General features: G+C 36.9%; 1 protein-coding gene across 1 annotated transcript; it reads left to right on the top strand.

Annotated features, from left to right (window-relative positions):
- Positions 1–28,093: 28,093 nt before the first annotated feature.
- Positions 28,094–66,728, top strand: lhfpl6 (LHFPL tetraspan subfamily member 6). Its single transcript, XM_067399249.1, has 4 exons — positions 28,094–28,277; positions 29,487–29,997; positions 64,514–64,612; positions 66,001–66,728. The coding sequence occupies exons 2-4, from the start codon at positions 29,613–29,615 to the stop codon at positions 66,117–66,119; spliced, it is 603 nt and encodes a 200-aa protein (XP_067255350.1). The 5' UTR covers positions 28,094–28,277; positions 29,487–29,612; the 3' UTR covers positions 66,120–66,728.
- The last annotated feature ends 5,361 nt before the right edge of the window (positions 66,729–72,089 follow it).

Raw genomic sequence — 72,089 nt, 5'->3', positions numbered from 1 at the left:
AAAAATCTGCTCAAGGATTGTTGGCCAGCCTTTAGAGAAGATATGACTCAACTTATTATAATAATTTGTTAAGACTGACTAATAATATAATTTCTGATCCTAATCATGTCCTGCATAATGAGTTTGAATTATTACCATTAAATCGGAGGTACAGAATTCCAAGATTCAAAAAAGCGAGGCTGAAACACTTGTTTGTGCATCAGGCGATCCTTGAGCTGAATAAGACACTTAATCGTAAATCAAGAGTATTGTGAATGTGCTGTGTTGTATAAGTGCAGTGGGATGTAGTAAGGGTAGGGGTTTTTTTTTGTGTGTGTGTATGTGTGGATTAAGTGATGTTGTGTAAAAGATATTGATTGCTGCAAACATAAAAACATACTGTTATGCAAGAAAAATTTCAGACTTGTTCTGACAATAAAATATCATATCATATCATATATTTTGTTGACTTGTGTACTTACATTATCCAGGATGTTTCCAAGAATGTTTAAATCCAGAGAAATAAGCCATTTTAATAGTGTCCTGTCCTTTGTCATTGCATCGCCTATCAGTGACGTCATACTTGTGTTACCCTCGATAATCATGGAAACACCAAAGACGCTTTAATATATTACATGTTTTATTAGACGAGGGAGCAACTGTTTGGACACTTTTATAGACAGAAAACTAATCATTGTTATAAAGCTCAACACAGTAATCTTATTGTTTGAATCTCGTTTTCTTGATTTTCCGCAAGTACCATGTTTTCACCGTGCCGGTATCCACCGATCGAACGCTCAGAGTAACGACATAACATCATTTTCAACACATTCAGATGTATCTAAGTAGGGCTGGGCGATATATCGCATGCGATTGTCATGCGCATTTCGTCAGTAAAGCCGGTTCCCTGATTACCGCAAAATCGCCATCACCTGCTTTCAAATGGATCACTGACAAGCTACGCAATATCGCGTTCATTATCGAAGGCGATTCATCTGCGATAATGAACGCGATATTGCGTAGCTTGTCAGTGAACTACGGCTCTGTCTATTAAATGCCGCTACATTTGAAAGCAGGTGATGGCGATTTAGCGGTAATCAGGGAACCGGCTTTACTGACGAAATGCGCGTGACAATCGCATGCAATATATCGCCCAGCCCTATATCTAATATGATAAAACAGCGCTGCGTCACCCCACATATGCTAGACTGGAAGAAGCGGAAGCGGCGACTGTGGCATAATAAAAGCTCCACTGCTATTGAGCAGTGTGTCTCTCATTAGCAACCAAATCCCATCCTGATTCTTTTCCACCGGCTGTCAGGTGAAGGCGACAACTCCCATGATTCCACGCTTAATCTCGGCATCATCAAGCTATGCCTTTGTTTTGAATAGGTGACCTCTACTGGCAAAAAATTACATATTGTGCCTTTAAAAGTCTTACCAACCCAAACTTTTGAACAATAGTGTGCAACTATTGTTTAAACACTAAAAATGTCCAAATGTACATTCTATCATTACTGTTTCGTGAGTGTGTGCACTCAAGTGAACTGATTTAGTCATAAACCATCATCAGACAAGTTAAATGCAACAGTTTTTTAAACATGCATAGTTCCTCAATGAATCAGGGAATCACAGCCATTTAAAACCTCACACGAGTACAATTTCAAATGCACAGAGAATGAGTTACCCGCAGGGAAGTGAGAATTATTGAATAAGAATAACAAGTTATAATTAGGGGTGTGGACCCGCTTGCTGTAATGCTGTAAAAGATGAGACTCACACACATAGATACTCTATGTACATTGTATCTTCTGCTCTACAGAGGGATTAGGTGCCAGCTGTGAGACACCACCTAATTACCTTACTTGAGCTGTGGATTACACCCAGATGAGAAGGTACTACCAGTGTTAAGAGATCTCACCCCTCACAGACAGGCCCAGACAGGCCTGCTTCAGACCTGGGACAAAGTAACGAGTATCATACGTCCACCTCTTGGGGTTTGTTAGGTGTTTGCTGTTGACAAGCAGAGTGAGGGGGGAGATGCTGGTTCTTAGAAGATGTGTAGTGGGTTTTTTGCCAAAGGTTTGCCTTAGCATTAAGTGTGAAAGGTTTATGTTGCATTAGGTATCAGGAACTAACAATGAATTCTTTCACAACATTTATTAATTTTGATAAATGTTAATTTCTGATTATTTTACTAACAATGAACAGATAACATAACATAACATAACATAACATAACATAACATAACATAACATAACATAACATAACATAACATAATATAATATAATATAATATAATATAATATAATATAATATTATAAGCAATGTTGGGTAAGTTACTCTAAAAAAGTAATTAATTACTAGCTACTAATTACATCTTCAACAGTGTAATTATTACTGCACTAATTACTCTCTCTAAAAAGTAGGATTACTTATTAATAGAGTAATTACTTTCTAAATCCCATATCAGCCTCAACAGTTGAACAATACAAGGATAGACATGAAATTGCTCTTTTAATTCTTTCAAATAAACAATATTGTTTAACTGTTTAACTGTATTTAAAGGGACAAGGTTACATTAAAAAATACATTTTAACATTAGATTATAAATTTTGATGTTAATTCCACTGATGTTTTATATAGAATTGTTTTATAGTTTATAGTGTTTAATGCAATTACATCAGAAGTAACTGTAATTAAATTAACCTCCTTCAAAACTAATAAATAACTAATTAAATTAACCTTCAAAACTAATGAAAACTAATAAATTAAACTAATGTAATATATTATAAATGCTGTAAAAAAATATTTTAGTTCAATGCCTAATGCATTAACTAATGTTAAAAATGTTAACCTTATTGTAAAATTTTATCATAGATTCAAATGTTTTTGTAAGTAATACAATATATTATAATAAATAAATGCTTTAAAAAAATAGTTTGATACCTAAAGCATTAATGTTAATAAATTAAACCGTACAGAATTTTAGCTTCAGAAATGTCCCAACTATATATATATATATATATATATATATATATATATATATATATATATATATATATATATATATATATATATATATATACTTTTACACCTAAATTTGCATGTTTTTGCACTAATGTTGGCTTTTATCCTCAAACTTTGTCTTGCTGTGGTGCCCAAAAGTGAACTTTAATTTAAACCTGATTTAATTTTATTTTGGGATTTTAATCAACTGAGCAAATTTGTTATATTGAGCATGTAAATCATTTAAAGTAAAATAAGGGCAAAACAAATTCTAAGAAATTTATATATAAAACTATTTTCAACTTTTTACCCAAATTGTTATCTTGATAATATATTTTGTAATTGAAACTATGTATTCAATTAGATTTATAAATGAAAAATAGGAGCATATTCACTAATGGTCTCAGACATTGGACCTCGTGTATATTATAAGACTAGTGGATCTGCCAGAACAAGAACATTCACCACTAAAAGGTTCTTATGTATGAGTACTTGTTGCGTTCACTTGGAAAGTAGGTGGGTGGATGTAGCACTTCAGATGCTGTGATATGATGATTTCTCATGTCTGTCTGTCTCCGGCACTCCACTTTTTTTTTCTTCCTGAGAACAAAACGTGTCTGTATAAAAGCACTGCTGGACGGAGAGTGAATTAAGCTGAGCCTGCTCTCTGGAGCCTAATGGAAAGGCCAATAATTGCTCTGTCTGTTAAAAGATACAAAGTGGGAAACATGGGGATAAGAGTGTGCCATTGAAAGTGTGAACGGGAATAAAAGGACTAATCATGAGGGTTTTTTCACAGCCCTAAAATGCTGTGCTAGTTAAAGGTCAATCTTTATTAGTGTGCTAGTTTTAGCTCATGCAGACCCACAGCGCAGTTCATCTCTTCAGATTGTAATTTGGTCTTTATGAAAAGCAAGAGATATTATTTGAATCAAAGGCCATCTGGAAAAAAGCGGACAGCCGATGTAATAAAGCTGTTGCACAATGGTTAATATTCCTGTGTGGAAGGCGGAGATAATGGCATCATGCGGTGTCGTAATAGTTAACGTTACTCAGAGAAATTACTGAAATGGCTTTGATGTGGTGTTCAGACTCTTTGGAGGATGGACATTATGAAGGTTATTTTCAGATGTCTTTCTCTCTTGCACTCAAAAGTATTTTCTGAAAGTTATGACTCAAAAGTGAACTCAAATTTTTGGGCCTTGAGTTCTCAGGAAAGAAAGTTGACATTTGCGCTCGCCAGGATCCTCTGCGCGTTCTCATGCCGTGTCTCTCCGGCCTGTCTGTTGTGGTGTGTTTTGTCTGATCATATTCCGTTGACTGCTGTCTATCCCTTCACTCTCCAGGAAATTGTGTTGAATCTGTGACGCAAGGCCAACTCTCACAAGCTCATTTTGATTCGATTATGGCTCACCTAATCAAATTTAGGCTTTAATGCTTTTCTCAATTTAATCTTGGCTATCAAAGATGCTCCTCAATTCCTCACTACTGCTACCAGGTTGTGAAACCATGGGCAACGTGCCTTCAAGATGCCCCAGAAAAGAGTTTAAAGCACCAAATCAGATTCATTTCAACGAAATGGTGAGATGAATCCTGTATTTCCGAAGATGTGCGTGTAACGGTGAATGTGAAGTTTTCTGTGTAGGTTTTATGCATTTAATTATGGTGTTGCATGGAACCAACGGCTTTTCTCAGTAAACTGTTGACCTCTGACTCCACTCAAACACTTTTTATTCTCAAAAGATGGTCATTTGTGTAGCTCTCTCTGATCTCATTCAAATATGTGTGTGGTATATATATATGGTAATTGTCCACGAACCAACTGTAAGACAAAATAAAGAAGACCTTTGGTTCTTAAGCATTCCTAAGTTGACTATGGTTCTTTGGAAATTCAGTATTTACAAATAATTTTAGGTTCATAGAATATTGAATTCATAGAATTTATATGTTAATTAATAATATTTATAATATAATAAATTTAAAATAATTTATAAATAAGATTAATTAGATTTAATTTTGTATGAAACTACACTGTAAAAAAATCCCAGTAAAATTTACGGTAAAAAAAACGCCAGCTGTGGCTGCCAGAACTTTACCGTAAAAAATACAGTAGTAACGTAAAAAAAAATCTGTTAAATTTACGGTAAAATAACGTATTTCATTAACTGATATACTGATCATTTACCAACCTAATGAAGTACTAATATCTGTTTTGTATCACCAAACACAGTGGTGATAAGAGTCACATGATGAATCAAAGTCCATCACAAGCTGAGAAGGACAACACTAACATATAGAAGGTGCACACAGTGTCATTCACACACACACTAAACACCATCATGGTAACATGCATGAAATTTTAAAAATGCAATAAACATTAATTTAACAACATTAGATGTAACATAAAACCCTAATGTACATAACTGATAGAAAAACTAAGAAGAAAATATATCAAATGTGAAGTGTCATGCAGGGAATTGTGGGAATGTCAATTTACGGATTTTCACTGTAAATTTTACAATGAATTGTTATTTTTCACTTCCAAAACTGTGAATTTGACGGTATTTTACCGTAAAATTACATTAAATGTACCGTTAGATCTATTACAGTTATTCACCGTATATAGTACGGAAACTTTCTGTAAACCAATTGACAGTTTTTCACTGCAGCATTTTTACAGTCTTTTACTGTTAAAATCACGGTCAATTTTTACAGTGTAATTTTTTAAAGATTTCATAACCTTCATCGCCATGCGTAAACTCTAATATTGCCACGCCGCTTTCTCCTTCATTTCAAAGTGCTCGGGAGCTTGCGCTCCCATGATGTCTGCCGAGCTCATTTTCTAAACTGGTGCTTATCAAGAACACGCAGTGTTAATCTGACAATGCCCAATGCCACTGGAATGGAGTGCTGTCAATCACTGCCTTATTCGATGCCCATTGTTGCCTGTAAATTTGACAATGCTCAATGCAATTGGATCAGAGCCCTGTCAATGCTTTGGCAATGTAAAGCCATTTTACCATGCCAGTAAAGCTATTGAATCTGAATTTGTCAATCACTGATCGATTTGCTGAGTCTTTCAAACAGGAGGAGAGACCACAGACCAGATCTCGCAATATAATTCTCGCAGTGCTTCCCACAGGTTTGAAATATACTTGCGGTGGTAGCCGGGCGAAAAATCCTCCTATTACCCACGGCACAAAAGTGGTCTGCTACATGTGACAAACAAACAATGTGTGATTTTTAACAGTATTTTTATTTATTTAAATTAATTTTAATTAAATAACATATTACATTTAATTACATACTAATATTATGCATTATTATGCATTGTAAATTATGCAAAATTACAGCATTTAAATGGTTCACATTTTCCTATGTTCTCCTTTCTGTCATATAGTGTTTCTCTCAGTGAATGGGACACAGATTTTACTAGTAAAATTTATCAAATTAATAATATATGTGTCAAATAATGTTCTTAGTCTTTTCTTTCTGTGGGGGAGACTACAATAATTTACTATGAATTAAATGGAAATCAAATTAAATACAATTTATAGTGTAACCAAAATACCAATAATGCCCAAAAGAAAAATAAAAAGGGTGTGACTTATAATTATAAACAAACCCGTAATACACCGGAACTCTTATTTTGAAATGTATGTACTATTGCAGGCTGATCCTTCAGATTCTTACAATCGTCTAAATTAAAACATTTTATATAAAGGCCATAAAGTAGTAATTGTAATAATTCATCAATTTGAGTTCATTAGCAATCGCTTGGCATAAATCTGCGCTTTTCATTGATTGAGAATCACTTCGAAGCAGTCTGAAGCACTGTTGTGCGGGCTTGTAGAACGCGCAACAGCGCCCCCTTGTGACTTTGCAAAATGCAGCACCCGTTTGAATGTTAGCAGGAGTAAACAGTTCTGACGCACACATAACGAGCAGGTACGAAATGACTAGTTAATCGATAGCGGATGGTTTCATTATCTTGCGCGGATATAAAAGTATAAGAGGATAAAAATAATAAAAGCAAAAATGTGTCTCCGAATATACTTGGGCGGCCGTTATTATATGTGGGCGGCCCGCCCAAGTAAAGTCTATGTGTGGGAAGTCTCGCAATAATATTCTGATTACTTCCATGTGACTGATCAAGCTATTAGCTAGTATGAGTAACAAAATGCATTCTCTGTGTCCCAATTTGACTCTAATAATAATGCAAAAACTGACACTTCAAATTAAAGGTGCTCTAAGCAATGTCATGCATTTTTGTCACATACAGCAAACATCTCCTCACTATCCGCTAGCTGCCTGTCCCCTAAACACAAAAAAACGCGGTCTCTGTAGTCGCCACAAGCTCCAAAAACGGCAACAAAAACTACCTGGTGCAGTCTGGACCACGAAACATAATAAACATGCCCCAGCCAATAACTGACAAGAATGATTTAAATGCGCGTTCATGACAGGAAGCACGGAGGGGAGGAGGAGGAGGAGGAGGAAGAGGGAGGGTCTAGCTAGCCTCTGTTTGACAACCCTTCAGATGTCAACAGGAAGTTACTCCGCCCAGGATCACTTAGAGCACCTTTAACTTAACAAATGAACAAAAAACAAAAACAAACTTTGACAAAAAGTAGTCTCTAATAATGTATAATAAGGCTATATCCAAATGCAAAACCTAATAAAATTAAAATATTATGTCTGAAAGCGGAAAAAGGAAAATTAAGTATACCCAGGCCAAGCCGGCTAATATCGGGTGGTGTAATGGTATAATGCGTCTTGTCTGACCACATGTGATTGGATCATTGTATCCTAATACCAGATGGAAACAGGCTTTCTCTCTTGCTCACTTGATTTCCTCTAGAAATCCCTGAGCCTATAGGGGCCTGTGTAGACTTTAATCTGCCCCTGCATATATACACAGGGCCTAACACTTTTTGCCACACCTGCCAATGGCTGGTGACTTTAAAATGTACCAACCATAAATATTTTTTTACCAGCCATGAAACAGAGATTAATTCTTATTTAAGTTTCTTACAAAAGTTATTCAGTCAAGATCAGTGTGTGATTTTTCTTTGACTTTTGTTGTTTGATTAAAATGAAAAACAGACAGCAGCAGGAATATTAGGCTTCTGTCACTAATGCACGGATCCAATATACTGATACACATTTTCTAAACATTTAATCTGTTTACATTCACTTAAAACATAATTATATTTACAAGGATATTTGCCAAGATGGGCATTTTGACAATTTTGTTTGAATATGTCTGTTCAAGCTCAAGAAGACGTGAAAGATATCAATTCAGCATTTGCACGCTGTTTGAGATGTGGCTTCCTGTGCGTGTGCTTTGGATGTGTTCTCACACAAAACCTTCCACACAGCGAGAAACTAATTGGGTTCCCTGTCTTGTCTTTTTGCGCTTTCATGGCGATGCAGCACTGTCCCGCCATCTGTCTCAAGCGCCATTCACGTTTGTTTACATTTAACGGCCAACTGGTGATTGACACTGTTTCATAAACTCGCTAACGCCAATTTTTACTCGCATCTGGTGCTTGGCGGGTGTTCATATTAGGCCATGCATATAAATATACAGTACATATATGAAAAGTGTTTCTAAATAACTATAGAATAATATGTTTTCTCTAAATTTAGGCTGTAAAAACCCCTTTTGGTACCTAATTGGAACCTTTATATTTTGTTGTATTATAATTAGTACTTATTTTTTCATTATTGATAATCATTGCAGCACCTAATTAACTCAACTGCCTTTAGTAGTGAATTATACTTGCTTGCTTTTGGTCATCACAAAGACATTAATGATGTCAGTAAGCCAGTTTTGTTCTGGGGGTTATGTAGTTTAAATATGACTGAAATCCAGAAAAAGTTTGAGATTCATTGTTCTAAAGAACATGGTAGTAAAAAGGTCTTTGTTAAACCTAAAAAAGTTCTATGTCATCAGGCTGCAAAACCTTTTTTGCCTCTAAATGGATCCTTTAATAATAGTAGTACTGAAGCCGCATCTACATTCACCAAATAACTGCGTGACGTTCACCGGCCTAATTGCCCATAATAATACAGTGACTCGAATCGTGAGTTGTTGACTCAATTTATTTCACTGGGGTTGATGGGAGACACTGCAGACAGGCCCACAGCATGAAGCAGGCGTGTGGTGTTTAGTAATGGAGCAGAACGGAGCTGTGTAAAACAGAAAGCTCCCTTATAAACTTTCTGGAGAGACGCTTTTAGCCCAAGCGCCGCAACTTAAATGCGATTAAGGTCGACGAAAATATGATTTCAGACGGGGGTCTCGCCACTGAAGAGTGTCTCTTTCAGCTGCTGAAAATAAACTGACCCATAATCAGATTTCAGCTGTAATTAACATTATGCAGCGGTTGAAACCACCGAATCCTATTTTGCACAAATGATTTTAAAATATAAAGGCTGCAGAGAGGTCTTCGAGGTGGCTGTGGATCCTTCGGAGTGATTAGTGGGACTGTGCTGCTGGGACACAAGCCAGGACCCTGGCTGGGTTACCTGAGAGAGTGTTTATGATGCTGAAAGACCCAAAACACATGATGACCTCAGGAACATCACTGAAGATGTGTCCAAGTGCATCCTAAGATCATATGTATGTTTAATCATTATTAAAAGAGCCAACCACCAGCTTTCTTTGGCATATTGCTCTGTTTTTCTTGGTGTGGGCCTGGGTGTGTGTAAGAGAAAACCTGAAACACATCATGTGCACGAAGCTTCACACAAATATGAGAAGATTGGAAAGTGTAACGGGCCAAACTAAAGATCCAGTCTCTCTAAATCTGTCATTTTTCAGGAAAGTGAATCTTTGACTTCTGCAATGCTATACAGTCAGCCAGGCATTATCGCAAATGAAACCCCCTTAGCTTCTGACACGCATCGCAGCTATTCACTGAATTAAAAATATGTAGACATTTTATAATTTTCCCTGTATATTATCTTAGAGCTTCCACTAAAAAAAGTCTATTAAAATGTACAAAGCAATCAGCACTAATACAAGAAGAACATGGTTCTGTAAAAAATTATTGTGTACCGATTTTGGAAGTAGCCCTAAAAAGAACAAATCATGTTGATTTACAGTGAAAGCTGTAAACTGGCAGTCCCAGAAATCCTGTGATACTTTCTTATTTAATGGTTTTTAATTTTAACAATTGTGTTTCTTGTTAGTTTTTTGCTATCAGTTATTTACATTTGGGTTTTATGTTACATTTTGTTTTAAATTAATATTTATTGCATTATTTTAGTGTCATGTGATGGTGTATTTGTTTGTATGACACTTTGTGTATGACACACCTTCTATATATTATTATATATTCTATATATTATTATTATGTTATTTTGGTGGTTGTCAATATACGTTAAAGGTATGAAACATGGTATGAACAGGTATGAAAAGGTTTTAGTAGCAGTCTGGCCGTGCTAATTTAGCAGAAAAGGGCTGTTGGATTTACCAGTTTAAAATGTATTTCTTTGTAAATTGATGTTATAATTCCGGTCTTGTTTACCCTGTTTTGTGTTTAAGGACTTTTATTTTATGTATTTTTTGTTTCTATTGTTCTGCTGTTTCACTTCCTATGTTTAGTTCCTGTTTGCTTTTGTTTGCTTCCATAGTTACCCTTGTTTGTTGCCATAGCGATTCATTACCTTCACCTGTGCCTTGTTTAGTCTCTTGTTATCCTGTATATATACCAAAGACTATAGAATAACACAAGACGTGTCACTCGTATTGTTTTGAATGGGAGAAAGTGTAACGCGCAATATGGCGGAATAAGTCCCGCCTTCTAAAGCCAAGAGCCAATCGCCGACTGGTAAAGTCATCGCGTCACTTCAGCGGCCGTTAGAATCACCGGTTTCTATAGAAACAGACGTGCGCCTCCGAAGAGATGCGCATTTAAGGTCTGCGCATGCGCATTAGCTTGATCCAGCCTGAAAAAAAGTTTTTTTGTCACGATTTGAGCGTTTAGAAACTAAATTTATGAGTTGGTTGTTAGATTTCATTGGTGATTTCAAATATCAAATTTAATCGTAAGGTTGACGAACAGTTTTGGAGAATCTGATGTTTCCCCATTCAAAGAGATATGAGCTGCATGATGCCCAGGATGCCCGAGATGCGTTTCAAAGATAGCCGCCGAGTGAAATTACTTGTCTTAAAGGGACTTTGATATATACCCAGTAGTCAGTTGTTTCTCATACCTCCCCGTTGTGTTTGTGTTTGAATTTGTCTTTTTGCTTGGATGTATGTTTACAGATTAATGTATTTTTGCAGAATTATTCTGGCAACCGGAGTTGCCATGTTTTCTGTAAACATGACATGTTTTTTACATTATGCAGCAATGTTAATATTGAAGTCCTCTGATGATTTTCAATACAATAAACTACTGTGAGGCAAGATAGTGCCATTTGTTTGAAAGAGCGCTGTCTGATAAACAGTTTGCCACTGACAATGGGAAATCTAGTGAAATATCTGACTGCTAAATCTCTTTACTGACCAATCAGAATCAAGTATTCCAGAGAGTTGTATTATAAAATGAGACAAAGCTGGGGAAAATAATAATAAAAATAGCCTTAAACGGATCACAGGACTGTCTTGCAGAGATTTCATGGCGACATTGTCTTGTAAATGTCATTTTCTTAAACCCATAGGGAACTTTGCTGATGATAAAAACCAAATTTACTGACAGCTCTTAAAAGCTACTCATTATTTTGGCATATAGCTTGTTTCCATCTCTACGTTTTCAGCTAAATCCATCAAAAAGCCTAACAAATATAGGTTTAAATAGATAAGAGGACTGAAGTGCACCCATGTCTAAAGCTTTCTTCTGTACTTACGTGTCATCACTTAATAGAGAAACGAATTTTAAACATATGTAACCTTTTTTCCTCTTAAGGAATACAGACTGTGTATAATAATATTCACAGACACTTTATTGTAAGAATTTTACGTCAAAGTGTCTGGGTTTGAAACTTGTGAAGTGGCTTTATAACAGCACAAATTGTGTGATTTACATAGCTGTTAAAAAGTCAAATGTGGCCAACAGGCACATGTCTGACATATTCTTTTCTGCTTGTCAGCATGTTTCAGAAGAGATGGAACAAAGGGAGGTTCCCTTTGACTATGTGAATTCCCCTTTATAATTCACAAGCTGGTTTGACAGATCATGGGCAGTCTGAAGAGCAGGTTTCAGAGTGGTTTTCTCTGATCTTAGGCCTTGCTTTTGAGGGAATCAAAAGTATAGTCAATTAGGGGTAAGTTTTATGGCTAATTGAACAAACCTTGCTAACAGAACTCACTCAAGAAATTGGCTGCCACCTTGTCCAAATAAGTCATATGGCTCTTGCTTGTCTTTAGATGCACCGCAAGTGCACTAGATCAGCAATATCCCATCCATCTCAGTGTGAGGTCTGCAGCACAAAATGTAAAACCAAATACTGCGAGAACCAATGAAGCATCAGTTTTGAAGCTCAGCAAGTGACTTTTCTGTCCTACTTTCTAACTCTTCCCTTTAATGCAGGCAAATTAAGTCTGGCAGGCTTTTTTGGCCAATTAAAGAGTGTAGCGTGACAGGAGATGAAAGCGCTCTGGTCTACTTTCAACATTTGCAGCACTGTCCATTGCCAAATATGGCAACATTTTAAAGACCCCATCAAAATGGGCTTTTAGTCCACATTTGTTAGATTAAAAAAAAAAAAATTACAAAGAGCTTTAAAAAAAAATTACAAAGAAATTTCATCTATATGCTAGTGTACACCTAGTTCAAAAAATGTAAGTGGAAAAAGTTAACCTTCAGCACATGCAAAAATGCTAATGACTACAGAGGTTTTTGTCCAATCAAATGCACTCTAGAATGAGAATGTTGCTAATACTAATACCATACTTGCAAGTTGCTGTCAACTAGCAGGTAGCAAGTTACATTTCATGACTGTAGTGTACAGTGGATCATTGACTCCCTAAGATATGTCCACCTAAACGTACTGTTTTAATAGGTAATGGCTGCGACTAAATGAAATTCAGATGTACAATATCCGCCATGTTGTTGCTGTCATGTGACCTACCAGCGTCAGTTGCGTCGCTTCACTTCCATTCATAAATCCCCTCTCGTGGCCTCACGGGATAGTAAGACGTCAATCGAATGCACACTCTAGCAGAAGTAGTAGGTTATCCTGGGACTTTTCGCCTACCGTTTTTTCAAATACTATGTATTCAGACATACTATAGCCTACTCGTTTAGCATACTGTTTTTTGTATACTACAGCTATAGGGAAGTATTCAATTTCGGATGCAACGATGGTGTCTGAAATTTGCGGTTTGTGGTCAGTTTTCCACATTTGATTTCCACTTTAATTTCTAACAAGAAATTACTATTGAAGTAGAAGTTTAGTTATCACCAAAGCTCTTTCTATTTTTCTGAGGATCATTAAACTATTACACTGCCTCAGAAGTCTGTCCTAAATCAGTTTTGTGAGGTACCTTTGCCTGCAAAGTCACTGCCTGTTAAGGCAGCGAGGCAACAAGTCAGCAGCCTAACCCACTGAACAAAGCTATGTCCAGAAGACGTCTTTGTCACAAAAGTCATACGTTGAATAGACGTCCACTGAAGAGCCACTTGAACCTCCATACAAGTTATCCCACCTTTTTAGGAGAATATTCTGGGAACAAAAATAAAACTTGCCACTGAAAACATTACCAGAACATAGCATAATGTTCTCAAAACATTCTTATAACAATAACATTTCTAGCTGGGTTAGCATCATTTTAACCTTGTACGGAGGTTCAATGAACGTCTATATCGGACATGCTGAAGACGTCAAAAAAAAAAAGACATCTTAAAAACTTTCATTCTGGCTCTTCAGTGGACATCTATTCAACGTATGACTTTTGTGACAAAGACACTGAAAAGACGCCTTCTGGACATAGCTTTGTTCAGTGGGAAGCTTTCGGACACTTTGTGCTGTAAGGGAAGAAATAAGAGAAAATGTTTGAGACAGTGAAGGTGAAGCTTTTTCAATTTATTTTTATATTCAAACTCTCTCATTTATTCTGTGCTCAATTATCTGCTCTCAAAAATGTTAGTGTCACTGTTAAAGGTTAAATGCTGTTGACGTAAAGCAGTCGAAATGCATAGAGATGACACTGAAATTATGTAATAAATTGTACACAGTTCAGAAGTGTTTTAATTAACAGTTTGTGTCGCAAGAGACCCTTAGCACCCCCTAGCTTCAGCTACATCTCCATGAAAGATGATAGTTGTATATTATATTCAATATTTAGGCTAATACAATTTTTGCTATCTGATCAAATAATGAGTCAGGAAGGATAAGTTAAAATCTGCAGATGATCATTTGTCAGGAAATCGAAGGTCAAGGGCACATTGCATTGTGGGATACATTATTCCACACAGTGTCCTCAGAACAAAAAGATATGCACCACCAAGACAAACTACTTCAATTGCAGGTTTAAAACAGACAAACTAATCTAAAAGAAGTAAAAGGACAATACACCAAAACAATGCTCCAGAGGTGTAAAGTGTTTGATTTTAACAGTACTTAAGTAATTTACTCATGCTGAATGTAGGCTCAGAGATGCACTAGTCTTGAGAGACATGCCAGTGAAAATAAGAAACAATTGATTTGTGAGATGAGAAATCAAGTTTATTTTCTAACACCTCAATGTTGCAATAAATCAAGGTCGACACAACAACCTTTTAAATGTCTACAAACTCTCAAGTCTCAGTCGAGCTCAAGTGCACAGAAAGGCCACAAGTAAACCAATATCCTTCAAAATGGTCTTAAAATGGTAAAATTAAACAGTCAAAGTCTACTGTATGTGCTGGTTTGAGCATCATCATAGCTGCAGTCATTTCCTCATCTAATAAATCAAACATCTGCGATCAGCAACTACCTGCTAATGTACTCGCATTCACGTAAAGTAACCTTGTTGACAAGTTTTGGGTGAGTAAAGGCAAAACGCACAAGATATAGTACCTTCAATACCCTTGTGTGGCAATATCGCTTCTTTATAGCAGAAATAAACTGCTGCAGAAAAAGTTAGCTGCAATGAAAAATGTAATTTGTAATTGCATTACTCATCACAAATGTAGTGGAGTAAAAAGTACATTTACTTGCTCAAAAATGCAGTCAAGTAGAGAGTAAAAGTTGCCAATATCTTTGATACTCAGTACAACTACAAAGTAGCCAAAAAGATACTCAAGTACAGTAACTAATTACATTTACTCAAGTACTTTACACCTCTGCAATGCTCCCATTTCCTTCTTTTTCACAGCTACTAGAATTGTTTTTAACAAATTAGCATACTGTCTAAAGTATAATACTATATACTGCAGAAAACGTATTTGTAATATGGTAGTGCGCTACTCCACGACAGGTAGGGTATATAACAAGTCCCACAGCGCCACCTACTGGGTTTCAAGAGAAAAACTTGCCTCCATTTGTATTGAATTAATGCTAAAGAGCTCCCTCTAGTGGACTTAGTCCACATTCACTGTTTGATTTGGCAGATGGGTTTTTTTAGACACAAGCAAGGTTCTTCTTGGTCAGCACGCACTGCATTTTTAACATAAAAAATAGACCAGGATTCACTTTTTTCACGTGGTATCACCCCACACTGTGCACAAAAAATAAATTTTAAGTGAACACCAGGTAAAAAAAAAAAAATGATATAAGCAGGGGGCCCAGCTGGAGACCGTGCATTTAATGAGTTGTATTTGATGCCACCGAGAAAGGTTTTATTGCTGCTTGCTTGCGGCTGTCGACTCGACAGAGAAGCAAAGTGGTAAGAGCAAGGGGATAATGGCTGGATGAGTTGAAACTAAATCACAAAATCATAAAAGGACAGAACGAATCAACTCATGCCTGTTTGCTCAAAGCAAACACATTTTTGTAATTTTGTTGCCACTTTTACTGGTGCATCACGCTTTAGCTGAAATACAGTTGTTTATGTCAGGATCTTGTTTTATATATTTCTATGGCAACGGCAGTAGCACGGGAATGGGCACTGGGGTGACTTGAGGAAACATGGATCTGGACATGCATCAAAAAGCATTAATTCTACGAGAGGGCCATTTCCTGGATGGAACATACTTCAAGCTATAAAACCGTCTGCCCAGCTGCATGTTTACTTCCCTAAAAGGCTTGATGTTTTGAAAATAAAAGTTTTAATTTATCCTTGTGATACCTGTAAGGACGAGGAAGAAGAATGAGGCTCATTGGCGCATCAATTTTTTTGACTACTTTGAAGTACTGAACATGAAAAGAATAAACAATGCTGTTATTTCAACACTGAAATTTATACTTCAACATGATTCAATGTAACTTTATCCTCCAAGGGTATTTTTATTCATCTAAAGGTGAAGCTTTTTATGAGATCTTGGTGAGCTTGGTTTAAACTGTCTTTAGCTGTAATGTTTTTAATGTATTTCATCTTTTACTAGGCCTAAACTACATCATTCTACACTAAATATTAATATACAGTATAATTCATAAATTGGGAGGGGTATTACATTTTAGTATCTAAAATTTAAAATAAATATATTTCAAAATACTTCAGATTAATGGTTCTCAACTTCTGGGTCTTCTCTGAGAGTGTCAGCACGGAATCATCAAAAAATATGGGATTAAATAGGGAGAAAAACACTTCCCATGTCTTTTGTTATGGGTGTCAAAACATGTGTTTCCAGTCAAACAGTAAAAAAAGTTTGGTACTGAGTTGTGTAACGACTTGATGCCCAATGTAAAATCTGGATCCTGAAGCAGAACCAGATGTAGACCACTGGCTCCCAATCTTTACACCAGTGGTCCACTAGGGGGCCTCAGTAAACCTCTGCAAGACGTAAATAATATTTAAATGAAGGAAAATTGAAATAAACCACAAAAATGCAACATCTAAAGTCACATCAATTTACTTACTTAGGAAAAAAAACAGGAACTTCACAAGCAAGCGCACAATGACCAACTTTATTAATCTAATGAATGGGATGGCAAAATGACAAGGTTGCCATCTGCTAATTGTATCTGTTCATGGCCAAGCCAAACAAGCAGCTTACCTTGATGTCTGTCGTCAGGTGTTTTTTTTTTTTTTTTTTGCCCCCCTCTCTATGAAGAAAAAAACCCCGCATGCTCATTGTAATTACATTTGGTCTAAGAGTGGAAAAAATATCGAACAAGCCTTCTAAAATGCAAGAACATCTAAGACAATTTTTTGTCAGTTCTGTTCTTTACAGTCGTGTCAGAGACGTAACCCAAACTGCACTATTGAGGATAAAATGGTGGAATAATAGGCTCCTGCTGGCACAGCTGATATGGTCATTATCTGGATGTTGCTGGCCCTGGGTCACACTGTTTGAAAAAAAAAAAAAAAACACAGTGAGGAAAACAACATGACAAGACACACAGAAAAGGTGCCGTATTTTGCAACGGAAGGAACCTATTTTCTGCTTTTGCGAGACTTTTGATTCACTAGCCGCTATAAATAACTAGCTAGAAGCAAAGTGTGGTAAACGGTATTATTTGCAATACAAACCAATGCGTTTATGATTACGACGATAAATTAAAATTATATGATACCACATACCACTTTGCAATATGAAACAGCATAACGGACTGTTTTGAAGCCTCGAACATTCAAGTTACAAATGTCCACGCTTGCTCTTACGTCAAAACGAAGTTGGATAGCCTGAACCCCACATTTGAAGTGTGTAATTTTGTTGAAATACGTTCTTCTATCCCAGTTTAATATTCAGAGATAAATATAAGAAAGCTATTTGTAGGTTTATTACTTCAAAGTGTAAAGGCTTTCTCTGTGGCTAAACCAAAACATTTCTCTATAAAGTACGTCAGGGATGACGTGTTTTTGTAGGCCAACCCGTAAGTTAGCGGCGCACGGGCAGTGCTCAAGGAAGTCGATCGGAAGTTGAAGTCGGCCGCGTGCCGCCATCTTGTAGCAGAACTTCACTTGCATTAGCATCCCATTGACTCCCATTCATTTTGGCGTCACTTTGACAGCGAATAACTTTACATCTGAGGCGTTTAAAGACTCCATTTGTCCATTATTTATTTCTAAACATACACGAAAATGTATAAAGGGCTCCATTACCTTCTATGTTACATTATGGCCCCGTAGAAACAGTTTTTGTAAAAATAGGCTAACGATTGCATCATAACCACTCGACTCTCTGTCGCACAGTAGAGAAATTACCGTACAGACAGGAGGAGAAGCTCGCAGGCAATAGTATGCATTAACTTAATATGGCGTACTGGCGTTACATTTTAAAATACTATACAAACTAATTAATCAGAATACTTACTCCTGCTCACTCACGCCAAAGAACTCCCCACTCAAGCTCGCCGTCTCTGCAAGATTAACGATGCCAGTTTGCACACACAGCTACTAGAAGATTTACATCTGTCAGACAGGTTGCTGACGTCATCAAGCTTAGTGTGAGTCTGCGCATCAGAAACGGAAGTGCTCAAAATCGCTAAAAATGGGCTTCACTTGTCTCAATTGAGTTCCAATGGGGTCGCTGTGTCCATTTCTTTTACTGTCTATGCGCACGGGTTCCCTCGATCCAAAGCCTATGCATTTTTCCCATAGGCTTTTGGAAAATCGCAAAAAAATAAGCTCTGTGTTTAACAAAGGGTTATGACACACGTTTTGTCTATCAAGATAATCTTTACAAGTTAAAACAACATTTATACATTTTGATGCCTAAATAAAGATATAAAAAGCTAACAGTAGGCTATAAACGGACTACAGCACACCATGGTCGCGGATCAACGTCGTCACCACAGCTTCCTCAAACTTTATTTAAAAAACAACTTTATTTAAAAACATGCTCGCTGATTATGATCTGCGCTGTGGAAGAATACTTATCCACTTTTTCATGAGAAATGCTGTCCAAATGTCCTGTTTGTCATGATGATGTCTAAAGTCCCACCAAAGGGAGTAGTCCCTTTTAGCAATTTGTTAGCACCCACCGTTTTTAAGAATAAAGGTTTAAAAAAATGGTGTGTTTTATGTCATAGATCTAAATGTGAAAATATTTAGAGGCTTTGTTAACCACAGACCTTATTTCAGGTGATTTAGCAAAAACTCATAGACTTTGGTACGCATTAGTACTCATGAGAGTAGGGAAAAGTACCCGGATTACCTACTTCTTCAGGCGAGATACTGTAGTGTGCATACGATGGACACTTTACTATCCCATGAGGCCATGGGAAAGGATTTGTGAACGGCAGTAAAAATAAGTACCTACTTAAGTATGTGATTTCGGACGAAGCCCAAATGCTGATAAGCAGAGTGTTTAAAGGAAACCTGTTTGAAACCGGTCATTTTTTAAATAGATTCCGCTAGTGTCACAGTAGTTACACTTTACTAAATGAATGAAGGATGATAGCCTAATTAAAAAGGAGAGGGACAAAAAGAAAATTGTTATCTTAATTAATTACATTCATCACTGACATTTAATTAGAAAGCAAAAAAAAAAAAAAAAGACTACAGGGAGAAGAACAGGGTGTTAAAGTGTGAAAGTCAATTTGAGCACTATGTGTTAAGGGTTTTCTGTCCCTTCCTCCTTCACAGAGTGCTGTGTTAGCATTTATGGTTTGTGTTGTGAGGTTCATGGCTGAGACTTCTGGAGGGTGAATAACAGAGCCAGCTGTCATCCTCTTTCTCTGATTCATTCACTAGCTCTATGTTGCTCTTCCCTCATCTTCACTTCTCCACTCCTAATCATGCTCAAACAAGGTGTCATCCTTTGTTCTCCATGACTCCTTCTGTGTGTCATTTGTGACTTCATGCATCATGATCGATCACATTGCAATCTTATTGTGTGTGCATTTACACTTGGTCAAATAAATGAATTTCCATACTCAATAAACACATCTGGTAGCCCAAAATTGGTTTGACGATTGCGATTTAAAATGCAACAGCTGTTATGTGCCACATTTTATTTTGTACTCCCAAACATACTTCCATATGTTGACATTGTTCCATTTGGGAAGAGTAACAATTACTTATGTGGCCTCCTGAGGTGGTTTGAATGATCGCATTGGTATCAAATGCGACTTGGAGGTCATTTACACTGCATGCAGCATAAATGCCTTCTTCTTAAAGGGGGGGTATCACACACAGTTTCTGCCAATCTCATGTTAATCTTAAGTACCTATAGAGTAGTATAGCATCCTTCATATCGCAGAAAATTCTTTAGTTTTATCATTTTTATAAAAGATACATACGCTGTACCGAGTCTTTCCGAAAACAGCCGAGCGCCTGAAGGCATGTCGTGTGAGCGGAGATAGAGTGACGAGCTGTCATGAGCACGCGCAGGTTTTGAGTAGAGATCGGCTGCAAGCTATCAGTGGTCAGCTAAACATATATATTTAAACACACACGCATTATCCCTGGATAACTTTTGAATCACTATAATGAATTTAGTGTATAATGAATAATGAATTTATAAATTCACTACGTTCATATTGTTTACATTATATGCACTTAGGCGCCTATTGCCAACAAAACAGACATTTGAAGCAGTTTTACTCCACCTGTGGTTCCGACTCATAACCGGGATCATTACCGCTGTGACCGCTCCATCTTTCAATTTCAAACGATCTGTAAATTCAGCGTAGAACTAGGCCTTGTTTATTAAACCATAAGTGCAGATCCTGAGGGCTCGAGCAGATATTCTCCATTCATTTTAACCAATAAAAAAGTGATTGCAACTATCAGTTTCTATGGTTATTTTAATAACAAATATCGAGAGCGAATCAATGTAATGCGTGAGCACAAAACTCTCAGCTCCACTTAACACTGGGTTCTTTGGGAAGCAAGGTTATCTTTTCCTCACAACCAAAAACACACTTCTTGGGTGACATTGTTGATTTCGTGAAGTCCTGTGACCTGTGCAACGTTGCCACCGACTTCCGTAAAGCCAAACGCGCGTTGATGGGCGTGCTCTTGCTCTCTCGCTCTGGTCGACGTGTGCGCGTGCGCTCTTCTGGGAGAAGGGCCCGTACAAGGAATTCCGACCATTCTGATGTCACACAGGCACATACTTGAAAAAAAAAGACCCCGACGTTCGTGAGTATTTGGAAGAGTATTTTTGGCATAGAAATACTCCGTCATATGTCCAACTCATGTTTTGAAACTTTGGCCATGTTTAGCATGATAATCCAACTCTTTAACAGTGTAAATAAGTCAGAATGCATGAAAAAGCATTATACTCCCCCTTTAATCCTAGTTCGATTCAGCGAAGAAGGGAAGGACAATGACAACCACTATAAAGTGACTTTCGTTGTCAGCCTCGATGAATTTCTCACAGGGAGACTGTAATGTCTTCAAGTATTTACAGTAATGAGGTAAATGTGTGGGTAACTGTGAGATCTCATTAACTTCTCTTGTGAGATTCTTCATCATTAGCAGGTAACAGTTCTCTGTGGATCACATTTGTCAGTTGAAGCAACATGGTGCAACTACACCACATGCACAAAGACACTATTTAACATTCTTATGAAGTTTTGTCAGCTCATAACCACTTGAGCATGGATTGGGAGAGGGAGTAATTATAATGCTTGGGTTTTGATGAGTGTCTTTGTTCTCCCAGGTCACAAACTGCCATCAAAGATCAGATGCTCCATATCGACAGGGCAACAAGATCTCAGTTCATGCCTGCACAATTCCGATGATGTCATTTATGAGGATGGTAAATATCAGCCTGGCACTAAATGAACTGTCATATACATCTGTGACGTACGTGAATTCCATTGAACTTAACACACATGTCTGGCACCTCCTTACACTTGTAATAGACATCTGGGTTTACTGGGTTCACTGAATATTGAGCTGAAATCAAATCAGTCAGGCGGAAAGCAATATGGCTTCTGCAAATTGATTTGGTGCTCAATTAATCATAAGAGCTAATGGAGCCATAACTCTGTCAGGACACAAATATCATAAATTAAAGTTCTTTATATGTAGTAGCTTGTAAATGCATTTTATTGACTGTTTCCTATACACAACATCCCATTACTAATAGCCAAAGAAGAAGTCATGTGGGGTATTTATTTATATAAAGTCCCCGTGTAGTCAATAATTTTATCCCTTAAAACTCATCTTTGATCACCAATATTACATATTTAAACTTTTTTTTCCTGTGGAAAAAAAAAAACTTAATGCATTAAAATAACTTGAATGTAACTCTTCACCCTTGCCTCATTTAATATACACAGATCTATGAATAGGATAATTAGCCCCGCCTCCACTCACTCGCATGAGCTCAGACGAAATCCTCTCGGTCAAATTACTGAGGAACGCTGCACAATGGTATCGCTTTTTACAACGTCGGACACATAATGGTAATAAATATGATTACCATTTTGCTTGACTACATTATCAAACAGCTAATAATGTTACACAAATAATTTTTTACATTCACGAGTCAGACAGCTGCCTTCTAACAATCAGTACCCTTAGACACTCTTTGAACAACTCAGAACATCAGTGGAGAAAGGCATATAGTTCATAATAACATCGTAATATGCATCATATACCCGCCATATTACTAAATCTACCCAATTTTTTCATATCAAGTCAACAGAAAAATATACCGGGATAACTTTCTTTTAAGACTCCCTTACCGGTCAGTTATAGGTGCCGAAGAACGTGTTTTTAAATGATGTAATATAAGTCTTAGGTGTCCCCTGAATGTGTCTGTGAAGTTTCAGCCCAAAATCCCCCATAGATTTTTTTTTAAATTAATTTTTTTAACTGCCTATTTTGGGGCATCATTAAATATGCACCGATTCAGGCTGCGGCCCCTTTAAATTGTTGTGCTCCCCGCCCCCGAGCTCATGACCGCCTTAAACAGCATAAACAAAGTTCACACAGCTAATATAACCCTCAAAATGGATCTTTACAAAGTGTCTGTCATGCAGCATGTCTAATCACGCAAGTATGGTATTTATTTGGATGTTTACATTTGATTCTGAATGAGTTTGATGGTGCTCCGTGGTTAAAGCTAACATTACACACTGTTGGAGAGATTTATAAAGAATGAAGTTGTGTTTATGAATTATAAAGACTGAAAGTGTTTGAAAAAAAATGAAAATAACGACGTCTTGTCTCCATGAATACAGTAATAAACAATGGTAACTTTAACCACATTTAACAGTACATTAGCAACATGCTAACAAAACATTTAGAAAGACAATTTACAAATGTCACTAAAAATATCATGGATCATGTCAGTTATTATTGCTCCATCTTCCATTTTTCGCTATTGTTCTTGCTTGCTCACCTAGTCTGATGATTCAGCTGTGCACATCCAGACATCCTGCCCTTGTGTAATGCCTTGAACATGGGCTGGCGTATGCAAATATTGGGGGCGTACATATTAATGATCCCAACTGTTGCATAACAGTCAGTGTTATGTTGAGATTCGCCTGTTCTTCAGAGGTGTTTTAAACTGTCTTTGTGTGTTAAAACTCAAACCTTTTAAACTGGGTTTGAGACTGTCTTTGGTTTACTGCAGTTTTAAAGAGAAAATACTCAGCAATGGTGCTGACTTATGAATTTGCACATTAAAAACTTGATTTTCACCACAGGGGGACATTTTAAACATTATTAATGAATATAATTACTATAACTGTATTATTATTGTTTATTTATTGTTTTATTATTAATTTTAATATATTAATACAATAATATAAATTAACAATAAAAAGGACAGCTGTTAAAAAAATAAGATTTTAGGAGGCAAACAAGTAACTGACATTTTTTAAAGATGGTAAATTGAATGTAAGCTATGAGGTAATTCAAATAATAATCAAACACAGATGGAAATTTTTGCATACAGGCTTTAAGCATTTAATATGCTAAACCTAACAGATTAATATCATGCTAATGATGGTGGTAAGTGAAATATCGCACCTTTTTCTCTGTGTTGGTGCAATTAAAACCACCAATGGGAGCAGCATCACAAAGTGTGTGTGGTAAGGGGGAAAAACATCAAGCAAACATATGGTCACAAACACTTCAATGATCTGAATGCAGAGCATGATTCAAAAGAGTTTTACAGAAACTGTTGTTTCACTCTGTAGAACCATGGTCCATTGAGAAGCTAAATGGTCCATCTATCGAAAAGGCTTTATGCAGAGATTCAAAGAGACCTGAGTTGAGCAAACTGAGTGAGATCAGATGATTGTCTAGACTGCTCAAATTGTGCTTTCTCTAATGTTTGTTTGAGAGATTTCAGTCCAAATGCAAGTTCTGGTTTAAAAAAGGAAATACATCCCACTATAGAAGAAGTCAAAAGTAGCCTACCCCGTAACTAACTAATCATTGGACAGACACTTGCAGCCTAGATCTTTAACCACTTGGCAATATCACAGCATACATATCAAATTATAAGGTAGTTTTTCAGTCTGGATATTTCATGCGCAAGAAGCGCTTTCCATGAATTCTGCATGACTGCTTACGGCTGCATCACTTTACACAAGGGAAAGAAGTAGAGATGGGCTCACCCAATTTGCATTTCTCATCAGGGTCAGAACCGCTTTAACATGCAGCAAATCTCTGATGTTGCTTTTGGTTTATAATAAAATGCATGAAACAGCAGTGAAGATATTGAATACTAAAACATCATTACAGCCACATTAGCCAATGCCACCAGAGAGACACTGCTGACGAGAAATAACACTGCAGGATGGAAATTATAATAATGGATCAAGAAGAGGTGCTGACAGTGTACCCTCTCCTCTGTCTGATCCTGAAGGTCGTTGCTGCCCTCAAACCCGTTTTGATATGCAACATCAGTTTTTATGTGCCGTTTAAGCATTGTGACAGCATACATGTGATCGATGTCCAAGCTAGCTTTTAAAACTCAGCACTTGCATAAATGTTTCTCAGATTAAACAGTTTGCTTTTGTCAGGTGCGTAGGCTGTTCAAAAGGTTATAAATACTTAACGGTTTATATGTTTATATGCTTATTTTAATGCTTTAAAATACTTAACGGTTTATAGCTACATGACATAAGCCTAAAATGTAAACCAGGGTTAAAAGAAAAGTGTCAAATAGCAATCTAAACCCTTTATCTGAGCAGCAATGCTATCTATCATGCATAAAATATCCTTATTACCTGACCCGACCAGTGACGTTTCTGACAAGTAGCCTATTTGACCTTGAGACAGCCCTAGAAAAAAAAATTGACTGTGTGTTAGCCAATCAGAAATGTAAAGGGTTAGTTCACCCAAAAATGAAAATTCTGACATCAAGACCTTTGATCATCTTTGTAACACAAATTAAGATATTTTCATAAAATCCGATGGCTCAGTGAGGCCTGCATTGCCAGCAAGACAATTAACACTTTCAGTGCCCAGAAAGCTACTAAAGACATATTTAAAAAGTTCATATGACTTCAGTGGTTCGAGTGGTCGACAAGGGCGGTTTTTCAATCACATTCAACCACAGAGTTACGCTAGCTGTCACTGACTGTTTATTCTGCCTCTGGATATAGTCCAATCAGCGTTGAGTCACGCTCTGTTGAGTACCGCCTCTTTTTGCGCGATTTCAGTCTGGCCAAGAATAGAGTACCTCAGGGATGACGCATTTTTGTAGGCAAAAATTTCGGTTCCAACGCTGTAAAGTCTATGGGTTTTTTGAATGGGTTTTTGCAAAGTCGCCTGAAATAAGGTCTGTGGTTAACAAAGCCTCTAAATAATTTCATGTTTTGATCTATGACATAAAACACACCAGTTAAAACCCGCTTGTGATTTATTTAAACCTTTACTGTGTCTTAAAAACGGCGGTTGCTAACAAATTGCTAAAATGGACTACTTCCTTTGGCGGGGACTTTAGACATCAGCATGATAAACAGGACATTTGGACAGCATTTCTCACGAAAAAGTGGATAAGTATTCATACACAGCACAGATCATAATCAGCGAACATGTTTTTAAATAACATTGTTTTTTAAATACAGTTTGAAGAAGCTTGGTGGTGAAGACGTTGATCCGCGACCATGGTGTGCTGTAGTCCGTTTATAGCCTACTGTTAGCTTTTTATATCTGACGACTTTATTTAGGCTTCAAAATGTATTTATGTTGTTTTAACTTGTAAAGATTATCTTGATAGAAAAAAACGTGTAAGTGTCATAACCCTTTGTTAAACACAAAGCTTATTTTCTGTGATTTTCCAAAAGTCTATGGGAAAAATACATAGGCTTTCAGCCGAGGGAATCCGTGCACCGCTAACTTCCAGGTTGGCCTACAAAAACGCGTCATCCCTGCTCCCATAGACTTCGATTCAAAAAGCTTTTCGAACTGCAGGCACTGCAATGCAATCTGTATGGGTTTTGGGAGGGCTAGCACTAACGTGCCTTCGTCATCATATACGTAACATTAACTTGTGCAGCGATTGGTGGAAACATTTCATATTAATATTTTTTTTAAGCTGAAGTGACATCCAACAATTTCCTCAGTGCATAATTTACATTTCACAGATATATTCTCCATCTGTAAATATTAGAAAGTCGAGAAAATATTTCCATTTTGCAGTCAAGCGACGATAGCAGTAACTGTGTAAAGTGACTATTGTAGGGTAATCAAAATAATAATAATTAGTTCTTTTGTTTTTATTTATTTTCATTTTTAGTTAAGTGTATTTAACTTCTGCTTTAAAAAACATTTTGTTTTTAGATTGTAAAGTTACAATTTTAGAATATAGCCTAGGCCTAATGTGATTTGACCCCTTTTTTGCACATAATATAGCATATCTTGTTTTTATAGCCTTCAATATGAACATTGTTTCTAGGACAATATTGGGTAGGAGGTGAAATAACATTTTTTTTTTTTTATTAAATACAGATACATATATATATATATATATATATATATATATATATATATATATATATATATATATATATATATATATATTCTTTTTAGATCCCAGCCCTCTGGCATGCTTTAAATACTGAATTTTCCATGTTTTATATGGCAGTAAAGGTACATTATTATATCACTATCACTAAATGGTTATTTAACAATTAGCCTATTCATTCCTGCATTTCTAATTATTTTTTTTTATTTTTTTTGTGCGCCCCCCCAAACATTTTTTGCACCAGCCGCCACTGGTGGTCGAGACTACTTTTTGTGGGCCGAAAAAACAAAATAACGACTTTATTCAACAATCTAGTGATGGGCGATTTCAAAATACCGCTTCATGGTTCACCACTGGGGGGCGTGATTTTGGCAGTTTGATGCGCTCCGAACCACTGATTCGAAACAAAAGATTCGTAAAGTTTCATGAAGCAGTGTTTTGAAATCGCTCATCACTATACTGTTGAATAAAGTCGCTATATATAAATTTTTTTTTTGGCGCACAAAAAGTATTCTTGTCACTTCATAACATTCATAGCTTCATAGCTAGCCCCTTAAAAGGCAGCTCTGAGCTAATGGCGTGAGTCTAAGGGCAGGATGAACCGGTTGAAAAATACTCAAGAAGTGCTGGGACCGATTCAGTCCAATTTGTGAGTGAATTGTTCGGTCCAGTTTTGAAGCAAATTTCCGAGTCAATAGAATAGTTCGTTCACCAATCGGACATCGCTATTTGACGCGGTATGTGGCGCAGACATAATTTACAGAATATTTTATGTAGGCTAAATTATTAGTTTTATGTAAAGTGTAATTTGTATCGTTGCTTTTTTCATGTTATGGTTAAGAGCGACATAATAGTTAATTTCATAATTTATTGTTTATCCTTAATTTGCATTTTGTGAAATTATAATTTTCATCACCTATTTGTCTAAAAAAACATTTATAATATGTTTTCATGGCTGGTGGAGACACGATATTTCTCCACTCTCCACGGGGAACTGAAATGACAAAAATTACTGCTTTGACTTTGACGAGGGACTTTGAGAGAGCGCGCGGTAGCCAGGCGGAGTCTTACGTCGTCTTGGGAAACACAGCATGTCAGACCAGCCCCTGGGCGGAGGATCTGGAGATTGATGCCTCTGCTTGCGCGTTCCCACTCCGTTTTAACACACTCGGTTTAGTCCCAGTCAGAGACGTGCATGTGCTCGGGCAGTAAGTGGACTGTAGACGCCAGAGTTAAAGACTTAATGGACGCTCGACCCAGGACCGGATAGAAGCAAACACATTTTCGCCACATTTTGTCGTCTTTTATGCTCTTTAGTTTTTGAAAACAAGTGGAATCGGAAACAGTGAACGACACAGCTAGACATGTAAGATATCTACCGAATGCTTGACTCACTTTTGGACTCTGGTTTCCACATGACAGCTCGCCATAATGTTTTCCTTTATGTTTACATTCCATATGGCTAGGGATAGAGGACTCATAATGTGTCTGTTAACTTTTCTTTTATCAACATCAAGATTTAAGGTTAAAATGTATATGAATGCGTGAGGAAAAGTGTATATATTATGTGCTTATGTACCATTTGAAATCTTCTCTTCCTACGTTATTTGAAGTCTTGTCAAAGCACACGACCATTTAAAATTAACTAATCGTTTTAAATGGCTCTGTGGTGTGACATTTTAAAACTACAAATATATCAATTAGTCTCTCCATTAATATGAAGTCATAATGTATGATGTTAATTAAATGATCAAAATGCTGTTTAAAATTATTTTAGATGGATTACAGCATGTTACACCATATGTCATAATCCTATTTAAATATTTAAGCAACTAATGTATATATAAATATTAATAGATGTGAAAATGTAAATTGTAAACACACGCTTCATTCTGTTTAAATCCCATACTCCAGAGTTTCCAGAGTCTTGAAAGTATTTTGGATATTTATATTGTATTTTTGTCTTATTGGAGACATTTGAAAAACTGCTGTCTGTTCAGTCTGTTCTGGTTTCATATATAGAAAACTTCCCCAGAAATCTTAGTAATGAGTAGTAATCATGCATGACTGGAAAAGTAATTAAATATGTATCATGAACTCTTTTCACATTTGAGGGGTTCTCGGAAACAGAAGTTGTCAAATTTGGGTAAACTTCTATAGTGGTGAACGTAAGAGGACAGTAAATATATTTTTTGTATTCCCATTTGCTCCAATAGCAAAAAAGAAAAAAATCCATGATAGCATTTCTACGACTTTCCAAAACACAAAGTATAGGGTTATAAATGTAAAAATAATAATAATAATTAAAAAATGAAAATATGAAAAACTTTGCTACTTCTGCGATGTTATTTAACTGTGGAAATGCGTCATCACAGTCTCTAAAAAGGTTCCATTGATCAAAATATTTGGATGGCAAACAGGCAAAGTTTTTTTTTTTTTTTAAACTAGTGTTTACCTGTGTTTCTTCAAATAGAAATGTACATATGAAAGTGAGCACGTTTCAGTAACCTTTATGGAGTTTGAAGAGATTTATGACATTTTACTGACGTTCCTGCACTTTTTACTATTTCCTCAGGTGTAACCGAGTAGGAAGACATTGGGAGGATCTGGGCCCGTGGGCTTAGGAGCTCTGCATGTGCACTCAACCTGAAATCAGTGTCTTTTGCATCTATATGAAAGCTTTTAGTTTGAGCTGAGTGAGATGGCATCCAGTCTTACATGTGCAGGTGTGGTTTGGGCCCTGTTGTCCTTCCTTTGTGCAGCCACATCTTGCATAGGCTTCTTCATGCCATACTGGCTGCTTGGGTCACAGATGGGTAAGCCAGTGTCGTTTGGAACATTCCGGCGCTGTTCCTACCCCGTAAGGGATGAGGCCCGTGGTGGGACAGTTATGTTGGAGCAATGTGGGCGCTATGCCTCCTTCCAGGGCATCCCGAGTCTGGAATGGAGGATCTGCACGGTGGTGACAGGGACAGGCTGCGGACTGCTGCTCCTGGTGGCTCTCACGGCAATGATGGGATGCTGTGTTACGGATCTAATCTCTCGCACCATCGGACGAGTGGCAGGAGGGATACAGTTTGTGGGAGGTGAGTTGCAATTGCAAGAAGCTTGACTGGGTATTCAGTGGATGGGTAAATGGATAAATGGTTGGATGAATGTGTGGATGGATGGTTTGAGAGATGAAAAGTTTGATGGACAGCTCGATAAATAATTGAATAGGCAACATGGTTTTAAGTATTAATAGATTAATAGACTAATATTGAATTTATATCGGCCACCCCACTTTCTGGTAAGTTTGTATCAGCATTGGTCGCTACTAGTTTTCAGCGAATTTATTGGTTGGATGCATAGATGGGTTGTCAGAATGATGGATGACTGTTTGGGTAAATGGATAGTCAGATGAAACACTGAAACTTTGCAAACACACACTTCCGTTTGCGTCTTCATAGACGCAAGTACTTAGCAACTTGTGGGTGGGAACTCATGACGACGACCGTATACTCTAAATGAAACTCGGTGTGCTTGTTTTGACATTCGGTTGCTGTGATTCATGTCATCCTGTGAAGAGAGGAGCCTGTGACCTCTTGCTGATTTGGGCAAAGACATCAAACTTACATCCTGGTGAAAATCAGTTTGAGTTTGTTTGGTAACCAAACAAATGGTGAAAAGCAAACAAATGTTTCCTTTCATGTATTTAGTAGCGTTCAGATGGGATTGGCTTTTCAAACGACTATTGAGTTACAGTTGTTAACACAGAACGTCTTATGATTTCATGTTCTGATTTCAGATGGGATGTGGGCGAATTATGGTAAAATGATAAAATAATTTAAACATTATGCATGTAATTAAATTCATATTTCACCCAAAATGAAAATTCTGTCTTCCCACAACTTATATGACTGACTTTCTTCTGTGGAGCACAAAAAAAAGATGTTCTTTTCCATAGACTTTTATTTTATTGACAGAAATGCTCTTCCAAAGTTGTACAGGATTAGACTGACATAAGGGTGACTAAAAAATGACATAATTTACATTTGTTTGGTGAACTGTCCCTTTTAAAGGGTTAGTTTACACAAAAAATGACATTTCTGTCATTAATTACTCATCCTTGTGCCGTTCCAAACCCTTCTTTCATCTTTGGAACACAAATTAAGATATTTTTGATGTAATCCAAGAGATATTTTATCCCCCATAGAAAGCAATGTAATTACCATCATTCAAGGTCCAGAAAAGTAGTAAAGATATCAAAATAAGCAACGTGACTAGTCTGACTACAGTGGTTCAACCTTAATGTTATGAAGCGACGAGAATACTTTTTGTGTGCAAAAAGATAACAAAAATAACGCCTTTATTCAACAATTTCTTCTTTACCCTGTCAGTCTTCTATTACGTCAGAACGCTGGCTCAGTATTGGCTGACACTGTACAAGTGAGCAGCACGACACATGCGTGTGATGCTGACACAGAAGCCGGCCAGTACTGAGCTGGCATTTTGACTATTTTACTACTTTTCTGGACCTTGAATGATGGTAATTATGTTGCTTTCTATGGGGGATAAAAAAAAAACTTCTTGGATTTCATCAAAAATATCTTAATTTGTGTTCCAAAGAGGTTTAGAATGACAGAAATTTCACTTTTGGGTGAACTAACCCTTTAAGGGAAGGAAGTCATTAACATAAGAATCATACCTGATGCTTCTACTACTGTGGCCTTTCTGATCAGTTTGTGATTGGACCTTCTATATTGTTTTTCTTTTTATATCAAATGCAATACCAGCGGTACTTGAACCGCCAACTGTTATTTTACCCAGATGGCAAGCTGAAGTCAGCCGAAAGGTCTAAATCCATCATGAAGGTGCACCAGGCAGTGAAACGAGAAATTTAAGCGTTAGTTATGGCATTCACCAAAGGTCAAAGTAAATGAGGAGAAGCGTTGTGAAAAATAATATACCGTAATCGCACACATTCCTCTCCAGACGTTATTCGATTTCTCACAGGACCCCCGGGTTAGCCTGAGAAACTTAAATTGCTCAGTAATTTATACAGAGGTTATTTGAGGGAAAAAACAGGCTTGTTCAAATGTCTGTGAAGCACAAATTTACCTGACCTCCTCGGGGAAAACTAGTCCAGGCCAAATAAGCTTTTAATGGTCAAGAAAGCGGATGTGCCTTGCAAATAACAGCATTGCTCACACACACAGGCAGAAAAAGAGCAGAAGGTTACACAGAATAAATTGGCTCTTGTTACTGTCCTTTTTACGAGATCTTTATATTTGTGAGGCAGTAACAGGGCTGCTTATGAAGCGATTGGCCCTGTAATAAGCAGTATATGAGGGGAGGAGGGCCCCTCATGGGCCCTTATGACTTACATCACCCTCTCTTCTTTTGACTTGCCTCTGAGCAGTGACTTTTCAGTGAGATGGGAAATAATGAAGGTTGATTATATGTGACCTCTCTTTAAGGGACCTTAGGCAACTGTTCTCTTTCATATCCCTTTCATTTTCCCATCTCCTTTATGCTCTCTTTACTTTTCCACACACACTTTGATACGTACACCTGCTTCCATGGTGACGTTTTATTCAAGGGCAACTAAATATTTCCTGTTTGCAGTTTTTCCTTGTCCTAGAAAGCTGTGGCTTTGCTTTGTCTTTTTTTATCACTTGATACAGTAAAGGCGATAGAGACTTGCTTACGGACTTGCTAATTCTGGGACAGATGCCAGATTCCATATTGGTGTATAACATCTTCTGTTTGCCCTTTTCAGGTGGGAATATTATTCGTTATAGGTCGAACTTGTGAAGTCCTGCATCCTGTTGGGTTTCCTCTCACACCCAAGTCTTGCTTCACAGCACCCGTTGTTTGCATACGTCACGCACGTCCTCATGAAAGACAGTCGGCTCAGTCGTGTGTTTCATACACTGAATTTACCATAGGATTTATGGTTTCCATCTGGCTACTGTCAGGATCCTGGCCAATAAGAACACAAGACCTTGAAATGAGTCTTATTCGCTTGAGAGATCTGTCGATATGACTGAGTTGGTCTGGGTGTTTTCTCAATTACTCTTTAATGTCTTCCTATCACATTAGTGTAATACTGAGGACATATCCTTTCAGAACAACCAGTTCCTTGGAGATGTTTCTCACTTTGCTGTAATGGCATTGCCTGATGAGTTTGTTACAGTGTGCCAGTGCAAAAATCAACTGTTTGGATTTCTCCCATGCTTTTTTACCCTAATGCAATGCCTTATGTCTCTATCAAAGGTCTGTTTTCTTATTTTCTTTCTTTATCTCTAACCTTTTTACAGTTCAGTATTTGCTGCACTGTATCCATTTTGCAGTAGAAGAATGCGTTCATTGAACCATAACTATGCCCAAGAGTCTGTATAACTTTTTTTTTTTTGCATTTTCTGCAGTAGTTGCAGGCAAGACTCTAAAAGGGTTTAACATAAAATATGATGAATAGAGTTGTAGAGGTTGTGTAAGATCAAATTTCTATGGTTTTCTATTGACTTTCTGTGGAATTCTGCATGTGCTCATCCAATACAGACATGCTTCATTTTAGGAAAATGCAAAAAGAAAAGAGAAAAAAGACTGGTTTTGGGCTTACTTGACAATAAAACATATTTCTTAAAGGGTTAGTTCACCCAAAAATGAAAATTCTGTCATTTATTACTCACCCTCATGCCGTTCCACACCCGTAAGACCTTTGTTTATCTTTGGAACGCAAATTAAGATATTTTTGTTGAAATCCGATGGCTCAGTGAGGCCTGCATAGCCAGCAATGACATTTCCTCTCTCAAGATCCATAAAGGTACTAAAAACATATTTAAATCGGTTCATGTGAGTACAGTGGTTCAATATTAATATTATAAAGTGACGAGAATATTTTTGGTGCACCAAAAAACAAAATAACGACTTATATAGTGATGGCCGATTTCAAAACACTGCTTCATGAAGCTTCAGAGCACAAATGAATCAGTATGTCAAGTCAGCGTTTTGGAGCGCCAAAGTCACATGATTTCAGCAGTTTGGCAATTTGACACGTGATCTGAATCATGATTCGACAGGCTGTTTCATAACTCTTCCGAAGCTTCCTGAAGCAGTGTTTTGAAATCGGCCGTCACTATATAAGTCGTTATTTTGTTTTTTGGTGCACCAAAAATATTCTCATCGCTTTATAATATTAATATTGAACCACTGTACTCACATGAACCGATTTAAATATGTTTTTAGTACCTTTATGGATCTTGAGAGAGGAAATGTCATTGCTGGCTATGCAGGCCTCACTGAGCCATCGGATTTCAACAAAAATATCTTAATTTGTGTTCAGAAGATCAACGAAGGTCTTAAGGGTGTGGAACGGCATGAGGGTGAGTAATAAATGACATTGTTTTCATTTTTGGGTGAACTAACCCTTTAAGGAGGGTCTTAAGTGTTAGCATGCTAATATATATAAAATATGAAAAAGTACAAATCTATATAGTCAAAATTTATTTGTTGGAGAACTAGTTGTTTATGATTGCTATCAAATGCTGTGACCAACTTTTGCCATGGTGAACTTTTGTCATGGCAATAACTGATACACCGCTTTCATTTGCGAAAACAAACAAAATGGCGGCACCGTGGGTGGAAACGTGCAGATTAAGGGGTGGTAATATTATAATAGGAGCGAAGTCTGAGCGGCTAGTCAGATTTTCATGATATGTCCCCTTTAAAAAGAAATTAATACTTGTATTCAGCAAAGATGCATTAACTGTTTTAAAAAAAAAATACTGTTATTTTGAACTATTCATCAAATAGTTCATCAAATATCATGGTTTCCACAGAAATACTGAGCAGCACAACTGTTTTCAACATTGATGATAAGAAATGTTTCTTGAGCAGCAAAACAGCATATTAGAATGATTTCTGAAGGATCATGTGACACTGAAGACTGGAGAAATGATGCTGAAAATTCAGCTTTGATCACAGGAATAAATTAAAAAAGAAAACAGTTTTTTAAAATTGTAATAATATTTCACAATATTACCATTTATACTGTATTTTTGAACAAATTGGTGAGCTTAAGTGTCTTAAATGCATGTATACTATAATCGTGAATTCATCATTCAGTTCAAGTGACAAAAATGAGGCCAATTCATGTGCAGCCGTGTCTCCGAATATCACAATCGTTCTGCGTTTTTGTGGCCCCTTCACTCCGTGGATCACAGTGGGGAAATCTTATACAAGCTTACCCTAAGGAAATCACAAATAAGTCAGGTGGCAAAAACACTGCATGCGTGTGCTCAAGTGAGCTTTGAGACGTGACGGTTCAGTAATCCGGCCGGCAGCAGTTGTCTTACTGTAAGCTTTCACTTGTTGAACTGTAAGCTTTCAACAAATACCAACAGAGGGTCAATACAGCTTGGAAAACATGTGTATGTTGTCTGTCAATGTTTGAGTTAAAAAACTGCAAACAATATGGCATTTTACTCTTATCTTTAAGTCATTAAGCAGGCAAAGTATGACAATAATCATTAACTTTTCCAGAGTTGTCCTTGACTTTACATCTGGTCACAGTGGGCTGCAGGGTTTGCCTCCTGATTTCCCGCTGTTAGCTCAGATGTCAAATATGTCATGTTTGTGTGCTGTGTAAATCTCTCTCGTTTAAATCTAGATTGACAATATTTAATTAGTCACGCTGGAATGTTTCTAATTGCGGATACGACCGGGTGTTGAGAACTGCTGATTTTCGTGTACATTCGTGTGGGTGAACGCAAGCGTGTGTGCTTGAGCGACGTGCCGTGTGTATTTGTGGTGGTGTGGGAACAGCCCCGGCTAAGGGTGTAAATGCTGGTTTTAGCTGACCCGTGCCGACCCCTGGGCGCTTGGAAAGAGACGGATGGAGAGATTAGAGGGCGTAGGGTGGTGTGAATGGGAAAGACATGCAGGATCCAGCTGATGGAGACAGCTGCAGCAGCAGGAAGAGACTTACTGGCTCCAGGACGAGGAGAAGACTGCTGCACATCTCTCACTATGTCTCACTGTCAGTTTCTCCACTGTCTGTAGAGCCGTCTGAAAATTTTGTCAACTCATTGGAATGTTTGGAATGTATTTGGAATGTTGCTGGAAAATAGGAGAAAAAGAGTCTTGAGAGAGTGACACTTGGTGAACTGAATAGGGCAGAGGTAAAGAAAATCTGTTCCTGTCCTTCACAGAAATCAATGACAGTGGTAACAGATATTGTCTTGTAAATTTGACACCAATGGGTATAGCCCATTATGAATGCAGGATGAATTTTATCCTGTTTAAATGATACCCAAGATTAGAAATCTCATGAGGCCTATTTTTCACCACAAATTCAAAAAGAAATTTTATTTTAGAAAAGACAATGAAAACTATGAAGCCTTTATTTAAAACCAGTAAGATTATTTTGCACTGCAATGTTATTTTATTTGAAAGACTATTATGCTAATTTCCCCCCAAATTTTCTTTGCTTTAATATCTTCTGTATGTATTCCATCATTTTAAATTATGTAACAAATTTATTGAATGATTGTATAATGAATTATTAAGCATGATGATACACATTGCTGTAATTCAGTAATTTTTGTATTACTTTAAGGTAAAAATAATAAAAACTTGGGGGAAAAAAACTTACAGGCAGAACAACAAAAACTACAATGATATGAAATATTTCTCAATATATATATATTTTTTGCACGTTATACTAATAATGTGAGAAATCATTTTTATATACTGAAGAAAATGGAAATTGTCATGAAAAATTATTTTTTTTTAAATAATAATAATAATAATAATAATTGTCCAAAAAATGTAAATCATTTTTTATATGCATAAAATATTTTCTTTTCTTCTTTTTTTCTTTCTTTTTGTTTCTGGACAGATTTTGTTACTCACCCTAGTGCCTTTCAAAATGTAGTATGCTATAAAAAATAAAATTCCAGAAGATTCCTGCGGTGTGCATCAATGCATGCTAATATTGTCAAGAAACCTATGAAAGATCTGTTTGTAATTATTCCTTTTCAACTTCTTTTATTGAGGCAGAAACTGCCACAGCAGTTTTTTAAAAGTGTAAATTTAAAAGTTACGTTATAATGAAATTTAAGATGCTAGCAATATAACAACTTGATATCACCAGTGTTGGGGGTAACGCATTATAATTAAGTAATGTGTGCTAAGTAATCAAATTACTTGTGTTCAAGTAACACATTACTTTTAAATTTACAACAAAATATCTGAGTTACTTTTTCAAATAAGTAACGCAAGTTACTTTGTTTTCCTATTTACTGACTGACACCTATCCTGTCCCCATGTTGAGAGAAATCGGGAGTAAGAACAGAGGCGATGTGTGAGCTGTGTCAACATGATGGTTATTGTAGTTCTAGACCAAATGTGAACATGCATTGACTTATCTCACTTGCACAAAAACAGATTCAGTATTCCCCAAAGTGAATAAAAACCATGAAATGCAATCTCAGACTATCATGCAAACATGCAAAAATTAAATATGTTAAATAACACAAATATACTATATATTTAATCTACCTTTACTAAAGGTGCCGTAGAATGCGTTTTCAAAATATGTTATATAAGTCTAAGGTGTCCCCTGAATGTGTCTGTGAAGTTTCAGCTCAAAATACCCCATAGATTTTTTTTTATTCATTTTTTTTAACTGCCTGTTTTGGGGCATCATTAAATATGCACTGATTCAGGCTGCGCGGCCCCTTTAAATTCTCGTGCTACCCGCCCCCAAGCTCATGACTGCCTTAAACAGCATAAACAAAGTTCACACAGCTAATATAACCCTCAAAATGGATCTTTACAAAGTGTTCGTCATGCAGCATGTCTAATCGTGTAAGTACAGTGTTTATTTGGATGTTTACATTTGATTCTGAATGAGTTTGAGGATGAGAATGAGTTAACTGGCTAACGCTACACTGTTGGAGAGATTTATAAAGAATGAAGTTGTGTGCATTATACAGACTGCAAGTGTTTAATAATGAAAACAACGACGGCTCTTGTCTCCATGAATACAGTAAGAAACAATGGTAACTTTAATCACATTTAACAGTACATTAGCAACATGCTAACGAAACATTTAGAAAGACAATTTACAAATATCACTAAAAATATCATGTTATCATGGATCATGTCAGTTATTATTGCTCCATCTGCCATTTTTCGCTATTGTCCTTGCTTGCTTACCTAGTCTGATGATTCAGCTGTGCACAGATCCAGACGTTAATACTGCCTGCCCTTGCCTAATACCTTGAACATGGGCTGGCATATGCAAATATTAATGATCCCGACTGTTACGTAACAGTCTGTGTTATGTTGAGATTTGCCTGTTCTTCAGAGGTCTTTTAAACAAATCAAATTTACATAAGAAGGAGGAAACAATGGAGTTTGAGACTCACTGTATGTCATTTCCATGTACTGAACTCTTGTTATTCAACTATGCCAAGGTAAATTCAATTTTACATTCTATGACACCTTTAAACAGTGTCTTTGCTGCTGACTTTCAATGATGATTTTTTTTGTTATTAAAAAAATAAAATAAACAAGTCCAGCCCAGGTTAGAAAAAGTAACACATTACTTTCAATAAAAAGTAACTAAGTAACGAAGTTAGTTACTTTTTTAGGGAGTAACACAATATTGTAACACATTGCTTTTAAAAGTAGCTTTCCCCAAAACTGGATATCAAGATTGAGTTCTATGATGTTTTCATGTCCCAATGCTGGTATGTACTTTCCCATCACAAAGTGCAAATATAAGGATATTTTATTCTTTAGAAAACAAAAATGGGTCTTTATACAAGATGTGCAATAACAGTTCTCACTTTAGGAGCCGTTTAGGAAACGTGCCATTCTCTATTGTTTCTTGTTATTTGAGTCACACATAATTTAAGGCATATTTAGGAGAGATGGTATCATCAATGATGATTCCTTCTCTCCAGATTCCAGAGAAAACAATGTGAGAGCAGCAGGGCACCATCAGTTGGCCAATCTCAACTTTTATAAAGAAACCCACACGGTTTACAAGAAATGATTCCTCCGTGACTCCTTAAGGAAATGACTCTGAAACCATTCCAACAGGCTGCAACATTGGCCCCCTTGACAAAACTGTACACAGCCATAAGGATATGTAGGTCATGGCTTTGACTGGTTTTCGCATGTTTACATTCTTGTAAGAAAAGCGGCATGCTGCATGACTTCATTTTCAGCTCAACAAAATCTTTGCCTTTGCTTTGCATCAGTCTGGAACGATAGGTGCTTTCTTTGCTCGCTTTGAATTTTGTCCTTGAGCTATAATGAGCAAAGAATTTTTGGGTTGAGATAAAAAAGGAATTTTTGGGGGGTATTCCTTTTTTGTAACACTTTTATTTTTTACTAAATATAATGCAAAGTGACATGAGAATAGTATAGTGTATATTGTTTGGTCTGGACGGCGAGACTTGGAATGAGTTTGCAATGGGTTTGTTGAATATAAAGAGATTTTTTGTTCCCATTGTTTTGAGCATCTGTTGTGTGGCCAGATAAACTGGAGTCAGGCGGACACGTGCTGGAAGGAGAGCTTTCATTCATGAATTATTCATTGAAACTTAACTGGCTAAAAAAATCTGTCTTCAAATCCAGTATGATATTTTAGCTTTGAGGCGTAAATCTTGAAACCAGCTCACATAATTGAGAAAGGCAGTGATTCACAAGAGAGCGGGGATGTTCAAATCCTCAGATGCTCAGAATAGCATATGTGAGCGTGTGGGTGAGTGCAGCGCATGAAAAAGCGCCCTGATACTTTTTCATATTTGCCCGTCTACCATGTCCTCAGTCTGCTTCAGCGTCCCTTGAATACAGTATCTATCACTCCTTCCTCTGACATCTGACAAAACTATGAGCAATATGAGACAGTGGTCAATATGAGGCATTGGTCTTTTGTTCTGGTTAATGGGATTGTTCACACAAAAATGAAAATTCATAATTTACTCACCCTCATGTTGCTTCAAACATGTATGACTTCCACTGAAATCATAATAAAAAAATTGAAGGATCGTTCTTTTCTAGTCAGTTTCAATCAATGAGGACTACGGTTTTCAAGCTTCAAAAAAGTAGTTCCATGTCATTATTCAGTGATAATCATCCCCTCCAGTGAGCTGTTATCTGCTTTGACTGGATCATTGAGTGAATGAGTTGAATTTGAGAACTGGATTCGTCTGATTCATGAACATGATTCAGACCTCTTGTGAAATGGATCAACCAATTTATCCAAAATCAACGGAAAAGATCTAAATCAAACCAGTTCTTAAACTTTTATATTATACAGCTGTGTTGAAACAATGGCATTTTTCAAAAAGAGAAAGTCATACAGGTTTGGAACTACATGAGGGTGAGAAAAGATGACAGAATTTTCATTTTTGAGTGAAATATCACTTTAATTTCTTATCACAACTTTTTTTTTCTCATCTAAAAGAGCAAGAGCTAGACGTTATTAACTTTTCACAAATATGCACACGCACACTTGAACAAAGCCAACTTTCCATGGATAACTGAACAAAGGATCCTTTGTGTTCAAGATCTTTGAGAAGTTCCATGGCGAACTTGGCTCAGTCCACTTCCAGCGCTGCGTGGTCCCTCTCCGGCCCGGCTCCCTCCCTCAGATTGGAATGCAGGTCTGCATTCTCCTTAGGGCAATCATGCTGGAATGTTCCAGGCTTCCAGATGGTCCTCTAAGGTCCACGACTGTGGCAGCAGAGACATTCTTTGGCTACAGTAAAAGAGGAAATAAATGGTTTTCTCTGCTAACTCAGAGACCCATCCAAAAGTGTGGCAGAGGACGATTTTTTTTGAGGATAAAGCAGAAGAGAAGAAAGGTTTGGATTCACACAGATGGCACATGCACATTTGAAGGAAGCTCAGTAGAGAAGGGTTTTCATCTCTTGCAACCTGAATGTGGTATCTCTGAGGAACCATTAGGGCCTTCATGGATTTTTTTCAGTCTGTTTACTGCTTTCTTGAATTTTTTTTTTTTTTTTTTTTTACACAACACTGTAACCTGCAGTTTCTGTTGAAGCTGATGTAGTGAAAAATGAAAATTCTGCCATCTACTCACCCTCATGATGATTTTCTTCCATTGAACATAGAACAAGAACAAAGTAAAAAGAACGTGCCTGCTCGCTTTTTTTTGCAGTTACAGTGAATGAGGACAGAAGCTTTCAAGCTTCAAAAAAGCACCAAAACATATCATAAATATATCATTATAGTGCTCCATATGACTTATTTACCATACACTGCAAGTCTTCTGAAGCCATATGATATCTTTGTCTGTTGAAAAAAAAAAGTGTGTTGTGTTTTTAAAAAAAAAGGAAAACTTGATCTCCTAATCTAGTAGTCTGTAAATCTTGTGACCAAATCATTGAGTTCACATTGAGATCACATTGAGATTTAGATCTGGATACAATTTGTGAACAGATCATTCACATTGCTTTTGTGAACTGGATCAGCTGATTTATTGACCCAGACTCAGAAGAACAATTCATGAATGAGATTTCAATAAATAATGATTTCAATTTTGTTCTTCTCACACAATACTAAGGAAGACTAAGACTAAGGAAGACTTGGAATATTGCATCTAGTCATTTTGAACTACCTTCATCATACTTTTATGGTGCATTTTTGTCTATTTTTTCTCTTTGTGAAAATGGAGACCAGGATATTCAAACAATTTCCTTTCATACTACCATTCCAAATTTTGTCTGTAAGTAAGTTTTTATTTTATTTATTTATTTTTAAAGAAATTAATACCTTCATTCAGCAAGGATGCATTCAATTTATCGAAAGTGACAATACATTTGTAATGTACAAAAGTTTTCTATAAAAAAAGCTGTTATTTTGAACTTTCTTTTCAAAGAATCCTGACAAAAAATGTATCACAGTTTCTATATAAATAAATGTTATAAATATGAATAAATATTAAGCAGCAAAACTGTTTTCAAGATTAATAGTGAGAAATGTTTCTTGAGCACCAAATCAGCATATTAGGATGATTTCTCAAGGATTATGTGACTGAATTTTCAGCTGCCATTACTCCAGTCTTCAGCTTTGACACCAAGGAATACATTTTAGTTTAAGAGCTCTTTCAAAAACATAAAAAAAAAAAAATGTAATGACCCCAAACTTCTGAACAGTAGTTTGTGTTCCAGAAAGTTGTGCAGGTTTGGAACATCATAAGGTTGAGTAAAAATATACAATAAAATGTAATATTTGAGCGAACTGTTTCTTTAAAAAGGAACTTGGCTAGTATAATTTTAAATAGCTAACATATTATGTTCCTCTGAACAGAACTAAAGCATTCTTAATTCATTCCCTGCCTCACACCGACATTGTACAGTTTTTGCGCAGTGTGATTTAAAAAGGAACAGGCTTTTGGAATAATCTTGCATTTATGTTCATGAAAACATTCCCAGCTGTTGACTGTTATGATGGTAAATGAATTCAAGAACTTAGTTTAGGACACCGCAGTGGCCTTTTCTTCTCCGTGTTCTTTTCTCTCACCATTTCATGCCTTCCTCAGTCTCTGACTGATTGAAATAAGAGTTATGGTCCGTGTAAGTCTGTGGTGGTCTGTAATGGCGTGTGTTGACAGCGCGGCTTTACATCATGTGCACGAGGCTGATAGCAGCGGCTGGCCGCCCGCTTGAGCCGAGCTCAGGACTGTCAATCACGTCTAGGGATTGGATGCCAAGTTTTATGATGGAACTCAGTGTGAACACTTTGGTCTAGGCAGCTGCTCGCCCTAACTAATTTATAAAAGGGATATTTCACCCCAAAAAAATTTAAATTCGGTGTTCATTTACTCACCATCATGTCTTTCCAAACCTGTATAACTTTCTTTCTTCTGTGGAACACAAAAGATGCATAATTTTAAAAGCTTAAACCAGTTGGTGGAATAATAGTTTTGTAGTGCCTTGTTATTTTACTCTGATGTTCCTTATTGGTGTAGCTCAAAGGTTAAACCTAAAGACGGTCCCTGTCGAGGGTCAGCAGGAGTGAAAGGGTCGTCTGGAGATCGTTTACCCTTTATTGCCTTCTCACACGTTTCTGTCATGGTATTTTAGTCATGCTTTGTTGGTCTTTTGGTAAAAGGATTTTCAGAAGAGCAAGTCAGAAGATGCTTTTGAGAGGGACACACGCCTCTGTGTTCAAAGGAAATCTTGTCAGGTCAGTTTTGTTTTTTCTCTGGTGCAAGAACACTAAATTAGAACAGTTGGTTTTTCCTCAAATTTACTTTGCCATTTTATTTTACAGGTCCCTTTTGTGTCCACGCTTTGCTGGCACCTTCTCATGCAGACTTTAACAAACAGCAGCTAATTTGTCATGAAAGCTGCCAAAAAAAGCCAGTCGTCCATGGAAAATTCCATCTGTAACAGCAGGTCCGAGCCGGTGCAGGTCTGTCTATGTTTTCACAGTGTTGGGTTGTGATAAGACAGGACTGCACATCCACCTGCCACATACAGATACAACAGGATGTTAGAATTTTTAGAAATGGACGTAATTGCTATGAAGAGTTCCAGATTGTAAATATGTGAGTTCTGGAACTCTCTGTCTACGTTCTGACCAGTTGACTTGGCAACCCAGTAGTCAACAATGACATGACGAGCCCTGGCAGCGATAACCCTTCATCCCTGGCAGGCCACTTCACAGATAGTGCTCCGGTAATTGAGACGTAATATGCCCAGTGCAGTTATATATAGATTGAAAAGTGCTTGTTGGAGAAAGTCAGATGAGGAGAAGACAAGCTTATTTATGTGCTAGAACTTCCTCCTTCAGTGGTTTATAAACATTGTACTCCACAAGCACTTACTTTCTTTACTACTGACAAATGGTTAGGTTTGTTTTCACTGGTTTTGCAAAGTCTACAAATAAAGCAATGAATTACAAAAGGTCTTTTTTCTATATATTTCCCTCTTTTAACTGGGGTAGCCTAAAATTTAGGGACGCTCCATTTTTAAAATTCTTGCAGATAATTACGTTTTGGCTAATAAATGATAAATGGTTGATATTAAAATTCTGTAATATTTGTATAAACAAGCAAAAAATAAAACATTAAAAGTACCAATCATTTTAAACTTCAAGTCAGATTAGGCATCACAATAGTAATGTACCATGTGAAAAATGGATATTCATTTTGATATTTGCTAAAGATTACATACAATGTTATTAAATTATTAGTGTTCTTAAAGGTTAACTTTAAAGGTGCCCTAAAATCAAAAATTGAATTTACCTTGGCATAGTTAAATAACAAGAGTTCAGTACATGGAAATGACATACAGTGAGTCTTAAACACCATTGTTTCCTCCTTCTTATATAAATCTCATTTGTTTAAAAGACCTCCGAAGAACAGGCGAATCTCAACACCGACTGTTTCGCAACAGACAAGGGCAGCCAGTATTAACGTCTGGATCTGTGCACAGCTGAATCATCAGACTAGGTAAGCAAGCAAGGACAATAGCGAAAAATGGCAGATGGAGCGATAATAACTGACATGATCCATGATTACATGATATTTTTAGTGATATTTGTAAATTGTCTTTCTAAATGTTTCGTTAGCATGTTGCTAATGTACTGTTAAATGTGGTTAAAGTTACCATCGTTTATTACTGTATTTACGGAGACCATCGCTATTTTCATTTTTAAACACTTGCAGTCTGTATAATGCACAAAACAATAATAAATCTCTCCAACAGTGTGTAATGTTAGCTTTAGACACAGAGCACTATCAAACTCATTCAAAATCAAATGTAAACATCCAAATAAATACTATACTCACATTATCCGAAGCATGCATGCAGCATGCAAGACTAACATATTTTAAAGATCCATTTGAGGGTTCTATTAGCTGTGTGAACTTTGTTTGCACTGTATTATAGTCGAGAGCTCGGAGGGGAGCGCGCAATTTAAAGGGGCCGCAGCCTGAATTGGCACACAGTTAATGATGCCCCAAAATAGGCAGTTAAAAAATTCATTTAAAAAAAAAAATCTATGGGGTATTTTGAGCTGAAACTTCAGACACATTCAGGGGACACCTTAGACTTATATTACATCTAATGAAAGAACGTTCTAGGGCACCTTTAAGTGAGTGTTATGTAAATGTAAAAATAGAGTAAATGAGCATGTACAGTTAAATAACATTACAAAATAAAAATATAAAATAAAATATTGATATCAGTGCACTGAACCACTGATTCGAAACAAAAAGATTCAAGCTTCGAAGCTTCATGATGCAGTGTTTTGAAATCGTCCATCAGTAGATATTGTTGCATCGTTATTTTTTTTATTTTATCTTTTTGGCGCACAAAAAATATTCTCGTCGCTTCATAACATTAAAGTTGAACCACTGTAGTCACATGTATTGTTTTAAATATGTCTTTAGTAGCTTTCAGGGCATTGAAAGTGTTAATTATCTTGCTGTCAATGGAGGCCTCACTGAGCCATCAGATTTTATCAAAAATATCTTAATTTGTGTTCCGAAGATGAACAAAGGTCTTACAGCTGTGGAATGACATGAGGGTGGGTAATTAATGACAGAATTTTCATTTTTGGGTGAACTAACCCTTTAAAGTAAAAAAAAAACAACAAAAAACTCCAATATCAGAAGATAACCAATATTGTACCAATATATTGTGCATCCCTTGTCAATTTAATGCACAGCCTTGAACTAGAGTTTTCAGGATTGTTTCTAGGGCATTACTAATATGGTTGCTAGGGGGTTTTGGGTGGTTGCTAGGTTATTTAATGACCGAAGTCAAAAGTGCCCACCCATGATACTCTGGTCTCTATATGGCTCAGTTGTTGCCTTGAATAGGATTTTGTCCATCACCTAATAATTGTATGTCCAGTTTCTTGTTTAATACACACCACTAGTAATTAGACATACAAATTTTTTGTTAAATGTTTTTTCTTGTCTATTCATCATCTAGTTCTAGTTTCTGTATCTTCTAATACACTGCCGCAGTCACGTTCTCTGAACTCTTTTTTTTTGGTGAGCTTTATGACAGAAGACTTCTTGTTGTTGTTGCTGCAGGTTCGATAGACCTCCTGTGCATGATTTGAAAGCTATTGATTTTCCATTTTGTAAGTGTGCTTTAATTATATTGTTAGAAAGTAAATGCAAAAAACATCTCACTTCAGTTTTCCTTCAACCCTGGGAAGTGATATTGGATTTGAATCACTGCAAAATACAGACTGCATTGGTAATGCAATACTTACATTGATTTCTTCAGGAGAGAAGTAGGAGACTGACAGGAGTGGTATAGAGTAATCAGAAAAATAACATTCTTCAATGTGAAACAAGGGCCAGCGGTTTAACGTGACATATTTAGAAATTCTTTTTTTGTAGCTTAAGTTTGACTGTGTGGAGCAGTTTACGCTTAACCCCACGGAGTGAAGGACATTGTTCAATCAGTCTATTCAAAGCCACTGTCTCTGGGTTTTATGTCTCAACTCACTGAAACTATAATACACTAGAACACATTTTTATAGAAACTGATCAACGTTGATGACTTTATCAGTGTTTGACTACACTAAATTTACCGTAAAAAAATATGGTAGCGATATTTTAGTTTTTATGGATTTACTTAAAATTAACATTATACTAACATTATATTAACATTATACCAGTTATGTTTTACTGTAAATTTACCTTACAGTAAAAACGCATTCGAGATGGATTTAAATCCGATCACTCAGACCATTTCAGAAGGTGGTTTGAGAGTGTAAATACATCTAGTTTCTGAAGCCACATAAGTAAATTTTACTCCTCACAAAATGGTAAAAAAAAATGATGTGAGAGAGATAGCCACACATAAGTAGCTAATTATCTCTTCAGTAAGCCTAAGCACAAACTGCTGCAAATGAAACTGAAGCTCAACACACAGTCATCTTTATTAAAAGCAGTGAGACTATAAATTATTTTACCAGTGCTGATGCCGCTTTCTCTCCTGTTGCAGTCTTTGATGTGAACTCCGTTAAATCATTAAAAGGGTTTTAATGTGTCCTTTTATAATGTGTCCTGAGGTGCACTTATGTTAGTATGATTTGTGCATCAAAAATGGATTTAAAATAATTTAGAAATAAATGGCAATTTTCTACCCTGATTTTAGCTCTCTGGTTTGAATGCTCTGTTGGAAGGGGTGTGTCTGCTGTGAGACTTCAATGTAAACTAAGATTGGCTAGCATCTTTGTATATGAAGTAGGCTAAGTAGCTTTCTTTAGGGCTTTCTTGAGCAAATAGTCTCTTCTCTTCATCAAGTTCCAAATCTCATCAGTCAACCAGAGTAAATGTGTCTTTTTGCTTTTGTTACACATCTTTTTAACAAATTTATCCTTTACATTATTAATTGTATCTATAAACTGTGTGCAAAATTGGTTAAGGCCATCATTATGTGATAGATCATTCCAATTTACCCTTTGCATTTCTAAGTCAAAATGGACCAGATCTTTTTTTGGTATTGTATAGAAAATGTCCTTCTTACCTTTTCTAAATATAAATCTATTCTTATTTAGCTTTCGAGCAATAAGAACTAAATTGTGATCTGAAATGCCTGTAATAAAATTGAAAGATTTAATTATTCTATCTGGTTTATTTGAAAATACAAGGTCAATTTGTGTTTTAGAGGACTTATTTATTCTAGTGGGCCCATTTATTAGCTGTGTGAAACTATATAGACCTGTTATTTCTTTTAATCGTTTTCTACAGTTTTTATCTGTCCAGTTCACGTTAAAATCTCCCATTACAATCACTTCTTTACCAAGGTTATTTAGTTCTCTTAAAATATCCTTAAAAGAAATGTAAAAATGTATATCTGCGGAGGGTGGCCTATAAATACCAACTAAAATAAAGGACATTTGAGGTGACAGAGTTATAGTTAATGCAATACATTCAATTTCCATGTCCAGTTTTTCCTGTACATATATCTGTTTACAATGTAAATTGTCCTTAATATAAAAGAGTAATCCGCCACTTTTTCCATTCTTCCTGTCCCTTCTGAATATGTTGTAGCCTGGAATATTAAAAGTTGCCTTAGGGGATGTCTTTGTTAACCATGTTTCTGATAGACAAATAAAGTCCAGATTTGAATCGGTGAGGAGTTTATCCACTTGGTCAATTTTTGATGCAATACTCCTAATATTTAAATGTCCCCCCCCTTTTGGTTTTGATCTTGCGTCCCACATGACTTTGGCATGGTTAAGTGTCTGAAAAAAAGTCATGTCGTACCTCCGTTGTCGTGATATTGTGTGCAGTACTGTACCCGGTTTCAGTCACGATCTAATCCGCTCTGATGCACCCCTACTCCGCTGAATTCTCCGTACACCCCCACTCTCATTCCACCCGGTGACTTGGTGGCTTCTTCCCAGCTGTACAAACTCGGAGCCGGGCAGTCCGCTCACCACCCCCTCTCCTTCCTTGTTCCATGTATCCACTTGAACGGCGCTTTCCTTGGTATGTGCACCAATGCCACACAATCCAGCAAAGGATTCCTCAGTGTGTATAGGTAAATCCAGGCATAATCCACCTGAGGCCCTCGCGGCGCTAAATCCCATGTGGTGAATGCGGACCACATCGCCATCGGCTTCCTTAATGACATTGCCACAATGTGGAAGTGGGCCAGGGCATTGATGAACATCACCCGATAATAATAAACACAATATAATTATCAGGGTTTCGCCGTACGATCGGCTCTCGATTGGCTTGTTACATCTTTTTCTGAAGTTCGTCAGACTGGGAATTACAAAGGTAGCTGCCACAATGCTCTTCCCATAACCAAAATGCTTTCCCCTAAAGTTGTTATAAGGGGCAACACTTGATTCCACCGGGCCAATATATCCATTTACTTTCAAATGCCATGCGCAATCCCCAGAATTTGGGTCAAATAGCGTCAATATACACGCATAAAGTAGATAGGCCACCACCGCACCTGCTTCCTGAACTAATGTTTTTATTATTACATCTGTTGAGATGAACTAATCTTGAAAAGTGTTGATTATAGCATTTAGATCTACTCCCATTTGGTGTTGTCAAAAGTACCGACCGCGATACCAAGTTGGTACTGAATTTTTAAAAATTTGATTGCTTTGAGCTCTGTTGAGCAGATTCGTAAACACTTCTGGTTGGCAGTTGTTCACGAGCTTACAAATATGTCTGTGATTGGCTACAATGATCAATGCTTCAAAAACATGTAATAGACATCAATCTGTGCTTACACAGATACACACTGGAGCATTTGAAAGCAGGCGTCTATCAGCAGACCGTCGCTCTATATATAAAGTAATTACAATTTATATAACAGATTATTTTTTTGCAGTTAAGAGAAACAATTTGAAGTTGACCGTTTAGTCACTGGCTTTACTGACTCATAAGCAGCATTAAATGTTTTTGAGACAAAGAATGTCTGACTGTACATGAATCACTACATATCAGAAATCACTGATCACAGATTAGGCATTAGACATGTTGTGCATTACTGTCTGGTCCATATCTTATAGTAAACGTCTGTTTGCAAAGCCTGTGGCAAAATTGCCCCTGATTTACCAAAGATTCCACAGTGAAATGTACTAAACAAGCAAATAATGCACTACTGAGACATTCGCATAGTTGAAAATAAATAACCAATTTCCTAGCATTAGAATCCTTTGGATGTTATTTTTAGTCCAGTGTATCCTGTATCTCTCTTCCCTCCTTCTCATTTCAGTAACCCACTAGTGGGCGGGGCCAAAGATGGGATGATGTAGAAATTGGCGTTGATTTGATTCTGCAGAGGTGGTCTTTTGTTGCACTATTACTAGGGGTGTGACGAGACTGGTATCTCACGAGACGAGACGAGATTTTTACACACTATTTTTAAGAAATCCTCAATGGCGAAATACATGACTAGAAAAAATATTCTGCAGGTGTATTTGAAATGTTTTAACTAATCATCTTGTAATGAATGTCATTTCAGTTCTACTTTCTGAGTATGAATTATCATATGCAGTAAAAGACAACAATACTCACTGTTGTCTCACTGTGGTTTTGCCACTAACTCAACTGACTTCTCTCCTGTATGATTTCAGTCTCTTCAGACCTTGCTGTAGATGATTTATGAGCTTCTACAACTTTTGACCTCCTAACTGAACTCCTTTCCACAAACTGATCATAGAAATAAAAACAGTATAAATAAAAATGGTAACACTTTAAAATAAGGTCTCATTTATTAACATTAATTAACCAACATCAACTAACAATGAGCAATATATTTGCTACAGTATTTATTCATCTTTGTTTATGTTAGTTAATAAAAATAGTCATTCATTAACTAATGTTAACAAATGAAACTGTTTGTGCTTAATAAGATTAAGAGAAAACTGTTATTCATTTTTATGGTAACACTTTCCAATAAGTGCAACCATAATCACACTCTCAATATTCAAAGTGCAAATACGACCAAATTTTTCTTTGATACAGAGCTAAGAGATGGTTACAACTACAGTGCCCAGCCTAAAATTGCTTTCATATTGAGAGATATCTGCATGCATCAGGGAGAGCCGCTTTCAAAATGTGTTTGAATGCGCGCTCGCGTTTACTTTCACTTTCAGCGATTGCACGTAACTCTGTAAATATGGAGCTGAATTAAATGTTTTTTATTTAAATACAAAGCAAAAGGACAGTGGAGGCGTAATGTAAACGTAGCGGTGGCATATTCTTTCCTAATCATCCTAACATTCAATATCATGAGACTACTTTTCGCCTCGACGAGAAATCTTGTCACATTTTAGTCTCGCGAGATCTCGTGACACCCCAACTATTACGTCATAATGTGACAAAATGCTTGGTTTCGATAAAGCTGTTTTTGGACTAACGATGATGTTTTGAGTTCTGAAACTTACAAGATGTTTTTTATAGTACAATGACCTCTCACATTTCAAAAGATCAAGGAAAATTTGATTTCTCAGTTCATGACCCCTTTAAATGTGCATATAGAGCGGGAATTGAAGATCAGATTTATATTTATTTGGTTTTAACAAATCAGATAGCTATATGATCAGAGAAAACCCAAGTGACCAGGTATAAACAGGCCCTTAAACAGTATAATATTGTGAAATATTATTACATTTTAAAATGACTCAATCATGAGAAATCATTCTAATATGCTGATTTGGTGCTCAAGAAACATTTATTATTATTATTAATGTTGAAAGTTGCTGCTTAATGCATCTTTGCTGAATTAAAGTATTAATTTAAAAAAAACTTTTGAACAGTGCTGTAGTCCAAAACAGGCATTGATTACTTCATCAAACATGTTCAAATTAGTACAAATTAGTTCAAATTGTTCCTTTGTTGTAAGTCATTGTGACCATTGTGATGTCTTGCTGTTCTTTCAGCATCTTGCTTTGTGCATTGTGCTTTTTAAGACAATACAGAGTGTTTAAATTTCTGCCTTCACCAGTTGTTTGAGAGCCTATTTTACTTGCTTGTTTGAGAGCCTATTTTAATAGTTCCACTGTTTTACTTTCTGGTTGTAGCTCACTAGGGGGAAAAAAGAGTCATGGTCACCTTCTCAAGCTGAAGAAAGGACACAGTATTGATCATGACGGGACAGATCAATATGAAGATAATCACTCTTGACCCCAGTGCCACTGTGACCTGTAAGAGGGCATGCATGGTTCTTTGTACTGATAAAAATGTATAGAGACATAGTAAAGAGCAGTTTTGTTTGTTTGATTTATTTTGTATGTTTTAGAGCAGGGAAGGTATCATAGTCTCAGGGGGACGACAAGAAGTCATAGTCTGTTCTTTGAACTCCTGTTACAGCTGTCACAGCACAATGTGACAGCCTAGTATGGCAGCGTAGGACAACCTGTGATGGACGATTTTTTACACACACACACACACACACACACACACACACACACACACACACACACACACACACACACACACACACACACACACACACACACACACACACACACACACACACACACACACACACACACACACCAATTCTTCACATGAGCAGTGGACTATAAACTAGAGATTTAATTTTCTAGTTGGCAGTCTTTCCATGATTTGTAACCAGGGTTTTCTGTCAGTAGGGGTTTGCGCATTTTGCATCTTTTTAGTGGTGCTTGCTTGGACGTATTGCTCATACTCAGGGTTATGGATTTTAACAATAAGCATTAAACTTTGGCACATAACTAATACCTAATTTTTGCTACAGAATGATACTTCAAATCATGCTGCTTAAATCACAAATGGAGTTTTAAATTATTTATAAGTTTGTACATTTTGTTTTTTGTTTTGTATTGTATTGTAACCAGCCAGAACACCCCAGCCTCCACCTAGCGACATGATAAAAACCAAGAGAGTAGCAGTGAATAGTGGCTTCCGAAAATGTAAGAATCTAGTTGATCATTTGTTCTGAAGACCTTTATCCTCCAGAATAACATGTGACACTCCGTGTCAAACTTCCCTCCCCCGATATATCACATTTTAATATCATCTATCACTGTTTCCCTTAAAAATTAATTTCCTTTTCACTCTCTATTTGCCTCATCAACCTTTGGCGTATCTTTGAAGTTGATGTTCACGTCTTCACTAATGTTTCTGATGGAAAGCTCTGGGTCTGTATTTCACTATAGCTATGCATGTTAATACTTTCTGATTTCATTTTGCAAAAATATCACTGCTTTTATAAACTCGAGTACAAAAGACATCCAATTCACCCTCTTTTGCTATAGGTGAGATTTTTTTTTTTTTTTTTTTTTCCATTATTATTATGGCAGAGTATCAAACCTGGAATATTACACAGGGGAAAGAGAAAGCGAAATTGTATTAGGGTGTCTTGATATCATCCCACAGCAATCCATTTCCTCTGAGCTTAACTGGGATTTTCTTTCCCACATCCAAGCTGATGATGACTTCTACTTGTGATGCATGTCTTCTAGGCAGTGACCTTGAATTCTCTTTTTCTCTCCTTTTAGTAGGTACCGATTGTGATGAAGAGTAAATTACTCCTCTCTTTCCTAATGTGGGACCTCACTTCACTCTGGCGTTTTTCATTGGTATGATACTGGGAGTGATTTTTCAAACCTCCTTTCCACCTTTACATGTTTTCCATAACTTTCTTTGATGTCGTTCGTTCCCGTCTTTTTTTACCCTTCAGATTCCTGCTCCACTGCTCTTCCATGATCAAAGCGCCTTTTCTATTTTAAATGACATCTTGAAAGGGAGAAAAATATTAAAAGGGTCCAGACTTTTTCTGCATGGCAGAAACCTTACATGCCAGCTATTAATATCCAATTTTAACAAAGTAGAAGGCAGGGAACATTTAAAGTGAACTGAATTTGATTTGAATTAAACGCTGACTTTGATGTTAAAATCCTGTCTTAATATGTACAGATAGCTATAATTAAGCAATTTGTAGGTTGATTCCAACAAAAAAGTGTGAACTGGCAAATTTAAAACATGGCTTTGTTTGTTGACAACAGCAACATTGGCTCAATCAATGGCATGACTTTGGGGCAGAGCTTTCTGTTTGGGTGACCAACAGCAGATTGGCTGACCTGTTTGGAAACCGTAATTATTTTTACAATTTTGTTTGGTAATTAGTACCTATTAATGTTAAAATGAGTTTCTTAGCTTCAAAACGTGTACAGCAAAAAGTTTATTCACAGCTCTTACATAAAGTACTTCTCAGATACTATCTTAGTCGCTTGATATTTGATGACACACTTCTAGAGCATCTACTAGAACAATGAAACTTTGTTCTTTTTCTGAGAACCTCTCGACTGTCATTTAACATCTGGTATTGATAGAAGTTGTGGGTCTTTTGGGAAGGTTCCTCCCATCGGTTCTTTTTCTCAACTCTCTCCTGCTGATTCCTGAATGACGTCGTCTCCTCTGTGTAGGAATGTACTGTGTTGTAACTGCATCCAGATGTTTCCAATGTTGACTTCAACCAAACTCAATAAACTTCCCAATTCTCTCTAGGGTTAAAAAGAAAAGCAACACTCAACATCTGCAAGAACGATATGTTGAAACTAGTGAAATCATTGGGGTGCTGAAAGCAAGACTCTAGAAGCACTACAGAGCATAACCTGTTTATGAAGGCTTTCTACTTTCTTGTCTCAAAACGCACAGGTAGTGTGCGGGTTAGGACAACAATGCCTTAATTTTCCCCATTTAATCCTCAATCTTAAATCCTGTTCAAGAGTTTGTGGGTGGTCTGGGAAAGTCCTCTGGCTTCAGAAAATAATTGGTCAAATAATCAAAATGCATACTTTAAGAAGCAATATGAACAAAAATTTATTTCCTTTAGGGTTTGAGGAGATCGATTGGTTTAAAGTCAAACAAATTTGAAATTATTTGAGGTCAGGTAGATGATGACACAATTTCCAGTTTAATGCAAATAATCAAACTTTAAACGAAAACTGGTTCTGTAATATTTAACAGGAAGATGGTGTGGAATAGAAATGTTGCGTCATTCTCAAAAGGCTCTTAATTTCAGGTTCGAATTGGCTTTGGTTTGTGTGGATATGATTTTCCACCATATGCTGCTATAATGGAGCCATCTGTGATCAGATCTTCTAGCCAAGATGTCACACACTGATGTTAATGACAGGAGGGGATGCTTGAACATGGAGACTGTTCCATACAAAGCCTTCAGGGCTCCATTTTCAAGAGTGTTTTATCTAAATGAGGGTCACTAAAGCCAAGAACTGCCTGTTTCAGGTCTATTTCATTAGCCAGGGAGAGTTTTTGCAGTCGACCAAATTATATTCTTAATGATTTTGTGGCAAAATAAACTTAGGCAACATTTCAATGTGATTGCAGTTCTTTTTATTTGGGCAATAAATGGATAACATGCAAAAAAGAAATTTCACCAAGTCACTGGGGTTCAGAGTTGTTTTAGACCCCACTTACTTTCATTACAGTGGCAAAAAGAATTGAAATGTTCAACAAAATATCTTCTTGTGTTTCTCAGTAGGCTCTGCTGATTAACGTGGCACCCGCCCTGGAACCTCATCGTCCCTCAGAAGTGCTTGCTTATGAGAACATGAGTGGACTTTGTCTAAACTTGCAGACCTCACATTGACCCGTTTGTCATGGCCTTTCATCTTTGACCTGACACTCCCTCCTGAGAGAGGCAACACTAGTATTTCTAATCGTCAGGCTGTTTTTGCAGCAGCTGCATTTGAACACTTCGGCAGTCATTAAAGTCTTCTGAAATAATTTTGTTATACAGACCAAATATCCATTATGATATTAATAGGATTGGAATTTAGCAACAATTAATTGTATTAAAATAATATATTAGAAAAATGTTATGTCTAAGATGAATAGATCAGATTGAGAGCCATTCTTTTTGCAAGCTTTTGGACATGGGCCATTTTCACAAATATGACTGCAGATTAATTTTAGTATTAGAATATTATTATATTCATTCAATTTGTGGTTGAAATGTAACTCTTTGGTTACTGGTTGGTTTAAACCAGTATTGTTATTATTATCTAATCTATTAAACATTGTTTTCGTTAGTTAATGCTGAAATTGAATTAAATAAAATATTAGATAAAAAAAAACTTTAACTTAACTAGAAATTAAAAATGTTGCCTTGGCAACATTAAAAATTAAACATGTAAATTAAAGGATTTGTTCACATTCAAATGAAAATTACCCCAAACTTTACTCACCCTCAAGCCATCCTAGGTAAATATGACTTTCTTCTTCCTGATGAACACAATCGGAGTTATATTAATAAATATCCTGATGCATCTGAGCTTTATGATGGCAGTGAGCGGTATCAACGAATATGAGTTGAAGAAAGTGCCTCCATCTGCATCCATCCATCATAAACGTACTCCACACGGCTCCGGGGGGTTAATAAAGGCCTTCTGAAGCGATGCGTTTGTCTAAAAAAAAATCCATATTTAACAAGTAATGAAGTAAAATATCTAGCTTCCACCAGACCACCTTCCGTATTCAAGTTACGAAGAAGTGTAAACTCGCGTTGGGTCAGTGAAGCTTTTTCTGTAAGTTGAATAGAGAAGGCGCAGGATGTAGTTCACTTTAAAATGAAAATTACCCCAAGCTTTACTCGCCCTCAAGCCATCCTAGGTGTAATTGACTTTCTTCTTATATTAATACTAATTGAAATATTAATAAATTCTATAATGGTATGTAAATAATACTATAATAACACTGATTCGAACCACTAACCCAAAGTATGAGCGTATAAGCAATGTCAAATTTGATGCTTGCGTTAGCAGTAGTAAATATATATTGCTGTATCTTCAAGTCAGCAGAGATATTTATCAATAAGGAAGAGGATTGTCTGGTCTAGTATACAGTCCAAAGTATATCTGAGCACTTAACAAATGATCAGGCTGAGAGGCTCATCTTTAAGCCAGCGTAACACAATTCTTCATCCTCCCTGGCCTTGGAGATGCTTATTTTTCTGAGAAGCATAGAGGGAATGTGAGTGGGTGGGCAGGAGAGAGCAAGAGTGCAGGCATGGAGCCAGACATCTAGGTCATGAAAGAGCTCTGATAAAATATCCCAAAGCCTATAAGGCGCACTAGCTCCATCTGAATGCCTCCCTTCCATGAAAATGATGGTTATGTCAGGACAGTGCACTCCAGTTCTTAGGAATGACTGCTTTCAACATTATAATGAGGACCAGCTGGGGGTTTTTCCTCAATCAGAAGCGATCGCAGCCTGCCAAGAGGGGCAGATTTACACCAACATCAAAGTGAGATGCTAGATGTCTGACATTGTTCGTCTGCCCTGTGCCAAACTGTATGGAAAGGGTAGAGAATGATCAATGATAGTGGCATTATCAAAAATTTAAAGACGGATTGCTTCTGAAGAAACTTCACACAAACCTGTGTTTTTGTGTCCCAAGATTTAAAATACATTTTTAATCTTGGCTAGCATGTGGCATAATTTGACAAAATAAGTATTTTTGTTTTAGAAATATTGACTTTGTAATGTAATTACACACTGGTTGCAAATTAAGGGATTAGTTAAATTTAAAGGATCAGTTCACTTCAGAATTAAAATTTCCTGATAATTTACTCACCCCCATGTCATCCAAGATGTTTATGTCTTTCTTTCTTCACTCAAAAAGAAATTAAGGTTTTTGAGAAAAACTTTCCAGGATTTTTCTTCATATAGTGGACTTCAACGGCTAACGGGTTGAAGGTCCAAATTGCAGTTTCAGTGCAGCTTCAAAGTTCTTATCTGGCAAAACAATCGGTCATTTTCTAAAAAACAATTATATACTTTTTAACCACAAATCTTTGGAATGTTTTGCTCAAAAACCTTAATTTCTTTTCTACTGAAGAAACAAAGACAAAAACATTTTGGATGACATGGGGAGTAAATTATCAGGAAATTTTCATTCTGAAGTGAACTAATCCTTTTAAAGGTGCCCTAGAACGTCTTTTTAAAAGATGTAATATAAGTCTAAGGTGTCCCCTGAATGTGTCTGTGAAGTTTCAGCTCAAAATACCCCATAGATTTTTTTTTTATTCATTTTTTTAACTGCCTATTTTGGGGCATCATTAACTATGCACCGATATATAGGTTGCGGCCCCCTTAATTCTTGGCCCCGGGAGCTTGCGCTTGCCTTGAACAGCATAAACACAGTTTACACAGCTAATATAACCCTCAAAATGGATCTTTACAAAGTGTTCGTCATGCAGCATGTCTAATCACGTAAGTACAGTGTTTATTTGGATGTTTACATTTGATTCTGAATGAGTTTGATAGTGCTCCGTGGCTAAAGCTAACATTACACACTGTTGGAGAGATTTATAAAGAATTAAGTTGTTTATGAATTATACAGACTGCAAGTGTTTAAAAAACGACAGTCTTGTCTCCGTGAATACAATAAGAAACAATGGTAACTTTAACCACATTTAACAGTACATTAGCAACATGCTAATGAAACATTTAGAAAGACAATTTACAAATATCACTAAAAATATCATGATATCATGGATCATGTCAGTTATCGCTCCATCTGCCATTTTCACTATTGTTCTTGCTTGCTTACCTAGTCTGATGATTCAGCTGTGCACAGATCCAGACGTTAATACTGGCTGCCCTTGTCTAATGGCTTGAACATGGGCTGGCATATGCAAATATTGGGGGCATACATATTAATGATCCTGACTGTTACGTAACAGTCGGTGTTATGTTGAGATTCGCCTGTTCTTCGGAGGTCTTTTAAACAAATGAGATTTATATAAAGGAGGAAACAATGGAGTTTGAGACTCAGTGTATGTCTTTTCCATGTACTGAACTCTTGTTTTTCAACTATGCCGAGGTAAATTCAATATTTAATTCTAGGGCACCTTTAAAGACAGCATATTTCTCAAAGGTACACTGTAAATTTTGGCCCTCTAGCAGTTAAAAAACAAAACTGCATGCGTTTTGCGGAAGAATATTGTTTTGGTTGTGCTTCAGCTCTGTGTGACTGTGCGGTTGAATATAACCCTTCATAATAGATCATGCTTTACGAGGAACTCTATTAGAAAGCTTCATATGGCAGTTTATCTGTTCAATGAAACAAGAGACGCACAGGCGAGTGACGTATGTGTGCAGTTGTCCGTGATAACCATTCCATCAGGTCTAAAATATAAACACTTATAATAGGCTTATCATAGTGAATCGGGGTAAGACAAAATCATTGATTGATTGATTGAGTGATTTGATTGATTGATTGATTGATTGATTGATTGATTGATTGAGTGATTTGATTGATTGATTGATTGATTGATTGATTGATCGATCGATCGATCGATCGATCGATCGATTGATTGATTGATTGATTGATTGATTGATCGATTGATTGATCGATTGATTGATCGATTGATTTGAGGGCTTTTTAAAATCATAAAATGTACTTTTGAAATAGAATTTTTGTCATGGTTCAATTAGCATGGCCACAGGGTTGAAAAAATTAATTGTATAATATAATATAAAATTATTATTATTATTATTATTATTATTATTATTATTATTAAAGGTTCTTAAAATTGTGAAATGGACTTTTAAAAAGGGGATTTTCCCTGTTTTTCCCTCTGTGGTCCAGTCTCAGGAATGGTCATGAAAAATTAACAATGCAACAGAAAATGGCAACATGTCAACAGACCTTCATTTCCATATTCCTTTGATATGATATCCTCTCTTTTCACTAAAGACTTTGAATCGACAGAGAGGATAGGGTGACTGATTGCAGTGGAGATGAAAGTGGAATGTTTGAGACTGTTGTCGGCTGTCGGGATGAGAGATATATCTTATCATTGTGTACTGGAGTGTTTACTGAATCCACGAGTGACTGATACCCACGCGTTCCAGAGAGCAGATCTTTGGGATTGTATGTGAAATGTGAAGTTCAAGTCATTCCTTTTAGATTATGCAAGATCTTGAAGGTTGCAACTGCCCTGCTGTCCCTTCCTCCCCAGTCTTGTTCCTGGTGGAAAACACTTCATACAGATACGAAGGTATGAAGGTCCTATCTATGTACACTTATTGAGGAGAGCTTGCGTAAGTTGCAATCAGAGGTGTTGCTCTTAGTGATAAGACCGTTGTCTCAGCTGTCATGTCTACATTGAAGACTGTGTATTGGCTCTCTCATTTCCTGAGGTGTTGTCAGGCTTGTGAGCACCGTGGTGTTGACAGTAGACCATCTGCTGTGTTGCACAATAACTAGTTATTACACCTCTAGAAAACCACCTATTCCATTGTTTTCCCCTGTCAGGGTTTACAGTCCCTCGTCTTTTTTAACTAGCCAAGTTATGTTTTGTTTACTATGCTATGAATTATCTATGTATATTTTTCCTTAGTTCGATTTATAGACTGTTAACGTATTAAATTTCTAAATATTTATTATTTAATATTGTTATCATTATTATTATTTTCTAATAAATGTCTACATTCTTTATCAGTAGCTATTGTTTCCATCCACCTATTTTTATGTCCATTTGAGGATATCGCATAAAAAAACAATGGATGGAAATGCCAAGATGCACATAAATTTTAAAAATGTGTATAAAAAATGTATGCGCTCAGTCGAGGCGGATACATTTTTTTTTTCCAATAAGGAGACATGCGCATAAACTATACGATGGAAACAAATTTACCGAATAAATCCGTCGTTGAATAACAAAAAACTCACATGACTTTGCCTCAACAGTGGATGTGACTGGATATCTGGACTAACCAGTGAACCAATTTCACAGCATCTCCAATGTTGGTTTGGTCATTCTGAAATGCCTGATCCAAAGTCTGTCATCAGAATGATTTGGTATAATGACCTCCCTGAACTGTCTAACATGATTGCATTCCCAAACACCGGCATCTGAACAAGATAACATGACCGATTTTATTGCGTTTCGTCTGCGCGCTGTGAGATGCAAGTCATTTATGATATTGAAAAAAAGCCACATTTTCTCCTCTGATTGCAGCAACTTCCATTTTTATTACAGATATTTTAGAATTTTCCAGTTGAATACATAGGATGCAAATGCTGCTTTTTTCGCAAATGTTTTAAGTGATTTTCCAATTTTCCCAAGTTAAATTCACAACTTTGGATGGAAAAATAGCTAGTTAGTTACTAAATTAAAATCTTTTTATTTTTTTTTTATTTTTTTTTTTATGAGTCTGTGGTGAGAGATCTCGAAATTTAGAAATGAGAAATTTATTAGAAAAAATTATTACAAATAAATGTATACATAAATAAAAATCAAATAAAAAATGTATCCATGATGAGGTAAACCCATATTTCTTACATGACAAACCTTAACTAATACTAATCCACTTGATATAAACCTACTCATTCCATTTCAGGTTTCTGAAAGCCCAATACTGGCAACGCATGTGACATGAGAGTGAGATGATTGAAGTTGATCACTGTTTTTGAAGCCTGATTGAAAATTCAAAACCCTGCCACTCTCCATGCTGGCAGAGCATTGTGTTTAGATGAGGGTTTAAAACAGGATTATGGATTTTGGGTTAGAGCTTGATCTTGATATATGTGAGCAACATGAGAATCCTTAGAGACGACATGCCCAGAAGTAGCGTCTTCTATGCAGGATTTTGTTCTCTTACGCTTCTCTCACACACACACACTTTTCTGATGCATCTTTATACTTGATTTCCTCACAGTATATAGCAGCTGCAGATAAGGGATTTTGCCCAGCCAGTACACATAATGGTTGCCCTTTTCATCCTGTTATTCTAACACATATGATGTAAACACACAGTGCCATTTTTTCAAGTTCAAAATTCATTTTGGGTTCCTCAGAATCTGAGCTGCTGCTGTTAAATCTATTCAGATCCGGTAAACATTACTCGCATGCACAACTGAGACTAGTCAGATTTTATAGTGCACACAATTTCATGCACACTACCTAGTGCATATTAGTTTACTCATAGTTATTTTTTAATGCAGACTTACTAGTGCATACTATTTTTTTGTTGTGCACTTCACTTAGTATATGATACATTTGTAATGCATAGTGTCTAGTTCAGTCTAGTTGTGTAGTACATATTTGTAGTTGTAAACATTATCTAGTGCATACTGTTTTGTAGTACATATGAAGTGTACACTAGTTTTCTAGAGCATTTTTATTTTTTACTTCACACACTTTGATTAGCATGAACTTTAATTAATATGCACTAGGGATGTGCCTGAAGCCAAATACTAATTTCAGAAAGGAAATAACACGTTCTATGTGCCTTTTTGAATAAGGTATTCGGCTTCAGGCACATCCCAAGATTGCACTGAATATGCACTATGCACTTCATACTATTTAAAGGGGACCTATAATGCCCCTTTTACAAGATGTAATATAAGTCTCTGGTGTCCCCAGAATATGTCTGTGAAGTTTCAGCTCAAAATATCCAACAGATCATTTATTATAGCTTGTCAAATTTGCCTCTATTTGGGTGTGAGCAAAAACACAGTGTTTTTGTGTCCCTTTAAATGCAAATGAGCTGCTTTCCAAAAGAGGGCGGAACTTTAACATCTGATGTTCGGTTGCTTAACAATAACAAAGCTGGAGAATCTCACACAGTCAAAATAAGTAACGTTACTGGATCAGTTACTGCAATCAGTAATGGTGTTCAGCCTTACATTGTTCAAACCGGAGTCAGACACTGATGGAGAGACTCAGGAAGAAGTTACAACTTTTAGAACACAACTGGATATTTCTGAATAGTTTGTGGATAAATTTATGTAGTTGCTTTTGAGTTAATTCAACTCATCGACTAGCATGTCATGTTAATCTTTTGTGCAAATCCAGTTGAATTGACCCTCGTTTGTGAAGCAGTCCAGCGTAAAACGATGGCATGGTAACAACACTCTACTACAACAACTCTTCCTCTTCTCTAAAGCAGCCCAACATGGCCTCGCCCCCTTTGTTGCATGTTCTCAGGGGCGGGGTTTATGTAAATTTTAGGGTTAATAATGTCACTAACCTGGGAAGAAGCTTGTAGTCCCTACCAGCTGTTTGTTGTAGTCCTTAAACAGAGAATTCTTTAAAAGTAAATATCTCCCTTTGCATTGAACTTTGAGCGTTGAAACTTTGCAGATGTTGTTTATGCTCAAACAGCAACATTACACACTAACTAAAGTTAAAAAGTGAAATCATGATCCGCCACCCCTTTAAGAACTTTCTAGTGGTAATATGACTTTGAAAACACATTGCTACCAGAAGCCTATTGCAGGCCAACAAGCTGCTTTTTTCAGATTCTGAGTGTGCAGCTCTCCGTCCCTATTGTTCACTTTATCACTGTCAGTTTTTCCTCACCTTTTCTGTGACAAACGGACCTCCTTGTTCCACACACTACTGCAACAGTCCATTTTTGTCTTGGTCAAGGAGAATTGCTGCACTCGCAACATTAGAAACCTCGCCATACGCGCTCGACTACGTGATGGGGTGAAATGAGTATGCCGCTGCAATCCGTAAAGATAATTTCTGCACAAGTCAGCATTCTTTTCATGCTCTCACATACACATAATAACTTTCCCAATATCAATGTATCGATTACTCATTCATAACTTCTCTGATTGCCTCAGAGAAACAGGAAAGTGAAAGAATGTAAAAGCTTATTTCCCTTCCCTCCATATTTCCCTTCCCTTCATATTTTGCAGTTTTGAACTCTGAAGTAGAATGTCATTTTTATAAGTGCCTGACTCAGTGTAATGGATTTTCAGGCCTACTTTAATGGATGCAAGGAAAAGAAGACATTTGAAGAATTTTAAAGACGAGTTTTGAAATGTCTAACAAGGAGCGATTCCTACAGAACTGGTATAATAATGCTGGAATCTAGGCTTTTTTATATCAAAGAATAGCCATGACATCAAAGTAAGTCCAAATGAAAGTGCTTCATTCCAAAAATAAACTTTGTTACTGGGCTTTAGCTTGCACCGCAGTGTGGGAGTGTTCTTTGTGTTCAGTCTTCTGTCCTTTCATTATGTCAGACAACAACTGCTTGGCAAAGACAACTTGAGATGATCACACACCCATCATTTGTAACCAGACACAAAGAGAACCAAACATTACATGACACACATAATATGCACACAACAGCACTAACTGCTAAATATGTGTTCCATGCACACTGTTAGACACGGCAAAGTCACTGTATATCTATTTATTTTCATGGAATTTCTCTCTCTCTTCCTCTCTCACACACTCTATCTATCTATATTTCTATCTATCTATCTATCTATCTATCTATCTATCTATCTATCTATATATATATCTATCTATCTATCTATATATATATCTATATATATATATATATATATATATATATATATATATATATATATATATATATATATATATATATATATATATATATATATATATAATAATAAGAGAGAGAGAGAGAGAGAGAGAGAGAGAGAGAGAGAGAGAGAGAGACTGACACTAGCAACCATAATAGAGGGCATCGTGATAGATGAAGGCACATGGTTTGCAGATGTTTTTTTTATTAGGAAACATTCTGGTAATGATTTAGAGCTCACTGGAGAGGAGGAGCCACATTGAAACTACAGTTTATATATATTTCTTGTGGGAATTACATGCCTGTTTATTTTTGCTGAATTGCTAAGAACATAAAAGGGGAAATATGAAATAATTCCCAAGAAGCTAGTTTATAAATAGGCTACTTGCTGCATTCATTATCATATTTTCATTGCTGTTTGGATCTTGAGCCCAGATGAAAACAAGATTTGTGCTTTATCGTCTCTGCGGAGGTGTGTGTTTGCATTTGCGTGTGATAGAGTATCTGTGTCAAATGGAGAAAAAAAAACACAAGCTAATGATGCTGCATTGTTTGCAGTAAAACAAATAATAGCTTTTCAGACCGATGACAAAATGTGTGAAGCTATCATGGCTTTCATGGCTATCATCTATTTTTCAAGAGATATCACGCTCTCCTCCTCGCACAGCGTGGAGTGAGCTCTCTTAGTCATGTCTTAAAGTTCTACTTCTTGTGTACTTTTGGGTCTTTTTGTATTCATAGTGTGTTTTCTCTCTCTGCAGGGCTGCTGATCGGATCTGGATGTGCCCTGTACCCTTTAGGGTGGGACAGTGAAGAGGTCAGACAGACTTGCAGCAACAGTTCCGACCAGTTCGATCTTGGTATGTTTATCTTGGTATATATATTGTGACACAAAATTTCAGATTTTAATTTAGGCCTATAACACAAACGGTGTACCAATTTTGAAATTTAAAAATATTAGATATCAATCTACATTTTATGACACTTATTACAATTTATATACTCTACCATTTAAAAGTATGGGGTCAGTAAGATTTTTCTTTTAAAGAACTTAATACTTTTATTCAGCAAGAATTTATTAAATTGATCAACAATGACAGTAAAGACATATATAATGTTCAAATGTTCTTTTAAACTTTATATTCATCAAAGAATGCTGAAAAAAAAAATATTGTTTTCCACAAAAATATTAAGCAGCATGAATGTTTTCCACATTGATAATGATAAGAAATGTTTCATGAGCACCAAGCATATTAGATATTCAGCATATTAGAAGGATTTCAGAAGATCATGTGACAATAAAAACTGAAGGAATGGCTGCTGAAAATTCAGCTTTGGCATCACAGGAATAAATTACATTTTAAAGGCACAATATGTAAATTTCACCGCTAGAGGTCGCTTATTCAAAACAAAGACATAGCTTGATGACACCTTGATTTGGCGGAATCATGGGAGGTGTTGTCTTCACGTCTACAGCCGGTGGAGAAGAATCTGACGAGACACGGGCAGTAATCATATTCTTGGATGAGCTAACGTATTAAACATATATTAGGCATGGTAAAACATGGTATTCACAGTAAATCAAGAAAACAGGATTTAAACAATAAGAGCTTTATAACAATTATTCGTTTTCTGTCAGTAAATGTATCCAAACAGTTGCTCACCTGTCTAATAAAACACATAATTTATTAAAGCATCTTTGGTGTTTCCATGGTTTCTACAAAATAAAACCAGAAATTGAGGGTAACGCGATGTCACGGTTCGTGTCCTTGTTAAAATTGCTTATTTCTCTGGATTTAAACATTCTTGGACACATTTGGAATAATGTAAGTACACAAGTCAATGTCACATTGTTCTAGTGGTTAGGGTTAGGATAGGATTTAAAATATATTCAAATAGAAAGAAATATTGCCAAATGTTATTACAATTTAAAATAAATGTTGTTTTTTTGTTGTTGTTGTTGTGGTTTTTTATATATAAATGCAGCCTCAAGGTCTAAAAACCTTTCCAACCCCAAACATTTCAAAATTATAAGAAAGAAAAGAAAGATGTCTCTTATGCTCATCAAACCTGCATTTATTTGATCAAAAAAACAGAAAAAAAAAAACTGTAATATTGTGAAACATTTAAAACAATGGTTTTCTTTTTCAATATACTTTAAAATTTATTTCTGTGATGTAAAGCTGAATTTTCATCAGCCATTATTCCTTCAGAAATCTGTTGAATATCCGGTTTATGTTTCTTCCAGGTTCTTGTGAGATCGGATGGGCTTATTATTGCACTGGGGCTGGGGCTGTGGTGGCCATGCTGCTGTGCACATGGATGGCATGTTTTGCAGGGAAGAAGCAGAAACACTATCCTTACTAAATATGAACACAAACCAAGAGTAGAGGAAATTATGAACACCACATATATGGGCATGACTTTCATTCTTTGATTCAGAGAGCTTCTACATCCAGTGCGCTTCCCTAACACTTCTCATATACAAGGAGACGTGACTGAAAGCTGACCTCTCCAAGGCAGTACCCACTTGAGATTTTTTCTGTGACTGACCTTTGACCTCCATTGGAATCTTTTGCATTTAAAAGTGATTAAAAAGCATTATGTCAAACGACCTATTGACTTTTGACATTTTGTGTTCAAAAGGACCTACTGTATTACTCTCATTTATCTGTTGTGTCTGTGTAAGAACAGTATTCTTGGTGAGTTAAGTTGCGTTTTAGTACATTGTGATATTATAAATAACCTATTCTATATTATATATTATATCATTTATGTCATGTTATTGCCTTAAATGTCTCCGCTGCAATAATATACATCTCAAATGGACTGTGTATTTGCTAATTGTATGTTTGACGATATATTGTCTGATATATTTGTTTGTTATTTACAACTTTTATATAACACACGCATAGATGTCCATTATATTTCACTGTATTTGTAAATAAATACTGTGATTTAAACTCAGTCGTTGAGCATAAATCATTTGTATTAGTGTATTTGTGTTTTTTAATGCCTTTTATTTAAACCTTAAACAGAGACTCCGTAAACGTCATTTCTTATCTGCATGATCTGTGTATTTTTAACCTGCATGTATCTTTCTCTTTTCGAATGATGGATTGCCTAGTGTTAATTTCCGACAGGGTGATGCAGTGCTAAAGAATTCGCCGCTGGAATGCGAAAGTGCAGGGATCCACACTGCGGGAAGATGTAAAGGCTGATCAGAAGTTATTGACGATCTGCTGTTCCCATTTAGCACTATCAGCAAACCGTCTCGCACACACTGCAGTCAGCTGTTGTTTTAGAAATGCATATGCCTGCCTGAATAAGATGAACTGTTACTGATAATCACAGCATTTCATCAGACCTCCCCCTGGTTTAACACTTGACTGAAGGGACGAAAGGTTCAAACAGTTTCCTCCTTGATTAAGCTAAACCTGCCAGTGAGAAGAGCAGGCCAATGGTGGAGAGCTGCAGTAAATGTAAGGCAACAGAAAATCAATGTTACACGTGGTGGAGTTTTGACAAATGTATTGCTTTGCCAGTTTTTTACACAAGTTCAGCAAAGATGAGCAGAATCTGGCAGACTTCAGGGAAAACAAGCTGTCTATATGTATTAAGCTCATCTCACCACTGCTCTGTGATTTCTTCTTACCTCAACAGTTTTGTTGGACACTTTACTCTCACTATGGTCCATGTCTCATTGATCCTTCACCTTTTAGACCTGTTCCTGACTTTGCTTATGATAAGCAATATAGTTATCATTCTAGTTATATTTATAGTTATCTTTCTCAGTGTAAACTGGCCTTATTATCTGAGGTAATTTTCACAACAATAAATAACTGAAGGCTGGAGCACACTATTAAAATCTGTTCAAATTTTAACATACTAGGCATCATACACTTGCCGACTTTGTAAAAGGTTACAGAGAAAAACTAAGCATCATACACTAAATGACTGAGGATCACATACTACCAGACTTTCAAGTTTTTCTGAACAAAACAAACTCAAGCAGAAACATGCGTCTTTGTTGCTAGAAGATGCATGACAATTGAAAATATGTTCAAAAATCATCTCAAAACATGAAACCTCAGACTGGATGGATTTATAGTCTGAAGCTAAAGAATCAGAGTCTGTGCCCATCATACACTGCACTGCTTTTGAAGTCTGACTGACCAATATTGGCAGACTGTACATCTGGGCAAAAGTCACATTGTGTATTCCAGCCTTAAAGGGGACCTATTATGCATTTACATTTACATTTAGATTTAGTAATTTAGCAGACCTTTTATCCAAAGCGACTTACAAATGAGAATAGTAGAATCAATCAAATCAACATGAGAACAACAGTACATAAGTGCTGAGTGAAGTCACAGTTATGACAGTAAAGTTCTCGTAGCAAGGAAATTATTATTTTTTTTTTTCAAAATACACAAATAGGAAAATAGAAGGAAGATAGAAATCAAGGTAAATGCTACTATTATTGGGTCAAGTGCTGGCGAAAAAGATACGTCTTTAGTATTTTTTGGAAAATGGCTAAAGATTCAGCTGCTCGGATAGAGCGTGGCAGGTCATTCCACCAGCCAGGAACAGACCCGGAGAAGGTCCGTGAGAGCGATTTTGTGCCCCTTTGTGATGGCACCACAAGGACGCAAGTTTCTGGAGGGCGCATAAGTCTGAAGTAGTGAGTTAAGATATAGTGGTGCAGAGCCAGCGGTCGTTCTGTAGGCAAACGTTCTGGACCAGTTGCAGAGGCTTGACAGTGCATGCTGGAAGGCCAGCCAAGAGAGCATTACAGTAGTCCAGTCTGGATAGAACAAGAGCTTGGACAAGAATTTGTGTGGAATGCTCCGATAGGAAGGGTCTAATCTTCCTGATGTTGTACAAGGCAAATCTGCAGGACCGGGCCGTTGTCGCAACATGATCTGTGAAGCTTAAAGAATCATCCATCACCACTCCAAGGTTCCTAGCTGTCCTGGAAGGAGTAATGGTTGATGACCCACGTTGAATTGAAAGGTTATGATGAAGTGTTGGGTTGGCACTGACCACAAGCAGTTCTGTTTTTGCAAGGTTGAGTTGAAGGTGGTGGTCCTTCATCCAGGCAGAAATGGCTGTCAGGCAGGCTGCAATGCGACCAGCAACCGTTGGATCATCTGGTTGGAATGAGAGGTAGGGTTGTGTGTCATCAGCGTAACAGTGATATGAGAAACCATGCTCCTGAATGACAGATCCTAGTGATGACATGTAGATGGAGAAGAGAAGTGGTCCAAGCACTGAGCCCTGAGGTACCCCAGTAGCAAGATGATGTGACTTGGATACCTCACCTCTCGAAGATACCCTGAAGGACCTACCTGAGAGGTATGACTTGAACCACTGGAGTGCAGTTCCCGAGATGCCCTTCGACATTAGTGTTGACAGGAGGATCTGGTGGTTAACTGTGTCAAAAGCAGCAGACAGATCCAGCAAGATGAGTACTGATGATTTTGAAGTCACTTGTGCCAGTCTCAGGGCTTCAGTGACTGAGAGCAAGGCAGTCTCAGTTGAGTGGCCACTCTTGAAACCAGACTGGTGGTCATCAGGGAGGTTGCTCTGTGTGAGATAAGTAGACAGTTGGTTGAATACAACTCTCTCAAGTGTCTTAGCAATGAAGGGAAGAAGGGATACTGATCTGTAATTTTCCAAAAGTGCTGGATTCAGAGTGGGTTTTTTAAGCAGAGGGGTAATCTTAGCCTGCTTAAAAGCTGTGGGAAATGTTCCAGTGTGAAGGGAAGAATTGATAATGTGAGTGAGTGCAGGTAGAATTGATGAGGAGATGGCCTGAAGAAGATGAGTGGGGATAGGGTCTAGCGGACAGTAGGGTGATTGGAAAGGATTAGTTTTGAAACGTCTGCCTCCGAGAGCATGGAGAAGGAGGAGAGAGTTTGTGTGTTTTCTGTTAAGATGTTATTGTCAGTGTGTGGTGTGGAGAATTGGCCGCTGATGGTTGTTATTTTATGTGTGAAGAATGTGGCAAAGTCATCAGCTGTAAGAGTTGATGTGGAAGTGAGGGGAGGAGGGCAAAGAAGAGAAGAGAAGGTTTTAAAAAGTGTGCAGGAATCAGTCGAATTGTTAATTTTAGTGTGATAGTATGTGGTTTTAGCATTGGAGACATTAGTAGAGAAAGAAGAAAGGAGTGACTGATATGAGCTAAGGTCAGTAGGATCTTTAGATTTGCGCCACTTCCTCTCTGCAGCCCTGAGTCTCGACCGATGCTCACGGAGAACATCAGAGAGCCAGGGGGCAGAGGGGGTGGCGTGGGCTGGTCTGGTTAAAAGGGGGCAGAAGTCATCTAAGCAAGATGTTAGAGTGGTGCAGAGAGTGTCAGTAGCATTGTTAGTGTCCAGTGATGAGAACTGGTTAGGGGGAGGAAGTGTGCATGAGACCAAAGAGGATAGGCGGGATGGTGAGAGGGAGCGTAGGTTTCGCCGAAAAGTAACATGGTGGAGTGAGAGTTGAGTTAGGGGTCAGGTTGAGATTAAAAGTGATGAGAAAGTGGTCTGAGGTGTGTAGTGGAGTAACCAGTGCATTGTCGGTGGAGCCACAGCGTGTGTAGATGAGGTCCAGTTGGTTACCTGATTTGTGGGTAGCTGAGGTGGCCACTCAATTGAGATCAAATGAGGCGAGCAGAGTGTGGAAGTCAGCAGACTGAGGTTTGTCTAGATGGATGTTGAAATCTCCAAGTACTAGCAGAGGAGTACCATCTTCAGAGAAGGATGAGAGTAACACATCCAACTCCTCCAAGAAGTTACCTATCTGACCTGGGGGACGATAAACAACTGCAACATGGATTTTAGCAGGGTAGGTGATGGTAATTGCATGCGATTCAAATGAGCCATTGTCACAGAGAGATGGTAAAGGATTGAACTCACATTCACTGGACATAAGCAAACCAGTACCACCACCCCTCCCAATCTGGCGTGAGGTGTGAGAGAAAGTGAAATTAGAGGAGAGGGCTGAGTCAGAGCCATGAGATGTAGATCTGAATACCTAGCAATAGCTGTAATGAAATCTGCTTTGTTTACAGCAGACTGACAATTCCAGAGCCCAATAGAAATAGAAAATGTACTAGATGACATGGGTAAACTATGCAGGTTGTTATGGTTGCACTGCCTCCAACGTGTAGCACGTTAGTAATAGTGGGAATTTGAAAGCACATATCTATAACAGGTCAAAAGACAGACAGACAAGAACAGGAAAGGAAAGAATGAAAAAGAAATGTGCAATACTCAAGTGCCTTGTTGGTGTCGTTGCTCGGTGGAGTCGCACATTATGCCCTATTTAACAAGATGTAAAATTAGTCTCTGATGTTCCCAGAGTGTGAATGTGAAGTTTTAGCTCAAAAATATTAAAATATTATATTAAAATATTATCCATAAACTCTCTCTCTTATCCTTGCATTATCACCAACAAACATTGCGAATTACACAGAAACACGTCTTGTTACAACTAACAGTAAACAAATATATAAAGACCTTATGCCTTTTGGGTGGTGCTTAATAAACTTTATACCCGTAAATAAACTCAGATGAACTGTAATAAAGTGCCCTCACCTTCATTACTGCCGTATAGTATGGAGCCTGGAGACTGTAAACTGGATCACGAAAAGTTTTTTGTGTATATCCTTGAGTAGCACATTTTAGCACAGTTTCTGTTTTGTATTGTTCCTTTGTATTGAAATTCGTTCCTTTGTATTGAAATGATTCGCCCAGACATAAACTAATTTTGACAGAACTGAGGGAGCATTCTCGTCAGTGCAGCCATGGCGAAATCATTGTAAACGACGCGCTCAGGGCGGTTCTATGTTCAAACTTAAGTGTCAGTCAACACTGTGGGTGGGGCCTGTGGCTTTTGTGATGTCACACTGCCAGGGATCTAGAAATGACTGGTTCTGAGACACTGCTTATGATTTATGGGGATTAAAAAAAAGGAGTGGGTGGATTTTTATTATTATAGGGTGGTTGTGTACACACACTGCCAACACACATTTATGTCCAAACACCAGGCAAAAGTGAATTTTGCATAATAGGTCCCCTTTAAAGTCGACAGGAAATAGAAGTTGCAAAGTCTTCTATTCCATATTGTGACATATATCCGAGTGAAACGGCTTCACAAACAAGAAAAAATGTTGGGCGGGACTTGATATTGTCCATTGGGAATTGATTGGATCGTGGTGGTTTGCTGTTGCTGTGATCATGGCTGTGATCTCATGTGAGTGACAGGTTGCCCCGCCCTCGGGTAAACAGGTAAACGAGAAGAGATGTTGCTGCAAGTGGGAGGGGAAATTATTTTGATTAAAGA

This window comes from Chanodichthys erythropterus, chromosome 10 (assembly GCF_024489055.1).
Source record: "Chanodichthys erythropterus isolate Z2021 chromosome 10, ASM2448905v1, whole genome shotgun sequence".
NCBI classification, from domain to species: Eukaryota; Metazoa; Chordata; class Actinopteri; order Cypriniformes; family Xenocyprididae; genus Chanodichthys; species Chanodichthys erythropterus.
Note: the sequence above shows the minus strand (reverse complement) of the source record. Positions and strands in the feature narration are given on the sequence as shown.

Excerpts from the sequence above, each read along its gene's own strand:
- lhfpl6 (XM_067399249.1), top strand. The coding sequence starts at position 29,613 with ATGGCATCCAGTCTTACATGTGCAGGTGTGGTTTGGGCCCTGTTGTCC. Across the intron at positions 29,998-64,513 it reads AGGGATACAGTTTGTGGGAG|GGCTGCTGATCGGATCTGGA; the intron begins GTGAGTTGCAAT and ends CTCTCTCTGCAG. Across the intron at positions 64,613-66,000 it reads TTCCGACCAGTTCGATCTTG|GTTCTTGTGAGATCGGATGG; the intron begins GTATGTTTATCT and ends TGTTTCTTCCAG.